Source organism: Perca flavescens, chromosome 21 (genome assembly GCF_004354835.1).
Source record: "Perca flavescens isolate YP-PL-M2 chromosome 21, PFLA_1.0, whole genome shotgun sequence".
Lineage (NCBI taxonomy): Eukaryota > Metazoa > Chordata > Actinopteri > Perciformes > Percidae > Perca > Perca flavescens.
This window is the reverse complement of record NC_041351.1, coordinates 4445700-4516971: the sequence shown is the minus strand read 5'-3', so window position 1 is coordinate 4516971 and position 71272 is coordinate 4445700. Positions and strand designations below refer to the sequence as shown.

Here is a 71272-nt window from a genome sequence, read left to right as displayed (position 1 = left end):
CCCCTGGTATAATGTATATTTGTGCTTCGTTTATTTATGTTCCGACTGCCTTTGTCTTTGAATGTTTAAATAAAGACCAAAAAAAAAAGTTGTCTGCACTTGACTTCATTTTTTTTTTGCTGTGCTGTTTCTAATGTTTTGAGTTTGTTTTTTTCAGCTTCTGGTCCAGCGTAGCAGGTGTACCTTCATTTGTGGTGTGGAATTTTTCTGTATTTGTCGCTGTTGCCAATATGTTGTGTTTGTCGACAAACACAACTTGCTTAACTTCGTCCCATATTCGACTCTGCCTCTGACCACATTCACAAACATTCAAATATTTATACGAACAGCTGAACTTCCTGTCAAATTCAGTTCGATGATAAAATTACCTCACTCTGATCACATTAAATATGAATGAAATGCAGCACCGATGTGGATGGTTTTAACTGCAATATCTCTGCAACCCAAGCAGCCAGTGAGGCTTCTCTGGCTCGGCCTTGCAGCCGGGTTTTAGATGACATGTTTCCTCCCTAACCCAATGAAGCAGTGCTCATATACTGCACCTCCTATTTCAAAGTGAACTATTTCGAGGAGATAAGTCACAAGCTCTCATATACCCAAAGACAGATGCCTCCTCAGGCGCACTGTGGGACTAAAGTGAGTATTTATTAATCACCCTTATACAGTCAGGGATATGCTGCGTGGCTTCAAATTATAAAAGAGCAGCTGCAGTAGGAATCTGTTGAAGGGAAAACTGAAGCCGTTATCTCTGCTCTCTTCAAAGCCACCAGACTCATTTTACCTCGCAGAACACGGGAGTTGCTGCTCTACCGCTGCCTCCATCGGTTAGTTACTTACAGTTTAAATGGTAAAGGGCCATGTGCAATATTACGATACGAGTACGATAGACGGATCATTAACTGGCAACAATTTTGATTATCTATCAATAATTTAAGCACACTTTCACTAGGTTCAGCCTCTGAAATGTGAATATTTCGTGTTTTTTTTTAAGTCTTCTGTGACAGGAAACTGAATATTTTGTGGTTTTTGACTTTTGGATCGGACAAAACAAGTGAACTGAAGACATCACATTGTGCTACGGGAACTTATGACGGGCATTTTCCATTTCACATTTTATAAAACATCAATTCAGAAAATAATCGGCAGATCGCAGCCCCATTTCTAAATATTTAATTGGACTCCAGAAAATTTTCGGTAATTTTCTGACAGTTTATAGTCTCAATAATGTATTCATTTGAAAATATTTATTGACAGATTAATAAAAAGTTAAAGCCCTGTAGATATAATTATCTTATGATGCATGGAGCAGTTTGAATTCCACATTGTTATATGCAATATAACAAATATAACTCAACGTGATGAAAAGGTTAATCATTTTCATAATTTAATAAAAAATTGTTTTATTATAAATTACAATTTACACATTGTTTGTTATAAATCACTAAACACAGGCCTGGAATACACACACATATGCTCAGCTGCCAGTGGTGGGGGGTACGGAGCCTTGCTCACGAGCACAGGAGGTGAACTGACATCTCTCCAGCTACCAGTCCACACTCTGGTCCGTACAGGGACTTGAACCAGTGACCCACCGGTTCCCAACCCAAATCCCTACGGAGGTACTGCCACCCCCAAATATATATATATATATAGTTCCTGCATAAGATAACTCAGAGACAAATGAATTGCACATACATATATATTTTGCCTGACAGTACCTAGGTAAGGACTACTAGCCAGTCAGAAGCAGATTATGAGGGCGTGCCCTGACAGTATCTAGGTAAGGACTACTAGCCAGTCAGAAGCAGAGTATGAGGGCGTGCCCTGACAGTACCTAGGTAAGGACTACTAGCCAGTCAGAAGCAGAGTATGAGGGCGTGACCTGACAGTACCTAGGTAAGGACTACTAGCCAGTCAGAAGCAGAGTATGAGGGCGTGCCCTGACAGTACCTAGGTAAGGACTACTAGCCAGTCAGAAGCAGAGTATGAGGGCGTGCCCTGACAGTACCTAGGTAAGGACTACTAGCCAGTCAGAAGCAGAGTATGAGGGCGTGCCCTGACAGTAGCTAGGTAAGGACTACTAGCCAGTCAGAAGCAGAGTATGAGGGCGTGCCCTGACAGTACCTAGGTAAGGACTACTAGCCAGTCAGAAGCAGAGTATGAGGGCGTGCCCTGACAGTACCTAGGTAAGGACTACTAGCCAGTCAGAAGCAGAGTATGAGGGCGTGCCCTGACAGTACCTAGGTAAGGACTACTAGCCAGTCAGAAGCAGAGTATGAGGGCGTGCCCTGACAGTACCTAGGTAAGGACTACTAGCCAGTCAGAAGCAGAGTATGAGGGCGTGCCCTGACAGTACCTAGGTAAGGACTACTAGCCAGTCAGAAGCAGAGTATGAGGGCATGCCCTGACAGTAGCTAGGTAAGGACTACTAGCCAGTCAGAAGCAGAGTATGAGGGCGTGCCCTGACAGTACCTAGGTAAGGACTACTAGCCAGTCAGAAGCAGAGTATGAGGGCGTGCCCTGACAGTAGCTAGGTAAGGACTACTAGCCAGTCAGAAGCAGAGTATGAGGGCGTGCCCTGACAGTACCTAGGTAAGGACTACTAGCCAGTCAGAAGCAGAGTATGAGGGCGTGCCCTGACAGTACCTAGGTAAGGACTACTAGCCAGTCAGAAGCAGAGTATGAGGGTGTGCCCTGACAGTACCTAGGTAAGGACTACTAGCCAGTCAGAAGCAGAGTATGAGGGCGTACCCTGACAGTACCTAGGTAAGGACTACTAGCCAGTCAGAAGCAGAGTATGAGGGTGTGCCCTGACAGTACCTAGGTAAGGACTACTAACCAGTCAGAAGCAGAGTATGAGGCCGTGCCCTGACAGTACCTAGGTAAGGACTACTAGCCAGTCAGAAGCAGAGTATGAGGGCCCTGACAGTACCTAGGTAAGGACTACTAGCCAGTCAGAAGCAGAGTATGAGGGCTGGCCCTGACAGTACCTAGGTAAGGACTACTAGCCAGTCAGAAGCAGAGTATGAGGGAAGGACTACTAGCCAGTCAGAAGCAGAGTATGAGGGCGTGCCCTGACAGTAGCTAGGTAAGGACTACTAGCCAGTCAGAAGCAGAGTATGAGGGCGTGCCCTGACAGTACCTAGGTAAGGACTACTAGCCAGTCAGAAGCAGAGTATGAGGGCGTACCCTGACAGTACCTAGGTAAGGACTACTAGCCAGTCAGAAGCAGAGTATGAGGGCGTGCCCTGACAGTACCTAGGTAAGGACTACTAGCCAGTCAGAAGCAGAGTATGAAGGCGTACCCTGACAGTACCTAGGTAAGGACTACTAGCCAGTCAGAAGCAGAGTATGAGGACGTGCCCTGACAGTACCTAGGTAAGGACTACTAGCCAGTCAGAAGCAGAGTATGAGGCCCTGACAGTACCTAGGTAAGGACTACTAGCCAGTCAGAAGCAGAGTATGAGGGCGTGCCCTGACAGTACCTAGGTAAGGACTACTAGCCAGTCAGAAGCAGAGTATGAGGGAGTGCCCTGACAGTACCTAGGTAAGGACTACTAGCCAGTCAGAAGCAGAGTATGAGGGCGCACTGCCTGACAGTACCTAGGTAAGGACTACTAGCCAGTCAGAAGCAGAGTATGAGGGTGTGCCCTGACAGTACCTAGGTAAGGACTACTAACCAGTCAGAAGCAGAGTATGAGGCCGTGCCCTGACAGTACCTAGGTAAGGACTACTAGCCAGTCAGAAGCAGAGTATGAGGGCCCTGACAGTACCTAGGTAAGGACTACTAGCCAGTCAGAAGCAGAGTATGAGGGCTGGCCCTGACAGTACCTAGGTAAGGACTACTAGCCAGTCAGAAGCAGAGTATGAGGGAAGGACTACTAGCCAGTCAGAAGCAGAGTATGAGGGCGTGCCCTGACAGTAGCTAGGTAAGGACTACTAGCCAGTCAGAAGCAGAGTATGAGGGCGTGCCCTGACAGTACCTAGGTAAGGACTACTAGCCAGTCAGAAGCAGAGTATGAGGGCGCACCCTGACAGTACCTAGGTAAGGACTACTAGCCAGTCAGAAGCAGAGTATGAGGGCGTGCCCTGACAGTACCTAGGTAAGGACTACTAGCCAGTCAGAAGCAGAGTATGAAGGCGTACCCTGACAGTACCTAGGTAAGGACTACTAGCCAGTCAGAAGCAGAGTATGAGGACGTGCCCTGACAGTACCTAGGTAAGGACTACTAGCCAGTCAGAAGCAGAGTATGAGGCCCTGACAGTACCTAGGTAAGGACTACTAGCCAGTCAGAAGCAGAGTATGAGGGCGTGCCCTGACAGTACCTAGGTAAGGACTACTAGCCAGTCAGAAGCAGAGTATGAGGACGTGCCCTGACAGTACCTAGGTAAGGACTACTAGCCAGTCAGAAGCAGAGTATGAGGGCGTGCCATGCTAGCAGCTAGGTGAGCATTATAACGTGTGCTACAAAGTGACCACGTTTGTCTCTGAAGTAAAGGCTGGACTACAACAGAGCTGTTTGGAGCAGTTTGTGAACAGTGTTTTCTGTTGGAGATGGTAAGTCCCTTTGGGGGGGGGACTTTGGGCTTTTTCAACGAGCCGTGTCCACCATTGTGCCAGCATCCATCAGACTGTTAAACAAACAATACCCACCCCCCATCGATCGATCCAGACTTTGACCTATTCTCCCTACCCACCCCTCTACTCCTACCCTCAAGGTTTTTAGTTTCTTTTAGTATTTTAGTAATTAGCATTTATTTATTCTCTGGTATGATTAATAAGGGAAAAATAAAGTTCTTTTGTTTTTTTTAAACCTATAACATACACAAAAAAGATATATAACACAATAAAGCAAGGGGGGAAAGCCAAAAAGCATAATATGAGCACTTTAATCAATCAGGGACATTTATTATCATCAATATGACGTATATGTATTTATTTTGGATCTGGTTTTTATCTCCTTGAGCCGGTTGGGTCACAGTAACTAGTCCACAAAGACATAAACAATAACTTAAAGTACAACATGTACTTTTTTAGTTTCTGTAATAACTTTATATCAGTTAGGACATTTAAACTGTTAACCCTTGTGTTGTCTTCCCGGGATGAAAATTGAACTTTTTTGTCGCTTTTTCCAATGCTTTTGGCGATTTTTGTCACATTTTCAATGCTTTTCTTATTCATGGTCAATAAACCTAATTTATATGACATTATACCTCATTTGTTATATATATATATATATATAAAAAAAAAAAAAAGAAACCTTACTTATAACCTTATAGAAAATTATTTTAACTAATAGTTGAGATCAGAGGATGTTGAGTGGATCACAGACTGGTAACTGTCAAAGTTAGTCAGGATACATTTTGAAACCATTTGAAACCATTTTTTTCAAATGCTATAAAATTGAATAAAACACCAAAAATTCAATGAAAGTAATCATTCATTTTACCTGCCAAGCACATCCATACATCCATGTTACAACATTTTATTTTTGGGCAATTTGATTACAAAAGAAACCCATATTTCTGATTATAAAAAAATGGTTACACTTTACTTGAATGTATCTACATAAGAGTGACGTGACACTGTCATGAACGTGTCATAAACATTATAAACAAGTCAAACCTTTATGACATAACGCTTCTTTTAGTAAGTGTCATTCGGTTTTTGTCATGACAAGTAATGGTTAGAGTTATGGTTATGGTTAGGGTTCATGTGTTCATGACACTCTTATGTAGATACCTTCAAGTGAAGTGTTACCACAATACATTTGAAAATAGGTCAAATCTGACCCGAAGACAACAAAATGTTTAAAGAAAAGCTGTCTACATTCCCCAGTGTGTGCGCGCTAGCCTTACCCGGTGGCAGACAGAGGAAAGCTGCTGCCAGGATGCTGCAGTCGACCCCCCTCCTCTCCCACCAGCTGCTCTCCTTTATTATCTTCTGCACGCGCCTCGTCAGCTCCATCATCAGCGACTCCTTCTCCGCGTCTTCCCCTCCGCTGCCTCCATTCTTCTCCCCGTCTCCCTTCATCTCGGAATCCACTTTCCTCTTGACTAACATCTCCCCCGTCCGCCCATCCTCTCCTCCTCTCTCCTCCCGTCCTTCCCTCCACTCCTCCGGTACATTCTGCATGTCAGCTGCTCCCCCCGTGCTGGTAAACCGGCTCAAAACAAGGTCACCATGTGGTCTGTGTCGTCCTTGCAAGCCGCCTGGTGCTTAACGCTGACTACACACTGCACCCTGAGCGTACAGTCCACATCCTTATTGAGGAGAAGCATTGTCAGAGGCCCAGCCTCCTTCCCTGCTGCTTCAAGAGCCCTTTTTCTGCACCCTCCTCTTCTACATCCTTGTCTCACCTACTCTGTTTCCCCTTTTCCCCCCCCCTCTGTCAGCTGACTCCTGATGCAACCCAGAAGCAGTGGAATTTTGTTATCCCACGACCCAAAGATGTAAAAAAAAAAAGAAAAGAAAAAGCCCTGTGATGTGATGGAAATCCTCACAACAAAACCGCAGCAGCTCAGCTCAGAGTCGACTTCTCCCTCCTCTCTGGTGTCTCATGTATTCTGCATGTCGCTCACAACACCCCCCCCCCACACACACACACACACCCCACCCCCTGTTGGGTTCCTTTGTGTCGGCTCCACTCCCCTCCCCTCGCATCTCTGTAACCTTGGCAAGTGTTCTGGGAAAAGAGAGGGAGAGAGAAGAGCAGAGGAGTGGCTAAACAGTGGCTGTTCTGTTGTTTCTTCCCCAGGGGGAAAGGTTCAAAATAAAAAAAAAGGAGAAGATGCTGCGTGCACGAGTGTGCCCCTCGTAGTTAGGGGTGTGTTTTTAAAGCTGGGGTAGGGGAGAGTTTATGTGTGCATATATATCTGGTGTCAGCGCTGCTATTTCTTCTGGAGAAAGGCCAGTGTTCTGGGCTTGAGGCCATGCTGACTATTTAAAACATACACTGTTTATTTTACTCTTAAAGGACTGCAGATACTGCAGAGAAAGGACCAGGTGAGGCAAGGCAGCTGCATTTTGTATAGCACAGATCAGCAACAAGGCGAGTCAAAGTGCTTTACATAACACATTAAAGAGCTGTCGAAAAAAACATCAGTTGAAGAGAATATAGAACAGCTAAAGTAGAATAAGACAGGTATGAAACACAAGAATAAGTCACAGTGCAGTAGAGCTGGACAATATCAATATATTATATCGATATTGTGATATGAGACTAGATATTGTCTTGGATTTGGATATCGTAATATCGTAATATGGCATAATTGTTGTCTTTTCCTGGTTTTAAAGGCTGCATTACAGTAAAGTGATGTACTTTTCTGAACTTACCAGACTGTTGTAACTGTTCTATTATTTGCCTTTACCCACTTAGTCATTATATCCACGTTACTGATTATTATTTATCAAATATCTCAATGTGTAAATATTTTGTGAAAGCACCAATTGTCAACACTAGAATATTGGTCAAAAATATTGTGATATTTGATTTTCTCCATATTGCCCAGCCCTACAGTGCAGTGTAATAAATCAACAATTAGCGTCACAAATAGGGTTGCAAAGGGGCGGAAATTTTCCGGTAAATTTCCGGAAACTTTCCATGGAAAGTTGAGCTGGGGAATTTTTGAAACTTTTATGGGAATTAACGGGAATTATCGGGAATTAACTGGATATTTTTAATATTGCTTTCCATGCAAAGTTTAGCTGGGGAATTTTGGAAATTTGGATTTACTATGGTTAGTGGGCTATACAATTAACACAGATAGGTTAATAATAGCAATGGGTTATGTATTACCCCCCCCCCAAAAACCTCCCGGATTTTAAAAACTAAATTTCGGCCAGTACGTAGTAGCCTATGCTGATTACTGCGTGCGTGCATGTCATTGACGAATATAGGGAGGACATTCAACTGAAGTTGCATTAAATCAGGTTGTTTTAGCTGCAAGATGAGGTTTTTTTCAACTACATGTAAGTTCCATGTTATAGACTAACAAGCAATATTAAAAATATCCAGTTTATTCCCATTAATTCCCGTTAATTCCCATGGAAAATTTCCAACTTTGAAAATTCCCGGAATTTTGCAACCTTAGTCACAAATAAAAGTCTTCAGCTGGATTAAAGTTACAACTGTAACCATTGATTGACAGATTTTTTTTTTTTTACATTGAAAATCAATTGACATGTCATGGTAGGAAAAGCACAGGTGCATTCAAAGCCATTACTGATGGCTGCATTCCACTTAGGAGAGGTCCTGGTATTAAACCATTACTGATGGCTGCATTCCACTTAGGAGAGGTCCTGGTATTAAACCATTACTGATGGCTGCATTCCACTTAGGAGAGGTCCTGGTATTAAACCATTACTGATGGCTGCATTCCACTTAGGAGAGGTCCTGGTATTAAACCATTACTGATGGCTGCATTCCACTTAGGAGAGGTCCTGGTATTAAACCATTACTGATGGCTGCATTCCACTTAGGAGAGGTCCTGGTATTAAACCATTACTGATGGCTGCATTCCACTTAGGAGAGGTCCTGGTTAGAGATGGTCCGATACCATTTTTTGCTTCCCGATACCGATTCCGATACCTGAACTTGCGTATCGGCCGATACCAAGTACCGATCCGATACCAGTGTGTCATATATTTTATTATGTTTTAACAACTGTATACTACTATCCCTGTATGGATGTGATATGATTTCTATCTTTGTTGTCGTTCTGGCTCAGGGTAAACTCTATTCTGAAACATGAACAAACGCAAACAATGAATGCCACAAAACTTTCCTTAATAGTTATAACGAAAAAGAACAGAAATAAACTACTTTAACGTAGATTTTCTTTAGGACTTTATTATGCGGTATCGGATCGGTGCCTAAACTCCAGTACTTCCCGATACCGATACCAGCATTTTAGGCGGTATCGGAGCCGGTATCGGACCATCTCTAGTCCTGGTATTGTGCATGCTGACTCACTGAAATATCTTACTGGGACACTTGATGGAACTGAGCCATCGTTAAGGTTAACAATGTCAGCTGTGCTTTTCCTACTACGACCAGTCAAAATGTCTGCTGTGAAAAAGGTCCATATACAAAGTTATAAAAAAGATTTAAAAAAAAGAAAAGAAAGAAAAGTCTTCAGGCTTGATTTAAAGAACTGAGAGTTGCAGTGGATCTGCAGTTTATTTTCTAGGAGTTTGTTTTAGATATATGTGGAGCATAAAAACTGTTTTCTATGTGTTTAGTTCAGACTCTGGGGACAGAACGCAGGCCTGACCCAGACCACCTGACAGGTCTGGGGGCTTCATAATGTAGCAGCAGATCAGCGATAAAACATCCAGTTCTTTAGAATCCGGCAGTGGTGGAATGTAACTAAGTACATTTACTCAAGTACTGTACTTAAGTACACATTTGAGTTACATGTACTTTACTTGAGTCTTTTCTTTTCATGCCACTTTCTACTTCTACTCCGCTACATTTGTACAAATATTGTACTTTTTACTCCGCTACATTCATCTGACAGCTTTAGTTACTTTACAAATTAAGAGTTTTGCACACAAAACACATGTAGTTTAAAAATATAAGATGTTTTATTATATACTACCAACACTAACTGGCTTAGAAGTCCAGCTGAAATGATTAGACCATTAAACACACAACTGTTTGGATTGTTGCCAGTTTCTACAATGGGAGGATTTTTCGGCTAAAGTACTTTTACTTTAAATACTTAAGAGTACATTTTCCTGATGATGCTTACATACTTTTACTTAAAGGTGCTGTAGGTAGGATTGTGAAGATCCAGGACTTAGCCAAAAAATTTGAACATCGACAACTTCTCAGTCCCTCCCCCCCTTTCTTCTAAAGCCAAAACTGTCTCCTAAGCCCCTCCCCCTACGAGGGAGAATGAATGTGTGTGCATGAGCAGTGATTGACACACAGTTAGACATCCCCCCCCCGGCCCTGATTGGTGTAAATGAACAGGGAGCGGTGACATTTTTTCAAATACGGCACACTTTCGCCGCATAAATTGCCGATTTCCGCGCAAAATATGCAGGGCTTGCATGATTTCATAATCCCCGCATTTTCGTTGCAAAAAAGTAACATATCTTTTAAGATTATTTTTTGGCCTTTTCAGCCTTTATTTATATAGGACAGCAGAAGACATGAAAGGGGAGAGAGAGGGGGAATGACAAGCAGCAAAGGGTCACAGGCGAACCAGGGCCCGCTGCATTGAGGAGTAAACCTCTATATATGGGTAGAGATGGCCCGATACCACTTTGTTGCTTCCCGATACCGATTCCGATACCTGAACTTGCGTATCGGCCAATACCGAGTACCGATCCGATACCAGTGTGTCATATATTTTATTATGTTTTTACAGCTGTATACTACTATCCGTGTATGGATGTGATATGATTTCTATCTCTGTTGTCTGTCTGGCTCAGGTTAAACTCTTTGTGAAACATGAACAAACACAAACAATGAATGCCACAGAACTTTCTTTTATTCTCCAGTTTGACAGTCGGTTATAACGGGAAAATAACATAAATAAACTACTTTAACGTAGATTTTCTTTAGGGCTTTATTACGTGGTATCGGATCGGTGCATAAACTCCAGTACTTCCCGATACCAGCGTTTTAGGCAGTATCGGAGCCGATACCGATACCGATACTGGTATCGGAACATCTCTATATATGGGCGCCCGCTCTACCAACTGAGCTATCCAGGAGCCCAAGTCACATATATCTTAACAGAATGTTGAGTTTACTTCACACAAGAGCAGCCATTTTCCCCTGTTGCCATGGGAACGTTATGAAGTGATGTAATTACACGATGTGAACATCATCGAAAAGCACGGTGTTGGGGGGGGGGGAAATCACTTTTTTTTTCTCTTTTTCATCAAACCGCAGTTTTTGCAAGTTCCCGCAATTTCATCGCATAAAATTGCATATATATAGCATATTCCATCGCATTTTTTAAGAAAACGTGCCGCATAATCAAGGATTTTTGCCCGCAACAATTACAAAAAAACTCTGCATTTATCTGGAAGGACTGTTTATAGTGCAGTATTAGTACTTTTACTTAAAGGAACACGCCGACTTATTGGGAATTTAGCTTATTCACCGTAACCCCCAGAGTTAGACAAGTCGATACATACCCTTCTCATCTCCGTGCGTGCTGTAACGCTGTCTGACGGCTCCAGCGGCATCAGGCCAGCACAGAACATGCAGGTGAATGGTTCCAGTGATCCTACTGCTCCGAATAAGTGACAAAATAACACCAACATGTTCCTATTTACATGTTGTGATTTATAGAGTCACAGCGTGTACAAAAAACAACGTAACATGAGACACAGCCATCTTCTAACTGTAAACAAACCGGGAATTATATTCTCAGGCGGAAGAATATAGTACTTGGGCGGAGTGATATGCTCGCAGCAAGCCTGTCTGAGAATATAGTTCCCGGTTTGTTTACTGTTAGAAGATGGCTGTGTCTCATGTTACGTTGTTTTTTGTACACGCTATGACTCTACAAATCACAACATGTAAACAGGAACATGTTGGCGTTATTTTGTCACTTTTGTCACAATTGGGAGCAGTAGGCTAGTTGGAACCAGTTACCTGCAGGATCTGTGTTGGGCTAAGCTAATGCTGGAGCCATCAGGCAGCGTTACAACACGCACGGAGATGAGAAGGGTATGTATCGACTGGTCTTACTCTGGGGGTTGCGGTGAATAAGCTAAATTCCCAATAAGTCGGCGTGTTCCTTTAAGTAAAGGACCTGAATACTTCTTCCACCGCTGGAAATCAGCATATATTTTGGAAATCCGTTCTTTGAGAGACAGGCCGCGAGTGCAAAGACTACAGAGCTGGAGTGAGAAGGGATCATAAGAGCACCAGGCGGTCTGCCAGCTGCCCTTCCATATCCTCCCACAGCCTTGGGCTTGTTGTTTTTATTTATACTAAGCCCTAATCAGCCGTCGGTGTCACTCATTTTGCCGGAGAATGGCACGTGAAGGGTCCAAGGGCGAAGCTTATATTCCAGACTGAGGTCATGAAGTGGTGTACGTATGAAACGCCAACTCGTATGCAATTATTGGCGTGTTATCAAGATGCAAAACTGTTTTTTAGCGTGTTTATCAACGCCGTTTGGCCTCCATTGACTTACATTACCTTGCGATTGCGTGTGAATCCACGCCGTAGCGAGTAGTATGAAAGGGCGAAAATCTTAAACACACGACTTTCACTCAGGGGATAGCGTCCCGAGTGTGACTTTTTGTTTTCCTAAACCGAACCAATTCTTCTTTTCCTAAACCCAACCAGTTCTTCTTTTCCTGAACCCAACCAGTTCTTTTCCTGAACCCAACCAGTTCTTCTTTTCCTGAACCCAACCAGTTCTTCTTTTCCTAAACCCAACCAGTTCTTCTTTTCCTAAACCCAACCAGTTCTTTTCCTGAACCCAACCAGTTCTTCTTTTCCTGAACCCAACCAGTTCTTCTTTTCCTGAACCCAACCAGTTCTTCTTTTCCTGAACCCAACCAGTTCTTCTTTTCCTAAACCCAACCAGTTCTTCTTTTCCTGAACCCAACCAGTTCTTCTTTTCCTAAACCCAACCAGTTCTTTTCCTGAACCCAACCAGTTCTTCTTTTCCTAAACCCAACCAGTTCTTCTTTTCCTGAACCCAACCAGTTCTTCTTTTCCTAAACCCAACCAGTTCTTCTTTTCCTGAACCCAACCAGTTCTTCTTTTCCTAAACCCAACCAGTTCTTCTTTTCCTGAACCCAACCAGTTCTTTTCCTAAACCCAACCAGTTCTTCTTTTCCTGAACCCAACCAGTTCTTCTTTTCCTGAACCCAACCAGTTCTTCTTTTCCTAAACCCAACCAGTTCTTTTCCTGAACCCAACCAGTTCTTCTTTTCCTAAACCCAACCAGTTCTTCTTTTCCTAAACCCAACCAGTTCTTTTCCTGAACCCAACCAGTTCTTCTTTTCCTAAACCCAACCAGTTCTTCTTTTCCTGAACCCAACCAGTTCTTTTCCTGAACCCAACCAGTTCTTCTTTTCCTGAGCCCAACCAGTTCTTCTTTTCCTGAACCCAACCAGTTCTTCTTTTCCTGAACCCAACCAGTTCTTCTTTTCCTGAACCCAACCAGTTCTTCTTTTCCTGAGCCCAACCAGTTCTTCTTTTCCTGAACCCAACCAGTTCTTTTCCTGAACCCAACCAGTTCTTTTCCTAAACCCAACCAGTTTTTTTCCAAAGGCACGTGGCTTTAGAAAGTGCCACGTGGCGTGTATGTTTACGCTTATGACGTTGCAGACTGCCGTCCGCTGTATACAGCGTAGACATACACGCGGATAGCTCAAAATGCGTACGAATAACAAAACGGCATGTTTACGTGAAGTCATATCACTTTGTATATTCAGTAAACACTGCTCAGTTATATCAAAATATATTCACACAGAAAACGATAATAGCTTTCACTTTATTTTAATAAAAGATAATTATGGTTGTGGGTACATCTATTGATAAAAAAAAAAAACTAACATAAAATGAACATTCATGCACTGTCATACTCTGACAGAGTTCGCAGACAGACGGACCTTGAGTGAAACCATATATGCCCCGGAGCAACCTGAGATAACAGTGTTATCTAGCACTAACTCACTTAACCTCACAGTAGCACCCTTTAGTTTCACTTTTGCAGCAGTGTTTGCCGAGCAACAGTCAGTCTGTGGCTATTTGCATCCATAAAATAATAGTCATAAGTTGCCACTGTGTATGTGCCGTTGAGTAAAATAACATGTTTAAAGTAAGAAAACTGTACAACGAAGACATAATAAACACTATATTCAAAGGGTTAAGTACATTCACTGATACATGAATTAATACAGTATGCAAAAATAACATGTCAGGCTACATTTATTGGAAAGGAATCCTTTAAAAAAAAAAAAAAAAAAAAAACATGTATCCATGTGTACAGTTGTGGCAAAGCTTTTCCATAAAGCATTGATAACTTCTTTTCCAAATTTCAGTCAGGATAGCGAGCATCAAGTGGGTTTATCCTGTAAATAGATGAGGAAAAAAAAAACTAGATATGACTTTCTTGTGATAAAAATGTATAATGAAATATCAACATAAATGTCATGCAGACCAGCAAGATAAATAGTGATTAAATCGCAATCTTGATTCACCCCTGTTCAGGAATTAACTTTTAAATGGAGCTGGGCAATATATCGATATTATACCGCTATCGTGATATGAGACTGGATATCGTCATATCGTAATATGGCATAAGTGTTGTCTTTTCCTGGTTTTTGCATAACCGTAAAGTGATGTCATTTTCTGAACTTACCAGACTGTTCTAGCTGTTCTATTATTTGCCTTTACCCACTTAGTCATTATATCCACATTAGCGATGATTATTTAAAAAAGAAATCATATTGTGTAAATATTTTGTGAAAGCACCAATAGTCAACACTACAATATCGTTGCAGGATCGATATCAAGGTATTTGGTCAAAAATGGCATGATATTTGATTTCCTCCATATCACCCAGCCCTACTTTTAAATGACTTTGATTTAAAAAAATAATAAATGTTTTAACATTAACATGTTTTAATTATGTAAAGACATGTTCAAGGAGTTCAGATAGAGCCTGTATCAGGGCCATATTTAGTTCAATGTGTTATATGTTACTATTTATGGTAGCCTACTAAATTAAATGCCAGTATGTACTTTAATTTCTTTATCCATTGAAGCCTCTATGTTTACAGGCTAGTGGTGATGTGCAATGTGCTATAGGTGCCAAAAAAAAAATCTATACAGCCAATTTGTTTTGTTTTGTCATGGATCATCGTGGCAGAGAATCGTGATATAAATTCTAAGTTAAAAAATTGTGATTCATATTTTTCCCCGAATCGTGCAGGCCTAGTGTCATGGTACTAAAATGATTTACAGGCCTCTCGTTATCATAAGTCGCCACTAGATGGTGACTTTTAGCTGGTAAAAAGGCTCTGCTGTTGACCCACACAGTTGTTCTCAGTTACTCTGGCTGATTAGATCTCTGCTCAGGTTGGAGTTGGGTGGAGCCATGTTCGGAGGAGTTTGCTCTGGTCACTAAACTCTATGTACTTAAAACAAATCATCCAGAGTTAAGTGCAATAAAAGTATGATAAAGTTAGTTTAATGTCAAACATGCCCACATGAGCACATGGTCTAATCAGCCACATTCAAGAGAAAGATCTTTGTTGGAGAAATATGCAAATGTAGGGGCTTGAAGTCTAATTTATTAGGCACGCCTTGGTAAATCTGTGCAAATGTTTTGGAAGCTGTAGTCCATGAATCTCCATTAGATTAAGCTAGGTGCAGCTAGAGGTGTGCGATATGGAGAAATGATATCATTATATAGTGAATGAAATAAATACATGTTAATAGATGGAATTACCAGATGGGAAAGTCTGCTTTTGAGAGATTCGACAAAGTTAGAGACTAGCTGGTGAACGTAGCTTAGCATTAGCAGCTAAAGAGACGAAATAAAGAGCTAAAAAAGAGAAAATATTGGACTTACTTTCGTCAGGTGGACAGATAAATGACAGCTGGATGTGTAAATAGGAAACTGTCATATCAACAGGACGTCACACAAATGGGCCATTTAGTGACACTCCCACCACCTCACAACCCTGCAGCGAATCGCCTGATCACTTTTCTAGTTTTTGATTGGGCCCTAATGCCTGGAAACAGAGCCAAGAGGAGGTGTATCAGTCTAGTTTTATCTCAGACCGCTTGAATTACAATATGCTGAAAGATGGAATTTTTGCACCAAAAATAAAGTGCCCACCACAGCTTTAAGGCCATCTACACCTATTTATATTCTCACAATTCTGCGATGTCTGTCATCTTCACTAAAAGTCTTCTACACAACATGCAGAAACAGTAGCTTATGTGAGACATCAACAGTTTCTCTGAAAGGAGAGTGGTGCTTCCCATTGAAAACAAAATGTGGATTCCTTCACACTGACCTTCAGAGCTCAGTGTCTTCAATGGCCTCTGGTTCATCTATGGTGTCCAGACGTTTCTTGCAGGCATCCAGAAGTTTCTTCCTGGGGCCCAAAGGGATATGAATGCTGGCGAGGTCCTGATCTGAACAAAGCAGCAGAGCCTCCAGGTCGATCTTCTCCCGCCTGAAAATCGCCATGAACTCAATGAGGCTTTGAGAGGCCAGGAAGGTCTCCAGTGGACTGCTCTCTGGCTCAAAGTCCTCATCCAACCCAACGTCAGTCTCCTCCCAGGGCAACTCCTGAAGGTTTCTTTCTTGCAGGCTCAAGGCGCTGCCGATGCTGTCCTCATCGAAGCTGGGCGAGCGGCGGGGCAGACGTCCTTGTAGACGAACATTGGGTGCCCGGCCCACAGGTTCACTCCCTACTACACTGCCTTCCTCCCGTGCGGCGGTACTAAACATGCCTGCACTCAAATAGTTCCTCCTGAACACCATGGTGCCGAGCCCTGGGCGGTTGAACAGGGAATCGCGTCCGGAGTCGGCACTGATCTCCGAATACGCAGCCTCGTGGAGGCCCGGGTCACTCATGGCACGGGAGACGCCATCGTCGTCGTTGTCATTGTCAGGGTGGAACATGTCGCGGATGTTGAGGCGAGAGCGCTCCTTGGTGTTGGCGTATGTACCCTGTTTGAGAAACATGACGTCGTTGCCGAGCTGCAGGCCGGACAGCGAGCGCACACTTTTCCTCCCGTCCTCGTAGATCTTGAACGAGCCATCAACCTGCTTCTTCTTCTCCAGCTTCTTCTGTATCTTGGCCTTGCCCTTGGCTGTAGAGAGCAGGGTGGCCTGAGAGGAAAGTATAGACATTAAGAATTAAGAAAAACCGCTCCGTTTCATTTAGACCACTGAATGAATAAACCCACGACTTTAAACAATCACTGTGTTACAACTCAAATGAAGTCAAAGTCCTGCCCCCTTTTCAAGCTGCTCTCTGTTCCATGAGACCTCGGCGGACAATCAAGGGCTTCTTTCATTTGTCTTTCTAAAGAATTGAAACATGATCTTGGAGTTTTAGGATTCATTTTTTCTAAAATAAAATAGTATCTACTACTTTACAACAGTAAAATGCAAGCACCTCATTGTTTTGACAAAGAATTGAAAAGCAATTATTTTATTAACGAATAAAGACTACAGATACGATGAGGTTTGGCAAAGAGCCCAAACGACAGACAAAGTTAGTTACTAGCCGACTCTTAAAGAGACACATATCTCCCCTAAGCAGGTGGAGACCAAACTAGAGCTTTAAAAGGAGAGTGACTTTTCAACTTACATCCATCAGGTAGTCAGGAAATAAATGCTAATGTTGCTCCGTGTCTGCTGGATGTATAAATAAGCAACTGTCTGGTAACAAGTCAGGCTGTTCAAATTCACCATTTATACTTATACCCTCGAAAAAGTACTGCACTATGTAATTTATATATAACCCACGTAAGCGCGAGTCAGGACGTACAGGGCTGCCTCAAGGAGGAAGTCAGTCGACGCAGTATAAAGAGCGACAAAGTCAGCGTAGGGAGGAGGTCGGGGTGGATTGATGGGTCAAATACCACAGGACTTTCACCCAAGAGGTCGCTGGTTATGTCCTGTGTGAAAGCAAAAGTCAACTTATTTTAACATACTTTTGTTACGTAACATACGTAAGTAACGCCACGAGTAAGTTACGTAAAAAACATACTTTTCTTTTTACCTAAACCCCAATTTTTTCTTGAAACCTAACCAAGTAGTTTTGTTGCCTGAACAGGTTCTGCATCGCTCTTGTTGCCGGAGATCCGTAGGATAACGCAGAAACACGTGCGCCTAACTTGTTATATCATACGAACCGTTGTATGAGGATATGTTTAAAGAGTTTACAATATCTACCTCACGAGCTGAACGAGCTGTGGTTACGGGTTATTCAGCTGCTCCCCAGTGGCCAAAAATAGTTAACGCTGGTTTCAAGGAAGGTGCTTGTTAAAACTCTTCTTTCATTATGTTTTGGCAGCTTTTCAGAAAGAGTGATTAAATAAACTTTCAGTGGTATAAATATGTTGAGAACAAGGAGCAAATGCAACAGTAGCTAACCCGGAGGTGATATTCCACTTTAACACAAAGTCAAAGAGCAACCACCTGCGAGTATGGCATGTTGGAGGTGACAGTGTTGAACTTGCTCAGTGTGCTGCCGCTGGCGTAGCTCGAAAAGCTGATAGCATCCAAGTTGTCTAAAGCCGCTGACTCCTTCATGAACTTCCTCTCCATATGTTCACGGTGCTTCCTCTGGAGCTTCGCGCAGTCTTTGATGCGGCGCTCGGCGGCTCGAAACGCCCGGTCCTTGAGTTTGTTGACCAGCTTTGGGTTGAGGGTGATCTGCTTGGCAGCGATGGAGTCCAGGTAGCGAACACAGTCCATGTGTTCCTTGGTGGCGGCCATGTCCAGCGGTGTGTGGTAGTCGTTGTCCAGACACCACACGTTGGCACCGAAAGCCACCAGGAAGGACAGGCAGTTGTGGTGGCCGTTGGCAGCTGCCAGGTGAAGCGGTGTGTTGCCCCAGATGTCACACCTGTCCGGGTCGCCCCTGGAAGACACGGAACGAGACAAGATGCCATGTTCCCAGATTCACACATACAGTATGATTTCTGTTACTCATTTTAAAAAAGGAGCACACCAGTGTTCTGCAGGTTTTAGCCAATTTATGTCATGCACAATATCCCTCACACTAAAAAAAACACTGTCTTAATTGATACTTTTATTGATCCCCAGAGGGGAAATTAGATTTTTTTCTCTGTTGTTAGAACACACTACACACAGGCCTGAAATACACACATGACCAGCCACCAGTCCACACTCGTACTTTGGTCCATACAGGTAATTGAACCAGCAACCCTGCGGCTCCCAACCCAACCCCCCCACGGACTGAGCTACTGCTACCATAGATAATCCCAGAACTGGCATACACGTAAGGGTTAGGCTCTGTTCATTCATTCATTTCATTTTTTAATGAAGTTACTAGTTTGTTAATCTCTTTTATTGAGATTAATTTCTTTTCTGTGATTTCTTTAGAGCCATAGAGAGTAGTTTCTGTCTCCCCCACGAGGAATTCTAAGTAATGACAACAAAACTGTTGGCGCGTCCACATGATAAAAGCCTTCCGTGAATCGCACGCAAATCCTGTAGACACTTGATAGGCTTTTGACCTCCCTTTGCATAGTCTATTATTATTCATATTGCTTTGTTAGTGTTTTTTCTTTATGTGCTATAATAATGAAAAGGAATTAAATGAACTATATAGACACACCTATCCACGTGTTGTTTTTGTGTGGGATTATTGTCATGGTTTGCTCTCCCCTCAAGATTCAATAACATAGTAGCATTACTTTGTAATATGACACAATGGAAGAGTTTAGAAGGTGCAAGAAAGTCTTAATTTGTCTTGATCCCTTCTACATTGACCAAGAAAGTAACTCAATTTATGACCCATTTTCTGTATATACTGCGTACAGAAAATGGCTCATAAATTGAGTTACATACTGTATATATTTCTAATCTTCAGCACCAAACAGACTTTTTCTTACAGAGAAAGATGTGGCATGCTGCAGACTTAACCCAGGTTCACTGAGAAACTCAACCTCCCTTTGCTGATGGGAATGACTCAAATGACCAGCAACTATATCAGTTCATCTCCTACAGTGAAAAAGACCCTTAGGTTTAAAATGTCATTACTTAAGTTAGGTAATGTAATGGTAACATCAAAGTTTTTTGATCTATCAGAGCAAAAAGGGGCTCGTTGCATGGGTGGAATACGGACTCCAAATCAAGGCACGCTGTAGGGTTTGTGCTAAATGAAAATGCCTTTATTTTATAATGTGCATCAGTGGCAATAAAAGGTAAAGTGACCAAATAAAGGCATATTAATTTCGCAGGGGTTTTGCAACCCCATTGTCTCTAGGTACAGTGTAGACATTATAGAGTGTTTTCACTTCACGCTCTGTGGTTGTGAGTAAAACGTTCAAAGGTACAAGTGATGATAGGTCGAGCTACATATTACTAATGCTAAAGTGCTTATTCGATTAATTCAATAGACCAAAGACAGAAATGTCACCTGCAATGATTGTGATAAGCGATTAATCGTTTGCAAAATATTTTTTTGGGAGGTACCACATTTCTGGTTGTGGCTTCTCAAATGTGAGGATTTGCTTCTTCTGTCTGTTTTATTTGATTGTAAACTGAATATCTTTGGGTTTTGGACAAAATAAGCAAATTGAAAACTTTTTTTGGACTTTTTCAGTCTAAATGTATGATTATGATATATCATTTAATTAAGAACTTTATTGATAGATTTCCAGAAATTTACAGTGCAATCTTGCGCAAGTTTTTGCAGTCTTCTTCCACCCTTGTCAAATGACAGTAATATTAGCTGAAGTTAATCAGTATAATGGGCTCTAGGTTTTGGTTACATATTGATAATAGTTCACAGACACACAAGCAGCATGTCGACTCTTCCACCATGCACAGGACAGTCTGTATGCACGGATGGACTGTGTTTGCATCGAGTCCCTCCTCTTCCTGTTTTGGCCGATCCGCGGCAGAGTCCTGATCAATAATTGAAATGCTGCAGGTTAAACAAGACAGAGGTGACTTTGCATTATTTATCCCACACACCAAGAGCCTTTTTTCTGCAGACACCCAGAGGACACTGTTACCACACTCAGCCTGGCCACCACCTTTATCAGCCTGAACCCTGATTGCACTTCCTGTCAGCAAACCTGGCAGTCTACAATCTGATATTAGAACCAATCGTTGGTTTATTTTTATGTTCCAGAGCAGCATCATATTTTACTCTTATATATTTCCCTGTCATCCTGGTGACGTAGCAGCGACAGCGGCATCAACGGGTTGCTGCGCTTCGGTGGCCGTCATGTTGAACGTAAACAAAAAGCTGCTCGGTCGCTTCTCTGTCGTCATCGTGTTAAACCCGCCAATAGCGCGCCAGGTGGATAAGCCAGTTTGTGATTGGTTCCCGCAGATTTGTAACGGAAGCAGGATAGATAAACGTACAGGGCGAAATCAAATCGCCGATCGATCGGGCTGGGTTTACCCAGTCTAAGACCGGTAGTAACTGAAACACGTCTGTAGCATGAGTACAAACTCGACTCAATTTCCCAACCTCTTAGGAGCCCTTTGGACAAAAAAAGTGCTTGTTGAGCCCACAAACTTTCCTGTTGCCTTCAAGTTCCCATCCCGTACAGGGCACACAGCAGACTGCACATCAAGCTTCATTATTTTCCCAGAGGCCCAGAAACCAACCACTACTATTGGAAGAACATCCTGTTTTTAGGCCAGTGTGGATCTGAAAATGCAGGTCTGCTTGTTGGTCCGCCATTTTGATCCAGACTGAAATATCTCAACAATAGGGCTGAACGATTTTTGAAAATAATCTAATTGCGATTTTTCCCCCAAATATTGCGATTGCGATTTGATATTCGATTATTTTTTTAAGCTCTTTGTTTTCTGTATTATTCAACAAAGACAAACAGTAAATCATTGTATAGTATGAACAACACACAATTGCACACTACACAGTTACATACATACATACATACATACATACATATATATATATATATATATATATATATATATATATATATATATATATATATATATATATATATATATATATATATATATACATACACACACACATATATACACACACACATATATACATACATATATATATATATACACACACACACACATTTTTTTACAGTGCACAGAGAGGAGCTGCCTCCAGCCCCTCCCCCTCGTGAAGTTGCGTGCCGACACCGTCAACACAGCACTAGCTCAGAGAGGCTATCGTTACGTTAGCTGCTGCTGGTCTTGCCGTGGGATTAACTGTACTAATAACACCGTTGAAACACCGCGGCCACGCTGCTGTGAAAGCTCCCCGAACCGTCATTTATCAGTCTGATTGTTACCCCTCTCAGTGGCAGCTCCTCCACTCATATCTTTATAACGGAGCTAACCGCTAACCGGAGCTAACCGCTAATCAGAGCTAGCTCGTTGCCAACCGAGCCTTCAGTTCTGCGTGCCTGTATCCATTAACTGCATGTATGGACTCGAGCCCGAACAAAACCCTTCATTTTATTAAACTGGCTGTAAAAGTTTTAAACTTCAACTCAGAATTGTTTGAATGACAGAGATCAGCTCAAGGTACGGTGTAGCGTTAGCGGGCTAAGTCGATGCTTTCTCTGCATAGTGCAGACTGATTTGCTCTCGCGAGTCATCAAATCGAGACCAAATCGCAGCCTTTGCGATTAGGAAATCGCGTTTTAACATATCGCGATATTATCGCAAATGCAATTAATCGTTCAGCCCTACTCAACAACCACTGGATTTATTGCCATGAAATGTAGTGTAGACATGTATGGTCCCCAGAGGATGATGCATAGTGACTTTGGCGCTCACCTTTCCTCTAGCGCCACCACCAGGGGAAAAGGATTTGTGAGGACTATGGTTAACTGCTCCTCAGATCTCTGCAGGGTAAATCCAGACAGGTAGCTAGACTATCTGTCCAATCGGACTTTTCTGTTGCACGACTAAAACAACTTTTGAACGTACACATGTTCCACCAAAACATAATCCTTCCCAAGGCTATTTTGCAGAGGCACAGTAGCTCCGTCAGGCGCTTAGCACCGGCCAAGGCGATTGTGATTGGTTTAAAAAAAATGCCAATAAACCAGAGCACGTTTCTCTCCCATTTCACACAATGCTGTGTGGACTAGCCAGACCTTCCTCTGCAGTGCTGTGGAGGAAGGTTTGGCAATGCGAGACTAGTAAATAGACAGTGTAGGTTTAAGTTTGTCCATGAAGTTATGCAGCTCCTCAAGACCCAGTAAAATTCCTGAGTTGTCTCTCAACTAGGGCGGCAACTAACGATTAACATTGTTGATTAATCTGTCGATATTCATCGATTAGTGGTTTGGTCAATAAAACATCAGAAAATGGTGAAAAATGTGGATCAGTGTTTTCCCAAAGCCCAAGATGACGTCCTCAAATGTCTTGTTTTGTCCACAACTCAAAGATATTCAGTTTACTGTCACAGAGGTAGGGCTGGGTATCGTTCAAAATCTTTCGACAATTTCGATACCTCAGTTTAGATACGGGTTCCTAACGACACTTTTTTCGATACCATATGTTTTAAAATCCATTTCAACATCAACAAAAATATATTAAACACAAAGATTTTATTTTCCACCTTAATTGTGAATCAAAAAAGTTATCAAAATTAAAAAATTCTGGTAAAACTGCTCACTCAGAGTAACATTATTAAAAGTGCATTGCAAGCTCAGCCTGTCAGTCAGTCATCAGGGCAGAGAAACCACCGTTGTGCCTGCTTGTCTAAGAGGAAGTGTAACGTCAACAGCACCGCGACCGCTTTCGGCTCGCCATTAATTTCAAATCGCAGCAAACGCTGTCTGTGTGAAGTTATGAAAAACACCCACCGTGACTCTCTGTGACGTCAACAAAACTGCAAACAGTTTACTTTGTCCGCACCTCTCCGTGTGTGTGTGTGTGTGTGTGTGTGTGTGTGTGTGTGTGTGTGTGTGTGTGTCGGTCGGAGCTCTGCTCTGTGTCAATATTCAGAGAGGACAGATAAGCTTGCGCTTAGACGCTTTTGGAACTGAAATTTGGCACCGAAAGATAAATAATTTTACCAGTGCCATACAAGTATCGACGTTCGGTACCCAGCCCTACACAGAGGAGAGAAGAAACTAGAACATATTCACATTTAACAAGCTGGAATCAGAGTGTGACTCAAACCGATTATCAAAATAGTTGGCGGTTTATTTTATAGTTTACAACTAATCAATTCATCTTTGCAGCTCTAAAAGAAAGAAAATAAAATGTTCAAACGTTACTGAAAGAAAAAAACTGCCTATAAAGCGAGATGTATCTCTTCTCTTCTCATTTACCTTTTGCTGTGAACTTTGATCTGCAGCTCAGCTCTAGTCGTCCGTCTTTGCTTCATGCCCACTCTGCACTGCCTCCTCCAGGGGCCGCAGTAGGAAGAGGTCCTATCCATCACTGTGACCTTTCCCTGTGTCTCCACTTTACTCCTCGCCTTATAAACCTGCCAGCAGCAGCGTGACATACAGCGTTCTAGCCTGATTTTAATCTGCTGCCGTAGAGAGAGCAGGCAGTAAATATCACGCTGCTTTGTCTCATAACGCTTAAACAAAAGACGTCTCGGATACATTGGCTACAACTTATCTCACAGAATATAGACTTACTCCCAAACTCATGAACCTTTTTATCGTCATCTCAGTTTTCTCTTACTAATACGCAGCAATGCACAAGGCTTTCAGAGCATATCATATCGTTGATCCGCCGCTTGGGAGTTCACAATGGCTTCTATATTGTAACAGAATCAGATTTAGATCATTATACCTGCTGCTCCGGCTCTGGCCTGCTATGTAACGGATTAGCCCCATCTGTGAGACGAAATATACAGTTATCATCAGCATACACTCTTTCTACGAACTATAGAGTGTTTATGTTTGAGCATTAGGGCGTCAAGTGACCTTTTCTCTGTAATCAGGCTGTTAAAATGTAAAGCCCTCCGTCTCCAGCAGCACTGATTACAACCGCGATGGGGGCAGGAATATATGTGGCAAAATATGTTAATTATATTCACGCGGATATGAGCCGGCACAGATCACGGAGGTAAAGTAATATAAAATATATCCTAATGTTTATTTCTGTGAAGCTGGAGGATTCTCGAGAGTTTATAACAGGACATTTTGTGGGGACAAAGTACATCTTCATCTTTCTGTTTAAACAATAGTCAAATCTGACTTGATTATAGTTTGTCTCGAGTTAAATAGGCTATTTAAAGCGTGCTTCTTAAAATAAGTGAGTTTGTATCTAGATTGAACAAGGTAAATCCAACATAGGCTCTTTCCATTGAACTTTCACTTCTGACAAAATGGTCAAAATAATAGAATAGATATAGAGAATAGAGAATAATACAAATTAAACTAAAACTGTCCCAAGAGAGAATACATTTCCTAGAGAGTTTACATATAGGTCTAGGTGATAACAAGATGTCTTATATGAACAAACAGCAAACTGGGGACATTATGTATCTTCTTGTAAAAAAAATGTATACATTTTAACATCTTACTGTTTACAGAATAGTCAACTCTGACTTGATTTTAGTTTGATTAAAGTTTCAAATTCAAAGCCTTCTTCTTAAAAAAAAGGGAGGTTTTTAATTGAGTAAGGGATGAATCCACTTAGGCTATTTTCCGGTAAAATTAGGCTATTTAAAAAAGTTAATAGCATAAATATTTTTATTTTATTTTAAACTATCACAATATTTGCACAGGAGAGAATAAGTCTCCCTAGAAAGAACAAACAAACAAAAATAAGAAGGAAAGAAAAACTAAGGTTAGCTAATAAGCTTAAAATAAGTGAGTATTTTGGATTGAACATCAACTTAGGCTATTTCCATTAGCCTAACTAGCTATATAAACAGACTATTGTAGCCCCACTGGAAGCTTTCACGGTGACTCCGGTCAGCCGATGAAATGAAACAAGTTGTGGATGATTTAACTGGTGTGAGAGACGGATGCTCGGACTCACCCTCTCGACACTATGAGCCGAAGCGCCTCCAGGTTGCCGTGGTACGCGGCCCATAAGGTCGGTGTCATCCCATCCTCATCCGGGCCGTTCAGCTCCTTCCGTGTGGCCTCCTTCAGCACGTCCAGGTAGCCGTCCCTGGCCGCCCGGTGGTACCGGTCGTTCATGGCGGCGCCCTCGGCTTCTGCAGCCCCGGCTCACTCTCAGTGTGATTCCATGGAGGTTTCTGGAGGGTTTGCATCGGTATTTAGGCAACTTTCTGTCCGGGTCGCGGCGGCTCCGGACGGGCGGACGGCCTGGAGAGGCACGGAGCGGGCTGACAGGCTGGTTGCTAGGGGACGAAAACGTTGTCTGGAGGGGGCGGGGCTATGACGATGAGACCCCGCCCCTTTTCAGAATATAACCGTTAAAAAATGGAATACGATACAGAACAGTGTTGTTTAGAACACAATATAGAACAGAGCAGAGGCGTTTGAAACGGTAGAGTGCAGTACTGTAGACCACTGAACTGGCATACCAAATAGATGTATGGCGGCCCTGAAGTGCCAAACACAACAGCATTTTTACCCGATTAGGTGAGTAGAAAAAAAAAGAGCGTAAAAAGCAAAACTAAATAGATCAGCAGCATGGCCTGCATTAGAAGATAAAAAAACACACACCATAACACATGAAAAAAACACACAAGGGCAGTCCCTCCAGGATTTTTTTGAGATTGTTGCAGCCCAAAATGCCTGATTTTGCAGGAGCTTTTTTTTGTTTTTCTTTGGTGCAATGAAGTTGTGGAAGACAGTGAAAGAGCCTGGAGCCTTTAGGAGTTAAAACTTGCAAACACACCCTCAAGCACCCTCAAATGACACATTTATCATTCTTATTGGTAGAAAAGATTTATGACCTAATAAATTCCCATCAAAGCTCGGACCAACCTTCACCATGAGCACAGGTCTAATTAGATAGAAATCACCTGTGTGTGTTCAGAGCATGGTTCAGAGGCTTTAAATTCAAATCACATAGATTATACACTTATGCTGACACTTCACAAACATTTTGCAATACAATTTCAGACTGTTGGATGTATTTTTCAACTGGTTTCCATTCATTCCTGTGTGTGTTAAAGAAGGAACTTGAAAGGTAATCATTAAATGATAAATGTCTAAGATATTGTCTCCCCCTCCCTCCTCCACTCCCACACTGTGTGTGTGTGTGTGCTTTCAGCCACCTGCTTTTATGCACAAAATAACCTGAGTGGGAAAAGAGTTGAATTATTGCAAGACATTTTTTATACTTAGCTAAGGTTGTTATATCAGTGATATATAAACCTTAAATTAATGATACAATTTACTTAGTACTGATAATATTAGTTACTATTAGTTTATTTTAACCGGTTGTAATCTTTCATACCGTTTTTTAACCAACTCACGATGCATTGTTACGCCCCTAATAAAAACTACAAAATAACAGCCAGACACAAGAGTTAAACTCTCCAACAATAGAAACTACACAGGAGGCTCAACACACATTGCAGGACAAAGTGCCAAAGACTCTGCTCGGGTCATTCGAGGCCTTGAAGCAAACTTTGTTCAAGTGGCACAACAGCTAAAACAAAGGTCAACGTGTAAAGTAAACATGACGGCTCTCCTTTGCGAGGTGTGTTAATGTACTGTATTGTGACCACACCTTGGTATGTGAGAAGGCGGATCCAAAGAACAAGTTTTCAGATGCATGCCTTCATATGTTGAACTGCAGGATTTCACCTTAAGTACAGGAAGAACCCCCGGCAGACTGAATGGAAGAGAGGAAAAGAAGACGGAGGGTGTAAGAAACTAAAGAGTGAAGGACAAAAAAAGGAGAAGGGGTGAATATGAATCGAGATCCTGGAGTCCCAGAGCTAGATTCCTGCTCAGAGGCACCTGGAAATCCCGACAGTGATGAGAACTCACAGGATCCGGAGGACCCGGAGATGGATCCGGTGATGGTTTGGGTTCCCAGTGGGAGGCGTCTGATCTCTGGCATGCTGGGTCTGAATGTGGTGCTGCTGGGAGCGGCCCTGGTGGCTGGAGAGGCTTTCCCCCCCGAGGGCCTGACGCACCAGGAGCCCCAGGTGTTCATTCTGCTGATGATCGGGGTTAGTTCGCTCTGGATGCTGTGGTACCTGCTGTGGGCCCGGAAACAGCCCGGCATCTGCCCGCACAAAGACCACCATGCCGGGGGAATCCCTGTCACCGGTAAGCTGTTTTACCATCATGACAGAATATAAGATACACTGTAAAAAGGGTAATATTCAAGCATCTAGGGTGCCCAAAAAATACTGGAAAAGTAAAATAACGTTCTCGTAAAATACAGTTTGTATATTTCTTTTTACATTTTTGGAATTTTTTGTATATTAAAATTAAGTTTTGACTTTACATGAAATGTATGTTTTCTTTGGCTTTTTAATGTTTAATTGAAGGATATTTACACCTTTAAAAACTAATGTTCTCTGTTGATCTAATTAAGTTAATAGTGTAATGAAATGTCTCTCCTCTCTCCTGCTCTGGTCCAGGAGTCCTCATGCTCTTTGCTGCCTTCAGTCTCCTGTTGCATATCTTCAGGGCCGGTTATTTGATGATCATGATGGCTTGTAAGCCTGTCGTTAAAGTGATCTCTCCATTCATCGAGGCTCCTTTTCTTGCGCTGCAGGTAATGACATTGTATTCTGGTAGAGAGAAAACAGTTTCGGCTGCTGCTTCACGCTCTGTAAGTGGTGCTAAAAACCAGAAGACAGAAAGATATTTAGCAACATTTGATGGTAGAATGAAAGGAACTTCAACCTTGAGACACAGCTTTTATCTCACAATTTTATAGAATTAATCATCAGATAAAACATGTAGAGATAAGTGGACAAAGCCTGCCGTAAGTGAGCATGGTGAAGCAAGGGGAACTATTATATAACATTCATACTTGTATTTTGTGATTCTACTAAAACATGTTTACATGCTTTAATGTTCAAAAAACACTTTATCTTTTCATACTGCCCATGGTTGCTGCTCCTGAATTCACTAGAGCTGTCAATCTTCCTCTGTAATACATTCAAATTTAATTTGTTATTTTTTAAATATTTGAATATTTAATGCTCAAATGCAGCCTGTTATTAATATGTACTACACTACTCATGCTTATGCATTGCCAATACCTCTATAAGCATGTGGTTGTTACATCTTCTGTCCACTAGAGGGACTTCTAACACCAGCCTTGCCTTGAAGGGGAACTACCAGTGTTGCCAACTTAGCGACTTTGTCGCTAGATTTAGCGACTTTTCAGACCCCCTTAGCGACTTTTTTTTTTTTTTTTTTTTTTTTTTAAACGAAAGGGGTGCAGAGGCACCTTATTGACAGCAGAGGGAGCTGACTGCTGGGGAGCACACTGTCTGCAACTACTACGGCGACAACACCGCAAGTTGAGGCAATGGCTTCAACTTGGTGAATGTATTCTAACATGTCTGACCTCACACACAAACTCACCAGGACACAGATTCAGTTATAAGCTACAAACATACTGCAATCTAATACTCCTATATATACTGCTCCGCCAAACTCAGTGTGCTCCCCAGCAGTCATCTCCCCCTGCTGTCCATAAGGTGCTTCTGCACCCCTTTGTTTCAGACCCTCCCACCAGCCTTTGGGCCATGCCTCCTCATTTACATTGACATCTCACAATTCACATTTCCATCTCACAAAATAGCTGGGATGTAAAAACTTTGATGCTCAATATTTCAGAACTACCCTAAATGGAAATAAATGGAAAAGTATTAAGTATAAGTAAGTATTAAGTATAAGTAAGTATTAAAATGTCAAAGGGCAATTGCCAAATGTAAAATTGAAAAGATAAAATTTCAATTAGAAAATTATAAAGCGCAAAGACTAAAATAAAATTTATTTTTCTATTTGAGATTTTAATTTAAGTATTTCCATTTAAGCTTTTCCATTTTGAGTTTCATATTTGATGTTTCTCTCAATCAATACAAGATTTCAAAAATTTCAGTTTAAGCATTTATATTTAAGCTTTGCATTTAAAATTTGACTTTTTACATTGCACTTCACATTTTCAAATGATCATTTTACATTTCAATTTTCAATTTAATTATGGCATAATTGTTCCTAGTGGCGTAGTAAAATAATATTTTTTATTTGATCTTGCTTTGTTTTCTCTTTGGACTTTCAATTTCAATTATGAATAAATATATCCTCCATATGAAACGGTGATCAATGGCTTTGAGATATGTTTTATTTCGTTTATTGGCTGTGACACAGGTTACATCAAATCAGCAGAGACTTGTCTGTAAACTCATGGTAAAGAAGAAATAGAGCGCTTGTCCACACAATAGGGTGTTTTCAACGCACCCTCATTTCAGTTTTAAAAAACGTGTTGCTACGTTTTATCGTGGCTGAACGTGGCCCTGTTGAAACCGGAGCGTTCAGAACAGTTGGAAATCTGATCGTTTTAGCTCACGGGGAGTTCTCTGAAATACATTTACCTAATTATTTGAAGTAAGATCAAGAAACATAAAAACAAACATGTCTATGGCCATAATTAGGATTAATGCTGAAACATTTAACAGGGAAGGAATGGGGTATTTATTATTGAAATAGTTACATAGTCTCACCTTAACACAAAGAAAAAAAGTACACTTATGTTTCCAGTTAGTCTAGCATTGCCAGACCTTCCTCCACAGCGCTACGGAGGAGGGTCTGGTGAGTCCACACAGCATTTCAGGATGGGAGAAAAATGCGGTCTGCGAATCTCCATAGGAAATTAATGACTTCCGGTCGTTTCGCAGCCGTATCTACTGTGCCAATGTGAAGACGGCGTAAGGCATTGCAACCCTGACCAGCTCAGCCCACCCTGGGGCATCACAGTAACGCTGTAAGGAGGGTTGACAGGTCGACAGTTAGCTGACACTCATTTAGAACAACTGTTCCCATGAATCAACTTCTCAAACAGGTTAGAAGAGATAGCCCTCTCTTTTAACTTTACCCTAGTCTCCTGAAGGTCTGGCTAGTCCACATAGCATTCCGGGATCGGAGAAAAACGTGCGCTGGATTATTGGCATTTCTTTAAACCAATCACAAGCTACCGACGGAGCAACGATGCCTCTGAAAAATAGCCTTGGGAAGGTGTTCTGTTTTTGCATTGTTTACACTGTCATATTTCTGCAAAACCACATTGCACATTCCTCTATTAACCAGAGTCTTAATTCATTGAGTGACAGCTGGGGGGTTGGGTGTGTTCGGTGTGGAAATGTTGTTTTTTGGCAGATTTTTTGTGTGTTACAAATCTATGTACATTGTAAAATTCAATACAAAATAACTACGAAGAATAAGAAGAAGAATTTTCTTGCTCTTATTGAATAACTGCTTATTTGTCTTTTGCAGACCTATTTACTGTGGGCTCACTCCAAAGACTGCATTCACAGACACAAGATAATCACCAGGTCCATCACTCTATATGTGTTTTTATCTTTTATAAATGTTCTACATATTAGTTTATGTTCAAGGATGATAGCTTCAGGTGTATGTTGTTTTTGTCATTTCATGTGTGACACTGTTTCTATGACAAAGGTCGGGGATGATGATGGTCCTCTCAGCAGACATGCTGCTGTGGCTGAATGCAGTGACAGAGGACACCATCCACGAGGAGATTGAGTTAGAAAAAGGTTTCAGCAACACAACTGAAGCAGACACGTCTGATTTAGCAGGTGAATGATCTCCATAGATATAATCATCAATCTTAGGGCTGCAACTGATGATTATTTTTGTTGTCAATTCATCTGGAAAAGTCATAGAATTAATAGTCTCGCTTTGCCAGACCTTCCTTCACAGCGCTGCGGAGGAGGGTCTGGCTAGTCCACACAGCATTCCGGGATGGGAGAAAAACTGTGTGCTCTGGTTGATTGGCATTTCTTTAAACCAATCACAATCGTCTTGGGCGCTGCAAAATAGCTTCTACCTAGCTGTCTGGATTTACCCTGCAGAGATCTGAGGAGCAGTTAACCATAGTCCTCAGAAATCCACCGGAGTTTAAAATTACAACACAGAGAAAGCTGGTTCCGGCCAAACAGCAGAACGTCTTGCTGCACCGGAGCAATCCTGGAAGTGGAACATCGAGGATATATGTAGACTGGGTACTGGTAGATATGTTTAGGGACTGCAGACTGGAATTAGTGAAATCCTTGGAAAAGTCATTGAATTTGGTTGTGTTTAATGAAATAGTTTCAGTTATCTTCCGTGAATAACATTTAACATAATGTAACATGAGGTTGAATGTATTTCTGTAGGCTGTTGTATAACGTAACGTAGCTCTGATGTGTACCATCACGTACGTGTCTTCATTTTCACCTGGCCAACTCTCCCTCCGTGTATGCCAGTTAGATGAAACAATGTTTGAATAGAGTTTGAATCTGACTTAGGGCTGCAACTAACGATTATTTTCTCGATTCATTGGTCTATAAAATGTTAGAAAATGGATTCAACATGTGGATCACGGTTTCCCAAAAAGCCCAAGATCCATCCATCCATCTTCATCCGCTTATCCGGTGTCGGGTCGCGGGGGGAGCAGCTCCAGCAGGGGACCCCAAACTTCCCTTTCCCGAGCAACATTAACCAGCTCCGACTGGAGGATCCCGAGGCATTCCCAGGTTGGAGATATAATCCCTCCACCTAGTCCTGGGTCTTCCCCGAGGCCTCCTCCCAGCTGGACGTGCCTGGAACACCTCCCTAGGGAGGCGCTCAGGGGGCATCCTTACCAGATGCCCGAACCACCTCAACTGGCTCCTTTCTCCGAACTCTTGTTTGGTGCATATGCACAAACAACAATCAGAGTTTTCCCCCCCCACAACCCGCAGGCATAAGGAGGCGACCCTCTCGTCCACCGGGGTAAACTCCAACATAGCGGCGCTCAGCCGGGGGCTTGTGAGTATCCCCACACCCGCCCGGCGCCTCACACCCTGGGCAACTCCAGAGAAGAAAAGAGTCCAACCCCTATCCAGGAGTATGGTTCCAGAACCGAGACTGTGCGTAGAGGTAAGCCCCACCAGATCTAACCGGTAGCGCTCCACCTCCCGCACCAGTTCCGGCTCCTTCCCCCACAGAGAGGTGACGTTCCACGTCCCCAGAGCCAGCGTCTGCTGCCCGGGTCTGGTCCGTCGAGGCCCCTGACCTTCACTGCCACCCATGTGGCAGCGCACCCGACCCCAGCGGTTCCTCCCACAGGTGGTGGGCCCATGGGCTGGAGAGATGGGAGCCACGTAGCTTTTTTGGGCTGTGCCCAGCCGGGCTCCGTGGCAAACCCGGCCACCAGGCGCTCGCCGACGAGCCCGCCATCTGGGCCTGGCTCCAGGCGGGGGTCCCGGGCTTCCTCCGGGCAGGGTCACTCCATCTCTACCTCGTTTATTCATAGGGTTTTTTTTTTTTTAACCATTCTTTGTCTGGCCCCTCACCTGAGACCACTTTGCCTTGGGAGACCCTACCAGGAGCACAAAGCTCCAGACAACACAGCCCTCGGGTTCACAGAGACACACAAACCTCTCCACCACGATAAGGTGATGGTTCACGGAGAAGAAAAAAGCCCAAGATGACGTCCTCAAATCTCTTGTTTTGTCCCCAACTAGATATTCAGTTTACTGTCCCAGAGGAGAGAACAAACTAGAAAATATTCTAATTCATGAAGCTGGAATCAGAGAATTTGTGACTTTTTTCATATTAGACTTGAAAAAGGAAGATCCTGCATTCTGTTCTTGCTAAGCATATATGGAGCGAAACGAAAAAGCTTCTTAAATTAATTGGGATGCCAAGCTGATCTCAATAAATGGCGTATGTACGCCAATTCATATGCCATTTTGGCATGTTATCCAGACGCATAATCGCTTTTTAGCGTGTTTATCAACGCCGTTTGGCCTCCATTGACTTATTACCTTGCGATTGCGTGTCAATTTACGTTGTAGCGAGTAGTATGAAAGCCCGAAATTCCGCATAGCGAGGCTGGTTGGGGTGGTGGATGGGTCAAACAACACAGGACTTTCACCCAGGAGAGCGGGGATTGTGTCCAACCGTCGCTTTCTTCTTTTCCTAAATCCGAACCCGTTATTGTTTTCCTAAACCCAACTGTCCGAAAAGCGTCTTGATAACACGCCACAATGGCATACGAATTGGCGTGTCATACATACGCCACTTATTGAGATCAGTCTGCAACCCGTCCACTGTATACGGCGTAGACGTACACGAGCACCATTGGAAAGTGGCGTGTATGTTTACGCAAAGTCATGATGTCACGTTGGTGATGCTTAGCAAGAGTAGAGTGCATCATCTTTCTTTTTTTTAATATCTAATGTGATATTTTTCAAGTGCTCTGGTTTATTGCCATTTCTTTAAACCAATCACAATCGTCTTGGGCGGTGCCTCTGCAAAATAGCCTCGGGAAGGAACTTAATAAAACATAAATAAATGGTTTTAAAGAAGAATATTTTGGTCAATTTAGTCAGCTTTTTCATTGAATCAAGAGCGACAATGAAAAGAAGGATAATGGTACAGTCTCTGTGGTACACTGATGATAGTATTACAGCTTTCCTCTGTGTACACACACTCTACAAGTATAATTGTGGCTGTATTATTTGTGTCCCTTTCAAAAATTGCTCTTCAGAAATGTTATGTTTATTGTCCCCCCCAACTGTTAAATGAGATTTACGCCATGTAATCTATAGAGTTTTAAAGTCCATGCCTGCTTCCAGGAACGGCCAATTCGACCCTCTGTGATTGCAGTGCGAGCGCCGCCTGCCTCGCCTTCAGGAAAGGCTACGAAATCCTTTATCCCTTCAACATGGAGTACTACCTGATGGCCAGCTGCATGATCTATGTGATGTGGAAGAACGTGGGCCGCAGGATGAGTCCAGGTCCCCACCATGTCGCTCAGAAGCTGACTGTCCACGTTGTCTACCACGGTGGGGTCATATGCGGCCTCTTGTTTGGCTCCCTGGTGCTCATCGCGGGAATTATCGTCTTCATTCTGTATCAGGTTTGCGTGAGCCAGGACGAGCTTCGCTTCACCGCCTTCCTCTTATTTTACGGCTACCATTTAGTCGTCATGCCCCTGATGTCTGTGTGCTCCCTGGTCGGGATGCTGGTCCACCGGCTGGAGAGGAGGGCGAACGAAGCGGGACACAACCCCACCCGGAGCCTGGACGTGATGCTCCTGGTGGCGGCGGCTATGGGCCAGTTCGCCCTGTCCTACTTCTGCCTGGTGGCGGCCCTGGCCGTGGGGACGAGCGGGCTTCTCGGGGAGCTGGACCTGTCCTACTCCCTCCTCACCCTGCTGGAGCTCATCCTGCAGAACATCTTCATCATCCAAGGCCTCCACAGGCACCCGAGCCTCCTCGCCAAGAAGAAAGAGAAGCAGCGGAGGATCTTATTCAAGGTACATGTGAAGGGTTAGTTCACTGGAACAAGTCAGCCAATAAAAAGGTTTTGTTTAAAGGAGACCTACAGTACAGGCCAAAAGTTTGGACACACCTTCTCATTCAATGGGCTTCTTTATTTTCATGACTATTTACATTGTAGATTCTCACTGAAGGCATCAAAACTATGAATGAACACACATGGAATTATGTACTTAATAAAAAAGTGTGAAATAACTGAAAACATGTCTTATATTTTAGATTCTTCAAAGTAGCCACCCTTTGCTTTTTTTATTAATAAGGGAAATAATTCCACTAATTAACCCTGACAAAGCACACCTGTGAAGGTAAAACCATTTCAGGTGACTACCTCATGAAGCTCATTGAGAGAACACCAAGGGTTTGCAGAGTTATCAAAAAAAGCAAAGGGTGGCTACTTTGAAGAATCTAAAATATAAGACATGTTTTCAGTTATTTCACACTTTTTTGTTAAGAACATAATTCCATATGTGTTCATTCATAGTTTTGATGCCTTCAGTGAGAATCTACAACGTAAATAGTCATGAAAATAAAAAAACCCATTGAATGAGGTGTGTCCAAACCTTTGGCCTGTACTGTATTCTACACCGTTTACAGGTTCATACTTGTATTTTGTGTTTCTACTACAACATGGTCACATGCTTTAATGTTCAAAAAAATACTTTTTTCTCAAACTGCTCTCCTCCCGACAAAGCCCAGTCAGCGTTTCCATATTTCTTTTTAGTAGGGGCAGGACTTTAAAAGCATTATGCTTCTGTCTGTTCCTTCTTGAACTCATCCTTTTGGAATTTAGATGAATTTGGATTTATGTGTATATGATTTTATTTTTTTAAGATTATTGTTTTGGGCATTTTTGGCCTTTATTTTGACAGAACAGATGAAGACATGAAAGGGGAGAGAGAGGGGGGAATGACATGCAGCAAAGGGCCGCAGGTCGGAGTCGAACCTGGGTCCGCTGCGTCGAGGAGTAAACCTCTATATAATCTATTCTTGTGTTTTCTTATCAGATTGTTTTCCCCCTGTTTTTTACAGTATGTACAGTAAAACAAAACATATCCCAAGTCTTTGCCGTCGCTGCTGCTGCACAGCAGGGGCGGAGCAGAGCGGGTGCTTCTGGGGCTCCAGCCCTTTAAAAATTTATTTTGCTTTTGTTTTGACAAAAGCGTAAAAAAAACAAACGTTGAAAAAAAATCAATAAAAGCATCGAAATTAAGATGTTACAACTATAATTCATATATCATTCAATATTTCATTTCCCAAATTATGTACAGATTTTTAGGCATTTTATAACATTATTAAATGGTTTGGAAAATAGTGCATATAGCTCTTAAATGGAGCATGCACTGCAGCGTGCCTGCCTGGAGCAGATGACCAAATATAGAAAACCTGCTCGATATGACATCATACAGAACCAAGAGTAGAAAAAACGCTGCATTCAGACCAGTCGGAAATCTGAGGTTTTGGCTCACAGGCATTTCTTTCAAATTTGTTTACATCATTATTTGAAACTTTAACATGAACATCTGGCATTGTAACATTAAAGATATGACAGAAAATGCAGCAAAACATAATTTGTCTCCTTTAAAATACTCTATAAACCCTCCCACAGCTTAAGAAAAAGTTTGCGGTGCCAATACAAGACGAGAAGAAGACGGATATATCAATGCTGGAGGGGAACACGCCAGCTGCTGCGCCAGAGCATGATGGGAAAAAGGCCTGGACCAAAAGAGCGATACAAGAAATCTGTTCTTTTCTCATCTTTTGCAATGTCATGGTAATATGATGTGTGTTTATTGTCTGATTTAAGAAGAAATACAAGTGTTATTTCTTTATTAAAATACATCCCTGTTCCCTCTTCTTGCAGCTGTGGATCATCCCTGCGTTTGGAGTCCACCCCCAGTTTGAGAACGGCCTCGGGAAACAGTTTTTCGGCTTCTCTGCTTGGTTTGTTCTGGTGAACTTGGGTCAGCCGCTCAGCGTTTTCTACAGGATGCATTCTGTGGGCGCTTTAATGGAGCTGTTCATCTCTGCGTGATATCCCTCTACAGTTTGTAATTTACATTGTTTGTTCCCTTTAGTTAAAATTAAAGATATAATATGCAACCTTTTTGCACTGAAATGTCTACAAACAAATAGACCTATGTTATGTATGTTGTTGAGTTGTGTACTTGCATTCTCCTAAATGTTTCCAACAATGTTTAAACCCAGAGAAATGTTACATTTGGTCGACTTTGTGCATGTGTCAGTGTTGCGATTTCATCCTCAGGGTCAAACACACAAACCACAATGTCCTGATCTTGCTTGCATCTAACATTTGCTCAGATTTTCAGCATGTCTGACTGATGTTTTAGAGTTCATTGCGGTTGTCTGCCAGAAGCTAGTCTATATCCACGGTGTTCCACTTCCGGGATTGTTCAGGTGCCGCCAACAATTTCGCCAGATATCCCTAGGTTTTATTAGCTTGACGTGGTCATACTCAGATTCTAGTCGGAATGTGACCCCAACCTCGAATGTTGTGGGCGGGGCTAAGTTCGGCTGGCATCCAGGCTAATATTTTATATCCATGTCCCTAATTTTCAGCCGGATGTCCGTTACCTTCCTCTGTCTCTGTGTTGGGGTTCTAACCTCCGGTGGATTTGTGAGGACTATGGTTAACTGCTCCTCAGATCTCTGCAGGGTAAATCCAGACAGCTAGCTAGACTATCTGTCCAACCTCAGTTTTCTGTTGTACGACTAAAACAACTTTTGAACGTACACACATTCCACCAATACAACTTCCCGAGGCTATTTTGCAGTGGCACCATGGCTCTGTCTGGTGCTTAATGCTGCCCAACAGGGCCGGCGATTGCTATAGGCGACCGAGGTGATTGCCTAGGGCGTCAAAAGTGTTGGGGGCGCAGTGTCGCCCTTAGGTCTACTTCCCATTAATAATAGAATTAGAACGACAAGCAAAATAAAACGTGTTTATTAAACATGATCAACCTCAGCCACACGTTTACTTGTCAACCTTTCATTACGCGATTTTTTCCAGTCTACGGGTCAGACTCAAACACACGGAGCTCTGAAGCAGAGCTGTGCGTCGCTTAGTGTCCTCTCTCGCTGGAGAAACCGAGACGAGCAGCGGCACAGACACGGAGCTGCTGCAGCGCTCCTTCCCTGGTCTGGGCAGCTTCAGGTTTATGATGGACGCGCTCTGCTGTGGGCATGCTGCGGCAGATGTGTCCCTATTTCCGCGTAGTTTTGTGTTTCCACCTCCGATGTAAAGCAGCGTAGCCTACAGCCTCTTCCCTAAACTGTCTCATTCAGAGACCAGCGTCCCAAACGGGGCTCTGTGTCTGTCAGGAGGTCTGACATCTACCGTCTCAGCAGAGATATCACGTACTGCACAGCAGACTATGGTGCAGGTGGATTATGTTATGAAATATAGTGACTTTATTCTTGTAATAGCCTATTGTGTTATCACTTTATTTTTCTCACAATATCACAACTCCTCCAAACCTCAGAGAACACAGATGAGATATGCTGTATTTTGAATGCGCACAAAGTTTTGAACATGAGCAGAAATCTTGCTCAAACACATCTGAAATATTACAGTCCAGGGGTTTATTAATTTTTTTAAATGAATTAATGTATCATTCAGGTGAATAATTTTAACATGCACATTTAAGGTGGTTACTTCCTCAACAAAAGAAGCAAAAGTGGGAAGAGTAAATGATGCCTAGGCTACATGTGTTGTGACTCAAACATAATTAGAAAAGTAGATCTACAGGAGAATAAATAGATGAAAGCAATACAGAATGCCTGAGAGCATTACTGCAATATATTCAATTATGTTTTTATATTTGGATTGTAATCTCTGTTTCCCTTTAAAGATATTTCCAGCATAAATTGATTCAGAAAAAGAAAAAAGAAAAAACATGTGTGTTTGTGCCTTTTCTTGTTTCAACATGCCTCCGTGCACAAAGCCAGCTCCGTTAAGAAATGGTGTCCCCTAGGGCTGTGTGGAAGAAAACGTTCCCGCGGGTCCAGTTTTATTCACCACGCGGTGGAGAAAGAAGCTCACAAGCAGCTGGAGGATTCTCTCTGACCAGAATGAGTTTGTGGCCAGGCTACAGGAAACAACAGAATAAACAACAGCTGAGAAGAAGTCTGCCTGAGCAGATTTGCATAGACTCAATACTGTCTGCTTTGACTAATTAAAAGTGCTTGGATTAGTACAGGTGTGAGTTTCTGTTAGAGCCAACCTAGGCTCGAAACAAAAAGGTCTCACTCAAACACTTTGTTTCAACACTAAAGCAACGGGAGACAGATTTCATTTAATCTGAGACACTAAAAGTAGGTAAAACTTAAATCAGTCAACAGGAAAAGAGGACATCAGGATAAAATGAGACTAAAACGGTCACGTAATTAATTTTCTTCTACAGCTGCAGGATATGAGGAAAATATGCAATATGCGATAAGGTTGCTGAATATCGCGATCATGATATTACTTTTCGATAAACAAACAGAGTGAACTCAGTTCTGCTGCTTTAAGTATTCTGCTCAAGTACAACAAGTTGCTCGTTGAATTTAAAACAAATGAAAGGAAATAATTTCCAACGTTCTTTGATTGAACAAACAACATTAAATTGAATATAAAAGGCAGCACTAAAAAAGAATGACAGTTCCATTTTAAAGTGCAGTTTTCTACTGGTATTTTCTAGTTTCGAGTGTCTTTCGCGATGCGTCGCAGCCTTTCGCCATATGTATATTGCGACAGTCGATATCGCGATGACGATAAAAAATATATTGTGCAGCCCTAGTTTCCCCAGGGTGACCTCACCCAGTGAGAGTGTGCGCCCCATGTAGGCTGAGCGGCCCTCTAGCCACTGTCACTACAAAATGGGGAAAAATGGGAACAAAAAGGGGGGAAAAGCCCCAACAAATAATCTTAAAAACTCAACTTAAAGTGAATAAATTAATGTTCAATAAACGTCACACTTCATGATTAAGTCAAATTTAATGACCATTTGGCATTGCTCGTTATACAGATTGTATGGGATACACAGTAACTGATGTTTTGACACATTTAGGAATTCTTCTTTTTCTCTGTGAACTTTGAAAGTTGTCCGGAAGAAAGAAGTACAAGATTATCATCCGTGTGTTGTCTTGAAATACCACCAGAGAGAGCGTCAGCTGTGAGGAAGCTGAAACCGGCGGATCCCGTTGTTGGCGAGCGGGCGAAGAGAGAACAAAGTCAGCTGGCCGCCTTCGACAGCCGCTCTAAACCCTCTGGATCTCAAAGAGCCGTATGTCCGTGTCGTACCAGATTGGAGGATCCACGTTGCTGCGGCAACAAGAGTCAAAACAAAGTCTTTGTTTTAAACTCGAGGCGTGGCGGCCAAAGGCTTATGTAACACGTGTGAGTTGCCAGGACAGTTTGAAATAAATGTTTGTTCTTAAGCCCGGTTCAGACCAGAGGTTTGTGTTGAAACTTGAAACGAGCCGATCTGCAGCGCTCGGAAAGCTGCCAGCTCACACCAATGAGATGAGACGGTGTATTGTCGCCATAGCAATAGGGTTGGCTACCTTTCGCATCTGAACCAGTATCAGTACCGATACCGGTACCTGAAACTCTGTTCCCGTTACCCAACGGTACTTTTTTTCGGTGCTTTCCCTCTGTAATAACAACAAAAATTATTTCAGTTGTAAATAAAATTCCAAACCTATTTACTAAGAACGTTGTGTTATTTATTTAGAATATTTTACATTGACAGAAATTAAACAATAAAACCCCTCCCTCTCTCCTCCCAAACCCATCCCTACAACCTGTTAAATTAAATAATTATTCTTTTATTCTTGTATTTGTATATTATTTTTTAGCCCGTTTTATTATCATCATGACTGTTTTTTTCCTTTTTTTTTTAATTGCTCTTTGTTTCATGTAAAGCACTTTGAATTGCCTTGCTGCTGTAGAAATAGAGTCGCCTTGGCTTCAGACCTCAGCCTGTCAGTCAGTCAACAGGGCACCGAAACCAACGTTGGGCCTGCTCGTGTCAGAGGAAGTGTAACGTCAACAGCACCGCGACTGCTTTCGCCTCGCCATTAATATCACATCGGAGTGAATGCTGTCTGCGTGAAGTTTTTAAAAACTGTAACCACACCTGAAACCACTTTATCGGCATCTCTGGGACTCACTGTGACTTCAACAAAACTGCAGAGCCGACTTAGTTTGCTCCGTCCGCACCTCTGCGTGCGTGCGTGTCGGAGCTCCGCTCGGTGTCAACATGCAGAGAGGACCAATAAGCTTGCTCTTACGCGCTCTCAGGTACCGAAATTTGGCACCGTTTGATTTTACGTGAACCAATACTCAGTAATACCGACGTGATTCGGTCGGTACTGGTAAAAGTAACCACTGTTTGTACTTCCGTCCAGGCTTTTTGTAGCGGGACATATCTTTTGTCGCATCTAAAGATGAACGTGGATATTAGGGATTGTTGAGCTGCTTGCTACAGTTCCATTTCCAGTGAGGAATCTGCGAAAACGTTTGATTTCTCCGATTCGCTGCTTTGCTCTATCGCCGCTCGCTCTCTTCAGTCGCTCTCTAGCTCTCTTGACCACAATCCCGCGCTCACGGGCACTCCTCGAGCGTCCGTCTCAATCTCTGCCATTTCCACCAGTTGACAGTTTGTGACAAAAAAAAAACGGATTATGGATAATTTTATTTCTATAGTTTGCGGCTGACTTTAAAAGCTGACTTCTCTATTGGCTGTTAGGCTATAATAGACCTTTTTCACGGCAGACATGTTGACATGTCATAGTAGGAAAAGCACAGGTGTATTCAAACCCATTACTGATGGCTGCATTCCACTTAGGAGAGGTCCTGGTATTAAACCATTACTGATGGCTGCATTCCACTTAGGAGAGGTCCTGGTATTAAACCATTAATGATGGCTGCATTCCACTTAGGAGAGACCCTGGTATTAAACCATTAATGATGGCTGCATTCCACTTAGGAGAGACCCTGGTATTAAACCATTACTGATGGCTGCATTCCACTTAGGAGAGGTCCTGGTATTAAACCATTACTGATGGCTGCATTCCACTTAGGAGAGACCCTGGTATTAAACCATTAATGATGGCTGCATTCCACTTAGGAGAGGTCCTGGTATTAAACCATTACTGATGGCTGCATTCCACTTAGGAGAGACCCTGGTATTAAACCATTAATGATGGCTGCATTCCACTTAGGAAAGACCCTGGTATTAAACCATTACTGATGGCTGCATTCCACTTAGGAGAGACCCTGGTATTAAACCATTACTGATGGCTGCATTCCACTTAGGAGAGGTCCTGGTATTAAACCATTACTGATGGCTGCATTCCACTTAGGAGAGACCCTGGTATTAAACCATTAATGATGGCTGCATTCCACTTAGGAGAGACCCTGGTATTAAACCATTACTGATGGCTGCATTCCACTTAGGAGAGACCCTGGTATTAAACCATTACTGATGGCTGCATTCCACTTAGGAGAGACCCTGGTATTGTGCATGCCAACTCACTGAAATATCTTACTGGGACACTTGATGGAACTGAGCCATTGTTAAGGTTAAACATTTCAGCTGTGCTTTTCCTACTAGGACCAGTCAACATGTCTGCTGTGAAAAAGGTCCATTGACATAATGCTCTAAACAACCTCCACTTTACCAGCTGATTTCTCTACTGGCTACTGAAACAGGCGACGTCTCTTACGTTCTATAACCAGCCTCTGCGACTCGAGCAGCTGAGACGCGGCGGCGACATCAGCTGGTTTGAGTCGACATGAGGCGGACCGGTTCAGACTGCTGAAACTTTCTCCGGGCGACGTTCTGAAACGGCTTCGTCTCGTTGTGAATCTTTGATCTGAACTGGGCTTAAGGGGTCAATCTATCGGAAAATAAAAAAAAATGGGGAACATATTCTGGTTACATTCAGGCTCGTACTCAAGGTTGTTTACCGTAAGTAGATGACTCCCCACATGTAGGTGCGGAACCACATGGCCGTGCCGGCGTTGGCCTGGTACTTCCTGATGAGGATGGGATGAGGGACGGGCAGCAGGCCGACCAGCGTGCCGTGCTGGAGGAACTTCAGGATTTCGGACTCGTCTGTCAAACCCCTGAGGACGACACCAACAACACTCACACTCATCTGCATGATTAAAGCTTCAATATTCACCAAATGATCGTATGAACGGCGTCGCTCGTGGTGATGATGGTGCAGCAGAGGTGTTTTTTGGCTCATTATTTGGGTGTTTGTAGCCCACAATTATAGACTGTGTAAAATAAGCTTCTTTTGAAACCTCGAGTTTGCCATTTTGGCTGTCGCCATCTTGTTTTTGTGGAGCCAGAAGTGACCAGAAGAGGACAGCGCTGTGGTAACGACAAATTTCAGTCCCAATAATTTTCAAAATGAACATCATGCTGTATTGAAGAAGACTTGAACGTAGTGATTGAGACCATAGACACACACACTAACATATACGCACGCAGAGACAGAGGCGCACACACACACACACACACACACACACACACACACACACGTTTACTAAGGTAATAAATCAAGGAGAAGTAGGCTCATTTTCTAATAGACTTCTATACAATTGGACCCATTTTTGCCACTCGTAGAGTTGCCCCCCGCTGGCTGTTAGAAAGAGTACACTTAAGGTTTAAGGTACGTCAACATTGCTTCACTTTTCAGGCCCAGATGTTGCTGCTTGCCCACAACTTTGTTTATTTTGGTTTTCAGTGATGAACCCGCTGTACACTATCTGTCCAACGCCAAACAAAGTGAGACAAAGTTAGCAACTAGATTGTGAAGAAGGAGGAACATTTAGCAGCTAAAGAGACCGGTCTCTTTCTCAGGAGTTGATAGTGTCCCAAACCGAGCTAAAAGAGAGGCAATATTGGACACAAAGGTGACTCCTGGTGAATGCTCAAGTTGCTCTGTGTCTGCTTGACGTGTAAATAGGCAACTGGTTGCTAATACATTCACCTTAACAACTTTATAATATATGTCAGAACTGTGTGTGACGTTCAGTTCGTTGTGGAGTTCTGCCCCCAAGTGGCCAAAAGTAAGTAAGTCAAGTTTATTTATATAGCACTTCTCACAGGCAGAGTCACAAAGTGTTTCACAGGCAAAATTAATTATTAGTGCTGCTTTAGAGTAACACTCTTCATCTCTTTCTTTTGTCTTTTACAGACAAAACAAGCGATAACTCAAGAGAATAATCAAAAGATGAATCAATGTTTGTTGCAGCCATATCAATAAAACAACGGACGTTTTTATAGTTCCAATCCAAAACACCCAGTTTACTGGGAAAATCTAGATTAATTTTATATTCCCAGAAGCAGCAAATGCAGTTTCATTTTAATATAAACAGAATAATAACTGTTAGTATGTTAGTATTTGCAGCAAGAGCCAACACGACGGAACAGGCATAGCAGAGAGTGCCACCTTCATCTAGAGATGGCCCGATACCACTTTTTTGCTTCCCGATACCAATACCTGAACTTGCGTATCGGCCGATACCGAGTACCGATCCGATACCAGTGTGTCATATATTTTATTATGTTTTAACAGCTGTATACTACTATCCCTGTATGGATGTGATATGATTTCTATCTTTGTTGTCGGTCTGGCTCAGGTTAAACTCTTTGTGAAACATGAACAAACACAAACAATGAATGCCCCAAAACTTTCTTTTATTCTCCAGTTTGACAGTCAGTTATAACGGAAAAAGAACATAAATAAACTACTTTAATGTAGATTTTCTTTAGGGCTTTATTACGTGATCGGATCGGTGCATAAACTCCAGTACTTCCAGATACCGATACCAGCGTTTTAGGCGGTATCTCTACCTTCATCGAACAGTAAATGCAAGAAACGGTCGAGAGGAAAGTGGAATCTTTGGAGTATACAGCACCATTAACCCCCTAACCAAGGAGTCGTATAATCAATTTGCTTCCAAGTTACAAAGTTGCAGGATTTCTTACTTGTCAATGCAGATCTTCTCCACCTGAGGGACTAGAACTTGTAACAGTCTCATGATGGTCTGCAGAGGGAGTTTCACCTTCCATGACGTCACCTGAGACACACACGCAGCCAGTGTGGAAGAAGTATTCAGATCCTTTACTTCAGTAAAACAACTCATATCACACTGTACAAAATACTCTGCTACAAATAGTCCTGCATTGGAAATGTAACTTAAAGTGCTCATATTATGCTCATTTTCAGGTTCATAATTGTATTTAGAGGTTGTACCAGAATAGGTTTACATGGTTTGGAAAAACACATTATAAGTTATTAAATGCAACTAACTTCAGTTTGTTGAGTAATAGCGTGTAAGAGACGGAGCCTGCTGGACCTGGGCGAGAGATGTGACCCATGACCACATTATCATAGTTGATAAAAATGCAGTGCAGCCAGGGACGATACAGACATTTCATAGCCTACACAAGACGTGTGTAACGCCGCTGACCCGCATTCGACCCGTGGTGAACCCATTCATAAAGAGGCAGCCGTCACTGTGCGAGTAGGATACGCTTCGGTCCATCATACTCCCCCTCCCTCACTATATGAGCTACTGGGCTATCCGGGTCTGTTATTGAAAACAAGTGAAGGAGCTTTCTCACAGATATATTTTTTTAAATATATCCCAGGCTATTTATTTCAGATAATGTACTTAAAGTATTAAAAGTACTTGATGCAGAAAAATCCTCCCATTATAGTGTGTGTAAAGGATCCAACCAATTGTTGGCTAATTTACTTTAGAATAAAACATTGCATTTCAGAAAAGGCTTTATTGCCACAATAAGTACACTTACAGTACAGGCCAAAAGTTTGGACACACCTTCTCATTCTATGCGTTTCCTTTTTATTTTCATGACTATTTACATTGTAGATTCTCACTGAAGGCATCAAAACTATGAATGAACACATATGGAATTATGTACTTAACAAAAATGTCTTATATTTTAGATTCTTCAAAGTAGCCACCCTTTGCTTTTTTATTAATAAGGGAAAAACTTCCACTAATTAACCCTGACAAAGCCCACCTGTGAAGGGAAAACCATTTCAGGTGACTACCTCATGAAGCTCATTGAGAGAACACCAAGGGTTTGCAGAGTTATCAAAAAAAGTGTGTGTGTGTGTGTGTGTGTGTGTGTGTGTACTGTTGCATAAGAAAAAAATAGGCTAAATGGGTTGAGTGCAGAATTTGCAAAGAATTAAATAATATATTTAAGAGTTTATAAACTACATGTCTTTGTGCAAACATCTGAATGTGTAAAGTAACTAGTAACTAGAACTGTGAACTAGATGAATGTAGTGGAGTAAAAAGTACAATATTTCTCTCTGAAATGTAGCGGAGTAGAAGTAGAAAATGGCATGAAAAGAAAAGACTCAAGTAAAGTACAAGTACCTCAACATTTGGACTGTACAGTACTGGAGTAAATGTACTTAGATCCATTCCACCGCTGCATACAGCATGATGGGAGGACAGAGCGAGAGATGGAAGGACAAAAGCAGTAAAAACGGCCACTAACCCAGTCTGTACTGGCGCTCCACGACGCCGCGGAGGACGACACACTTGACAGCCGACTCCTCGCCGCCTCCGACTCTGTGCGGGAGATCTGACGACAGGATGAAAGCACGATAGTCGCTTTAGCTGCACACAGAACAAACGAAAGACTGAATCCAGAGTGAGGCGCCGCCTGGCGTATACCTCGAGGTCTCTCTCCGAGTTGGACTCCGTGTCGCTGGCTCCGGCTGCGGCGCCGTTGTCGGCGGACGTCTTCGGAGAGTCGGGATGAGGCACGGCAACCATGGTGCCGTCCACGCTCACCTGGGTCTTCTCCGTTATCTTATCGATTCCTAAAGGACGCAAGAGAAAAACTGGAATAAAAAAGGTTTTTGTTGAGTTTTTGTTGCTTCTTGTGCCTTCGTGGAGGATTCACAACAGTGACGGACAGATTTCAAAAACATGCGTTTAAACTTCTTCATAATTTATTTCTCAACAGAGATAAGTACATTTCTTCCGTGCCACACTATTTTCTCCTCGCCACAATTTATTGGCCAAGCGAGGATTGTTTAAAACATCCTGAACATACTCATCGACAGTGGAGAATTCAATTTATATTGTCAAATGATAACAGAAGTTATTTCAGGACTAGACCACATTATAATTTACAAAAACCCCAAAATTTGTAGTTGTTTTTTTTAGCAAATTTCAAGCATTTGGTGGGATAGTGCAAAGGAAAAAAATTCTTAAATAAATAAATAAATAAATAAATAAAAAGGTGCCAAAGAAAAGTAGCCTGGGACAACCTTGACGAACTTCCGGCAAATGTGAGATTTGCAAGTCCGTCTGGCCAAGAGCCCATTCAAGCCCATTTCCAATTTTTCCACCAATCACAACCGTTGAGGAGGGCTTTACACGATGACGAAGCAGATTTTGAATTCCCGTGAACGGGCTCTGCAACGTGCTCGCTGGCTGAGATGTTTTTCCGTCGCTCTGCATACGTCATCTCCTTCATTGCTCCGACTGGTTGAAGGACTATCCAATTGCGCCCAGAGGCATTTGAGCGGCGTCCGTTGGTGACCCCCCCTTTGGAAATGGGCTGTGAATGAACCTTCCCCAGACCCACGCTCAGTTACAACTGAGAAGGGTCTGGGGTCACCCAGGCTAAAAGAAAAGCATACTGTGGTCCACAAACCGGCCGCTTCAGTAACATTGACCGAAGGGCGTGTGAATATATGACGATAGGAGGGACTAATTGCAAACACAAATATTTTCTTTATTCAAGATTTGGTCCTCATGAAGTCTTTTTCCAAATTATGGGTCTGTCCTATTATCAGGTTGGTCTTTTATTCTGGTTAATACGGTACAGTAGTTATCGGTCTTCCTACCTGGAGAGGCCTCTAAGCTGGCTTTGAGCGTGCCGGGCTCAGCAGGTACAGCAGATCTGGACGCCTCCGTGGAAACGGTCTCCGTAGAGGTGCTCCTGGAAATCCCGGGCTTCTTCCTCTGCAGCGCCCTCTGAATAGACGCCGCGTCGGACGGCAGGTTGGCCAACTGGTGGAAAACGTTGCGCTTTCGGATGATGGCGTACACGAGGTTGAAGTTGCCTGTGAGGGAGATTTCACTTGTTGGAGGTTGGCGCCATGATGGAGCTTAGGTTGCTTTCACACCGGCCTCGTTTGGTCGGATAGTCCGGGTGGTTTGTGGCGGTGTGAAAGCTCATCTGAACTCTGGTCCACTTAAATGAGAAATCCGGTGCAACATGAACCTTGGGGTTAACCGTTCACCGTTCTCTCGGATATGTTTTCATGCTAATCGAATGTGATCAGTTTTAGCTCAAACCGCTAATTAGCTTATAACGCTAGTCGTCGGGTGAAGGGTAAAGTAAAAAGAAATCTCTATTTCTACACCACTAACAAGACTCAAATAGCACCACACTTCCACGGTAGCATAATGAGGGTCCCTACATGTAAACCGAAGCATTGAGAACTTTGTAAGTGTACAGACAGTTTATTAAGAAAATTAGTTTAGAAAGACAATACTGTTCACTTATACATGCGGGCACCATCTTGGGAAAGCAGTCAGGACCAGTCAAACGCTGTGTAACCAGTAACCAGTAACACAGCTCAAGCACGGTGTTCCCCTTGTTAGTGGTGTAGAAATAGAGATTTCTTTTTACTTTATCTGTGCCCCGACGACTACCTTTATAAGCTAATTAGCGGTTTGCGCTAAAACTGGTCACATTCGATTAGCATGCAAACATATCCCAGAGAACGGTGAACTTGGTACACATGGGTTATTAACCCCTAGGTTAATTTTGCGCCGGATTTGTCCTTTAAAAACGGGGGTCTTGGTTCCCTTCCAAGTAATCTAGAGTTCGGTTCACTCGATCCGACCCAAACACAAGAAGTGAACCAAAAACAGAGCATTTACTAGCCGGCAAATTCAACCTTGCACACAATTTACATATATATGATTAAAGGGATCCTAACTTTCAGATCCATAAGCTGTTCTGAGCACACATCGCTGGTCGTCTGTGTGACATCATCATCTCTCTCTCCTTCACTCGCTGTCTGTCAGCTGCTCATTGTTCGCCTTCTTCTAACATATCAGAAACACTAAAGCAAAACCAGAAAACCCAAGATTTTATAAATGCGGTGTTGCTCCATTGTATCTAAGAGCAAAAGTGTCGGCGAGTTTCGGATATTCTGTCCAATAAAGAAGCAACCGCAATGTTGCTTCACCCCCCAAATCGCATCCAGTCCACCGAAATATAGGTGTGAAAGTGCCTGTTTTTAACGCAAGTGCACCTCTGTGTTCTCACCGTCAAACTGATACTGGATGATGTTGTTGAAGACCTCCAGCAGGAAGAAGACCAGGTGGTGGTTCTGGGGGGAGGACAAGAGGAACCAGGGGGTGGTGAAGGCCTCTAGGAGGTGGAGCAACTTGTTGGCCGCCACCATGGACAGACTCTTCAGGTAAGGTGAAACTGTGGAGGGCAGAAACCGAGGATTTAAAAGGTCCCATTTCACCCTTGGTAAATCATGAGATTTCCATGTCTATTTTTTAAATGATATAGCAGGTTGAGGTCAACAACACTTACTACTAAAATATGTTAAGCTTGAATACTCTAAATGGCTGGGGATTTCTTAACAAGCGATGCCTTTGATTTTATTTCTACCGTTTAGTTTTATGTAGAAACTCAGGAATAATAAGGAATTTGTTGGTCTCTCCTAAAGGAAACATCTGTCTCTTTAGATGCTAAATGCCATTCAACAGTTAGCCTAACTCTGTCTATTTATCAAAAGCAGACTTTCCCATTTGGTAGTAAGGTGTATTTATTTAAAAGGTCCCACATTGTGGCAATGTTTAATGTTTGTTTTTAGGACTGTCCCTTCTGGGGACGGGCATTGGAAACTAGTAATAGCTATAAATGCTGTGATGCTGTACCTTGGAGAGTTGTTGCACGGATGTCTATGCCGTACCATCTCTCACTATTCAAATAACAATTTGGAAAAAGTGAGTTTTTTTATTATAAAGCAGGCCTAGGTGCTATAAAAACTACTATTCTCTTCCACAGAGAAATGCACACAGCCCGTGTTAAAAAACAATGCCTTTAAACGAGCTGTCAGAACTTTTGTTAGGTTGTGATGTCACTACTATCCATCCATCCATCCATCCATCCATCCATCCATCCATCTATAAAAAGTGCCACTAAAGTGGCGTTACAGTCATTACCCGGCTGCAATGGCGGTGCATAGACTCCGAGAGCACAATGAAAAGGAGCATGACATGGGACCTTTTTACAGTACTCTGCAGTTCTCTTATCAGCCACTGGGGAGCGACATATCATCTTTTCTACTCACTGTTGACTATAATTGTGAGCAGGCAGTCAAACAGAGGCTGCAGGCGCTGGTGTCCACTGGTCATGATCTTGTGGAAGATCTAAACGTGATAAAGTTAAGAGAATATTTAGAGTGATGCTCTGCGGTTACATATTCATTCACAGCATATCAGAGAATACCACTAGAGCTGCAAAGATTAATCGATTGATCACTTAGTTTAGTCAACTATTAAATTAATAGCCCACTATTTTGATAGCCAACTGATCAGAGACATTTTTTATGAAAAAGAAAAAAAAAAAAAAAAAAAGACATATTTCTCTGTATGCAGCTTGTTAAATGTGAATATTGTTCTAGTTTCTTTGCTCCTCTGTGACAGTAAACTGAATATCTTTGAGTTAGTGGACAAAACAAGACATTAGAGGACGTCTTCTTGGGCTTTGGAAAACACTGATCCACATTTTTCACCATTTTCTGACATTTTAGAGACCAACAACTACTCCATTAACGGAGAAAATGCTCAAAAAATGAAAATATTTGTTAGTTGCAGCCCTACGTACAACAGAGGGAAGGTATTGGCTGAAAATATCTAAACGACATCAGAACTCGACATTTTATTTTAGGCATTTTTAGGAAAGAAAACGAAATATTCTTCTAACCACAATGAGCAGGTCAGCGTGGGTTCCTGTGAAGACAGGGATGTCCATCGGGACGCGGAGAGTGTACGGCTTGTTCAGACGGACACCAAAGTTCCTCTCTCCACTCAGCAGCAGGAGGATGAACACGCCGATGTGCATGAGGCCCACTCGAGCTGCAGGCGGACAATAACAGGGAGGTTTTTTAATAACAATCCATCTTTACATGCATGCACACTGTGGAAGAAAATGATGAGGAGGAGGGAGGGGCGAGCTAGCCTCGTTTTGTTTGAAAATACGTTGAACATCAGCAAGAAGTGACGTCACCCAACATCGCTTAGAGCACCTTTAAGTTCCTATAATTTGACCTGATCAACACACTTTTAGTGTCTCCTGTAGGCCTGTAACAATTATTACAAAATTCTCAATTTTCTTTATACATAATCACAGTTCAACTACAACTAACTGCTAACCTTAGCTATTAGCTAAGGTCTTAAGAGGTAGGACTGTTCATGGTAATTGTTGATTTTGTTCAGATATGCCACATTGTAATTACATACAGTGGCTTGCATAAGTTTACACACCCATGCTAAAGTTCACTAAAAAGAGGAATAAAAAAAAAACATCTTTTGGAAATTGATCTTAATGCCTTAATTAAAAAAAATTAAACCTTTAAGGACACCCATTTCCTTTATGAATGAATAATATATTGTAAATAAATAAATCTTCTTCCTTAAAATACAGGGGGAATAAGTAAGCACACCCCTATGTTAAATTCCCAGAGAGGAAGGCAGAAGTTTATTTTTAAAGGCCAGTTATTTCATGAATCAGGATACTATGCATCCTGATAAAGTTCCCTTTGCCTTTGGAATTAAAATAGCCCCCCCATCATCACATACCCTTCACCAAACCTAGAGATTTGCATGGGGTACTTTCCATAAAATCATCTCTCAATGCAAATCAAACCAGCTATTAGGCTAACTGAAATAAAACCATGCCAATCTCTAGGTATGGTAATGGCTTCCTGTGAGCTTCTGTCTCCACTGCGCTGTGAATAAAACTCATCTGAACCAGCCACTTGAAGTGGACGTGAGAGAACTTTTTCTTCCCCAACACACAGCGTTCAAATCTGCGTGACTCACACTGATCTGTTCTGGCTTCGTTCAGGCTGAAGAGGATGGGAACCAGCACATCCAACACGTCGCTGCTCTTCAGCACGAAGAACAGGAACTTCTGAAAACACACAAACACAACTGAGCTTTAACTCTTCTGTCCCAGTTTTTGTTTGAGTTTTCAGACATAGTACATGCGACGTTTGAAGTCCAGTGGCTTTGTGTCGCTGTTGTTAATGTGCTTGTTTCTATGCGTCCATATACCGGTCTTTGTTATCTATTAAATTTATTTTTCCGTGTAAATTGCCATGTGCATGAAACCGACTGTGAAAACAAAATTCCCCCACGGGACAATAAATAAATATCTATCCATCTATTGTCACAGTTAAAAATCGGGCTCCGCACCTTGTTGAAGTCACAGAACTTCCAGAAGAGGATCAGCAGCTCCTGGTGGAACTGGATCTTCTTGTTGGAGTGAGGCAGGTAGGTTTGGACCAGAGGGTTGTTCATCAGCCGAGACAGACCTTTCAGGATGAAGCTCAAGTCCTGATAAACAAAGACAGGGTTTTCCATACCACTATAAGGCTTAAGGTGCAGCACCCAAGACGTTTTGGGCACCACCTAAGCCGAATGAATGCAAAATCAATCAGAGCATCAAAACTAACTATTAACTAAGTGACTTTTCTTAGATCTAATGATTGTAGTTGGATTTCTAAAATGATGTGAAATTGCATATTTATTTAATTTAAAAACGTAACATTTTCTTGAGGAATTACCCAAAATATATGCCCTTAAGTCTTCCACAAACCTCAGGAAAACACAGTTTAAAAGGACACATCCGGCGCAAAATGAACCTAGAGGGTTAAAAAATGCTAACCAAATGTGACCGTTCGACTGGTCGTGACTGCTTTCCCAAGATGGCGCCCGCATGTATACTATATAAACTATCTAAACTATCTTTTAATAAACTGTCTGTACACTTACAAAGTTCTCAATGCTTTGGTTTACATGCAGGGACCCTCATTATGCTACCGTGGAAGTGTGGTGCTATTTTGAGCCTTGTTAGTGGTGTAGGAATAGCGATTTATTTTTACTTTACCCGTGCCCCGACGACTAGCGTTATAAGCTAATTAGCGGTTTGTGCTAAAACTGGTCACATTCAATTAGCATGAAAACATGTCCCAGAGAACGATCGACTCGGTACACATGTGTTATTAACCCCTAGGTTCATTTTGCGCCGGATTTCTCCTTTAACATCCTACAGCCAGGGCTGTGCAATTGATCAAATCAAATTTTTGATCGCAATTTTGATTTCGGCTCCTAACGATCACACAAACAATATAATCAAGAAAAGCTATTATTTTGCACATGAAGTTTTGTGAGTTAACTCTTATTTTGTCTTGTGTTTGAAGAGGAATTCCAAAAGTTAAAAAACGGGAAAAGTATGAAGGCACATTTCATAGTTCAAGGTGTTTTCACTGTTGATTTGTATAACTGTTTCCCGGTTTTTTAAGTTCAATAAATGCAACATCTTTCCAGAAGTCAACGAGTAATGTTCAATAACCGTGAGTGGTTCACTTTGGCGTTTTACCTCTTCTCTGTGTATCCTGGAGAGATAATTCACAAAGAGGTTATCAGGTCCAGCTGGCTGCAAAAAAACAAACGAAAGGAGGATTGTAAAATTCTGAATGAGTGTCAGCGATTTCATTATAATAACAAATAAACCAAACTTCCTCTGACCTCCTGCTGGTCCCCGGCGGAGGGGGGTGCGGAGGTGTCCAGGGCCTGGAGCGCGGCGCCGGCCGCCGAGCCGGCCTCGTGCTCCAGGGTGACGATGAGGATCTGGAGCGCCTGCTCCACCAGCTGCTCCCGGTAGTCCGAGAACAGCAGGTGGTTGTACGGGATGCCGTACCCGACCGGGTCGTAGGCACACACCACGTTGAGCAGGGAGGTGAACAGAGGCAGGGCGTGTCTGGGAAGGGGGAGGAGTGGAAGCAGCGAGGTCAGTCAGCGCGGTGGATCTGCTTCAAGCTGTCAAGAGTTTTCCTCTCGTTCGTTCTTGCACTTTTGCGTCACCTCAGTGTGATCTACATCAGATTTTCCTCTGGTTTTTAAGCGGTTTGTCTCTGTAGACTTTCCATTTTTTTTCTGGACCAGCTTAAAGCTTTAGTGCGTAACTTTTTGATATTAATAAACGTCTGTTGTCTTCGATTGATTGTGGTATCCAACTGCTTTTCTCTCTTTTTTAAAATCTCTCTTTTTTTATTATTTTTCTTTTATTTTTATCCTTATTTTTTTTTATTATTATTTTTTTTTAATCTTTTAATATTGTATGATTATTATTACTATTATTATTTTTCTCATCATTTTTTGTCCTATTAATGAATATAATGTAAGGCAGACTGTTCTGGGTTGGTTGGGAAGGATTGAAATGTAATATATATATATATATATATATATATATATATATATATATATATATATATATATATATATATATATATATATATATATATATATATATATATATATAAACAACAGCATTTGTCCTTGAAATAAAAATATATATAAAAAAAATAAAAATAAATAAACGTCTGTTACATTCAAGCCGTTGCCAAATGAGTTACTACAAAGCTAATAAAGACTATCAGCTCCACACAGCTCTCTCTGGGTTTCTCAGTGTGACTATGTTCAGAAGATTGTGGCGTCCGGCGACTTTCCTGCGCAGAAACTCAAGTGAAGATAATGACCTTATCTGAAGAGTCCATCATGTTGTTTTAATCCTCCGTGTCCTCCTTGGCTACTAGCAACTGTGTAGAGTAGGGGTGGGGGGGATGGTGCGCGATCACGGAAGGCTTGTATCATGTGGACGCGCCGAAGGTTTTTTGGTCATTACTTAGAATTCCTCATGGGGGAGACAGAAACTGCGCACTGTAGCTTTAAGCCAATCCAGACTTGGGGTCACAAACATTTGGAGTTTGGTGGCTAAAAAGCGTAGTGGTGTAAATCAACAGAGGCCTCACGATACGATCACCATACTTATGTCACAATGCGATATTATTGCGATTTTAAACATTTTGGGGTGGTGATGGCGCAGTGAGTATGACACGTCTTTGTTGTGGGAGACCCAGGTTCGATTCCCACTGCGATCAACCAACGTGTCTCTGAGCAAGACACTTAACCCCTAGGGGCTCCAGAGGTGTGCGACCTCTGACATATATAGCAATTGTAAGTCGCTTTGGATAAAAGCGTCAGCTAAATGACATGTAATGTAATATTGCAATATTCTGCGATATATTGCAATGTATTACCTTTTTTCCAACTTCAAATCTTTCCCAATTTCAAATGATGTCCCTAAAAGGAAACTTTGTCAACATCTGTTTTATCTAAAAAGATAAATGTCTCCGTTTGTTCATGTCACTTTAATTTCACTGCTTCAAAACAGGATTGTCAAGTAGACAAACTGACCAACACATATATAATGAAAGATCGATACTCGGCGTCTGTGTATCGATACAGTATTGCCACGGAAAATATCGCGATACTGTGCTGCATCGATCACCCCCACCCCCTTAAAAAGTGACAACCCACCACATCAGAGTGGCGACAGTAGATAAAATGCATAACCTAAGAAAGTGACTCATTGTCATCAGCAGCGTTGGTGTCTTCTTGGTAGAAAGCAGGGAAACATATAAACAGCAGAAGAGTTAATGACTCTGGAATGTGCTCAGAGGAGAGGGGCTCTTCAGAGGGGGTGTTACGATCCACAGTGTACGTTAATGCATAGCAGAGGGTGAGGCACATTCAAGGGCGCAATTTCCAATGGGGACTTTTTACAATCCTTTATTAAAATCGCCCTCTATTTTTTTAGTTTGATTTTCTTATTAAAATCTCTCTGAAAATTGTCCTCTTGGCTCTTAGGACACTTTCACACCTGAGCAGTTTGTTCTGTTTTTAACCAAACCCTGGAGAGTTTGTTCTGATAGTCCGGTTGGTTTGGGGCGGTGTGAAAGCTCATTCGAACCCTTTACGGACCAAACAACCAAACTCTGCTCCGCTTGAAAACGGGGGTCTCGGTTTGCTTCCAAAATGCTATAGAGTTCGGTTCACTTTAGGTGATAAATGCAATCCGACCCAAACATAGGAAGTGCACTTACTAGCCTGTACTAGAGCTGAAGATCTTAGTCGTCGGGTTTGGTCTTAATTTCTATCATTTTACACGGTGATGCGTTTCGATTAGCGCGAAAATGGATGCTGAGGAGGTGAAACGGAGGCTGGCCTCTGGAGGACTTATTTTATTTCTTTGTTCCAACTTCCAAGTGGCCTATAGTCTACTTTAGTCATGAATACATGATGTTAAAAAATTTATAAATGACTCATTCTTGGCAAAAGAGCTGTGCGAACATTTGAATAATGTCGGGCTCTAAAAACGGATTTGGGCTTTTAAAAAGCTGTCAATCAAAATGTACTTGTCGGGCTTGGGCCGCATTCTGTCGGGCTCCGGTCTTGTCGGGCCTAACTTTTAAGGCCCAATTACAGCTCTAGCCTGTACTGTTCACGTGTGTGTGTGTGTGTGTGTGTGTGTGTGTGTGTGTGTGTGTGTGTGTGTGTGTTACCGGTTTTCTGTGGAGCAGAAGAAGGCGACCCAGGGATTGAGGTTCCTGCTGTCAGAGCACGGAGGAAGGTACATGGCCTCAGAGAGACAGGTGAGGAGCAGCTTCAGCAGCTCGCTCCTGGACAAACAACAACAGCACAGGACGGATCCACGTTAATATCAAAGTTATGAGAAATCACACACAGGTTTTATACTACAGCCTGGCCGATATGTGTCCAAGACACGTTCTGAATGGGACATTTAACAGTTGAGAAATGAACATGTTAGTGCTCTCTGGTGGACTAGCCCTGTTATTTAAGGGTTTTAGACCAAGGACCCATCAGCTTAAAAAGAGACCAAGCAGGGACCTTTTACTATATATTATGTATAAAATTGAGCTGTACATAAAACTGGGCCTACAATAACGTGTAGGGCAGCCTACAGACTTTAGATATACCTTTTTATGGTGCATACAATTCTAAGCTGTTCAAATAATTTTTGAGATATTCATATATTTATACATCATGTTCTAATGTTAAAATGTGGAACAAAATTATTGAGAAGCTACTGCACACTATATTGACTTTGGTAAGGATATGGATTTTTTGTTTTTTAGTTAGGTACTTGGAATTGTGAAATAATGACAGATTCACACATTTTTCTTTTGTTTACAGTAAATAAATAAACAAATAAATATCTTAAAGTCAAGTTTATAAAGTAACTCCCTTTGCATTCATTTGATTCCCAATCAAGATACACTGGTAAGAAAAGCATTCCATTGTTAATATGTACTTAAAAACTGTTCTGAAATGCAAAATAATAGAATTTTAATCATGTGATAAAACATGCAATAAATCGCGATTAACTACAGAAATTCAGCCATTAATAAAAAAAATGTTATCGTTTCACAGCCCTACAACTAATATGTTGGATTCATGTTAATGTTTATTTTCAGACAGCTCCCCCTTCCCCTGATTGGCTGCAGTCTCACCTGTTGATGTCGTGGGTGTAGCTGAGAGGAGGCGAATGAGCGAAGCCCACCCCTGCCTCCCAGATGTACTCGCAGCTGTCGATGGTTCGGATGTCCTCGGCTGTGACCTGCAACAATAACAATAACGTGTACGTCATGTCGATGATATTATTTGAATGGTCATCTGCGTTTTTCTTCTTCACATAGGCTAAATAAAAAAGGTATTTCCACCGTAAATTGGTGCATAAATGTGTATCCGAATACAGGAAATGAAGTCATTGATGCTCAAAACTGTACCCCCCCCACACACACACTATGATAATGCCTAAAAGTCTTTTGGGAAAAACATGATAGTTGCCAAGGAAAAGAATCATCCTGTTTTGTGTCTAATTAGTCCGTTGGCCAGACCAGATATCGGTGCCATCTGGGCAGGGAAAATTTTACCGATACTAAATAGTTTGAAGGGTCAATCTAAGTAAATTAATATATAATAGACTTTCCACAGGAGCAGCTTTTCATATTTATTTGACATTTTGTTATTTTTCCCTATTAGCACCTTTGCATCATTTCCAAAAAGCACAAAAACTGCCAATATCATATCCAAAATCCCAAACCTTAGGCCCCCTTAAACACTTATAAAAAGTAGTTTGTTGTAATAAAAGCAATGTGTTTGAATCTGCATGTAAGTTTTGTTCCTTTTTATTTTTTTAAATGAAAAAAAGCTGTTAAACTAGACCTAAGTGAATACTGGTAAAGTGGGACACTACAGGTGAATGGGGAAAAATATTTTAACAAATAGATATTATAATGAAACTTACAATTACTTAAAATGTTTGGCTTAATAGTACCTTTTACCAAATGTATTTAAATGTTATATTGTTATGTAAATGTGTAATTTTACATTCTTTTAGGGTGACTTTTTTACCATCTGTCTAGAGACTGCAGATGAAAAATAGCCTTCTGGCTAACTCTGGCATATTGACAAAATTGTTTATTAATATGCACGGTCTCTGTAATAAAATAAATAAAAATAAATAAAATTGTATTACAAGTTTTCAGAAATGTTAAAATATGCAAATGATAAACTGTTCTCCAACTGTCTTTATCATTCTGAAACCAGAACACAACAAATGTTGAGAAGACTTACTTCTGCCACCGAAAAAAGAAAGAGGATGTTACTATTTTTATGTTACTTAACATCGGTAGGGTAGGAAAACAGCATCACTCATCTTGAAAGCTATTTTTAGTAGTTTATTCCGTAGAGCATTCTTAAGTGACATTCATATTTCCCCACTGCTATATGTCACAGCTGAAGGTCTAAACAGAGCACTGGGACTGCGTTCACACACCTACTTCATCAAGTGATTGCTGAGAATATCAGCGCGTGACGCCTCAGCACCGATAACTGCAGCGTCGTGAACAGATGGGACTGGTGCTGCCATTGTTCTTCAGAAGTAAACTGACAGCAAAGGGTACAGCGCAGTGCCACACAAAACGTTCACTGGGGTTCAACCAAACCCCGCAGGCACCGATTGGCTCATTTTTCGGGCTTGTGACTTCCTGAAAAGCTTTGATTTGTCAGCGGTTGCCATGGCGGGGTAGGATAGCAAATTCGATGCTTTTTAGGCACCAACTGAACTGCCTCTAAAGCAGTATTCCTCAAAGACTGCTGGTTCGCGAATGAGTGACCCCTGGTGGTCCGTAGATTTGGTAAGATACGCTTTTTATAAATTTCAAACTCAAAACAGTGTTACTCAAAACTGTCAAGCGACTCCAAAGCGAAAAAAACAACAAAAAAAACGGGATGCTCACATGTGTTGTTTTCAATATTAAATGAACTCACATGTAAATTCAAACATTATTATTTGACTTGGCGGTTGTTTCTGTGTTGGCATTTTGCGACAATGCCAAATGCAAAAATGATCAGCGTGACATTTGAAGGAAATAGGGAGGAATAAAGTTTACGTTACGGTCAACTAGTCTATATCCACGACGTTCCACTTCCGGGATTGCTCCGTTGCCGCCGGATGTCCCTAATTTTCGGCTGGATGTTCGCTACCTTCCACTTTCTTTGTGATGGAATTTTAAACTCTGGTAGATTTGTGAGGACTATGGTTAACTGCTCCTCAGATCTCTGCAGGGTAAATCCAGACAGCTAGCTAGACTATCTGTCCAATCTGAGTTTTCTGTTGCACGACTAAAGCAACTTTTGAAGTTCACTACCGAGGCTATTTTGCAGAGACACTGTAGCTCCGTGCGGCGTGGAGCGCTGCCCATGACGATTGTGATTGGTTTAAAGAAATGCCAATAAACCCAAGCACGTTTTTCTCCCATCCCGAAATGCTGTGTGGACTAGCCAGACCCTCCTCCGCAGCGCTGTGAAGGTCTGGCGAGACTAGTGTCAACTGACAAGATGCTAAGGTGGCCATATTATTCTCATTTTAAGATTCATAATTGTAATTTGAGATTGTATCATAATAGGTTTACATGGTTTAATTATCAAAAAACACTCTAAATGAGGGCGCATTTCCAACTTTGTGTGGAATACCTGCAGAACAGGGACATGGAAGTAGTTCTTTTGTAGATTATGTGTTGTAGCAGTGTTTTGCCATTGAGAACGAGCTAGCATGCTGGCGCTAGCCCCCTAGGCCCCTCTAGGTCCGTTAGGGCCCTCATCTCGGCTAGTGACGTAGAAAGCCGTGCAGATTTTGACCAGCTCACCCGGAGACTGAAGGCAGGACACATTCAGAAACCGTATCTCACTCAGAACAGCATGGATGAAGCAGAAAATACATGTTCTGTACTTTTTTACAAATTAAATCAATGTCAGACTGACCGACAAAAATCTGTCTTCAGAAATATCTCATGATATACTGCCTCTAGAAGTGCATTATTCATCTTTTGGTTTTTGTCAAAGAAGGAAAAGAAACTCAATACTCCCGAATCAAATGACTTATTAGAATTGCAATACAAATCCAATCGGCACTCCTGTATCGTGAAAGAATTGAAATCGCGTCAAAAGCGTATCGACCCAGCCCTAATGATTCAATGGTAATTTGGGTGAACTGACCCTTTAACACGGACACATTTTGACCCAATTTTACCGGGAAGTGAAAGCTCTAATCTCAAATGATTGTGTTTATGCATTTACGCATGCTTCACAGGTCACAGAAGCGGGAGGGAACAAACTGCCAGCCGCTGGTTATTTTCCACCACACACACACACACACACACACACACACACACACACACACACACACACACACACACACACACACACACACACAAGGTGTTAAGGACTGGGCGGGCGGGGGTGGAGGGGGGGTGTTGCAATGAAATGGCCCATTTATGTGTCGTCCTGTTGGGTTCTTAAACTCCCCAATGTTGCATAAGTAGACTTTATATTTCACAGTTACCATTTTCCCTCAGATTGTTTATAGTTCTTGACGTTTCCGACCGCACTTGAAGGCAGCTTCATTTCCCAGGGAGAGAGAGAGAAGGCGAGCGAGACATAGCGAGTGCTTTGTTGTTGCAGGAAACATTCAGCTATGACACAAACTCCCGGGCAGCCCAGTGCTTGGGTTTGGTTTTTTACCCTCGTAGTGTTTTAAAACTTACTTGGGGCAGCGATAGAGGCAGTGATGTTTCCCGTTTCCTGGACGGGATTCTAGAGCTGAAACTCAAATATCCCGATATTTCTGACCGAATACCTCGATATCGATATTGTGGCGATATTGTAGGGTTGACAATTGGTACTTTCACCAAATATGCACACAATGAGATTTTTGATAAATAATCATCAGTTATGTTGATATAATGACTAAGTGGGTAAAGGCAAATAATAGAACAGATACAACAGTCTGGTAAGTTCAGAGAAGTGCATACTGTAATGCAGCCTTTAAAACCAGGAAAAGACAACACTTGTCATATCAGGATATTACAATATCCAAAATTTAAGACGATATCTAGCGTCATATATGGATACAATTTCAATATATTGCCCAGCCCTACGGGATTCTCGCCCTCAAACCATAGCTCAAAGTCTGATGTCTTGTAACACGACTGGCCAGCGCAGCGTGACGTGGGGTTGCGTTTTTCCCAAAAGTTGAGTCTGTCTCAACTTTTTGCCGCATGCCTGCTGCATTTTTTGGAGTGTCCCCCCCGTGCGACAACAGCCTCAATACACGATCCACACTCAGAATGAATGGAAAGATGAGCGTTTTTACCGGACCGTCTGGCGGGCCAACGCAGGCCGTGTGAGCGCAGCCTAATTAGGAGCAGCGGGGCAGCCTCATTTTTCTGGTCACCTCCACGTGCTCTCCAGCACCACAGGTGTTTGCTCAACACGATCATTCCTCTCAGCCCAGTTAACAAACACGGCCACTCCTCCGTCTCATGTGGAGTACGGTAACTCATTAACTCCAGCTCCTGAGAAGGCTGTGCGAGGGAGATAACAGTGCTAACCGGTACCGCCCCGGGGCTCAACAACAGGGACTTGGCTCTATTCGGTATTATCGACACTGTTGTAGCTTGAGGGCTAAACTAAGTCAACACAGAGCTGAAGAAAGTGGTTTTTCTTCTCATGTGGAAAGACTCTTTAAAGCTTAAGTACAAAACATCCTCATCTCTTCGTTGGTTGTTTCAGGTTCTCAGTTAGCCTTTTAAAATGATATCAGATTTGTAAACAGAATGGGCCTTTGGAACATTGGATGAATGGTTGCTGATAATGGGCTATGTAGATATTGCATCAAAGATCAGCCACTTCTTTCTACAACAGTCGAGAACCATTTTGCAATTATGTAAGCGCATAATGTAATCTGAAAACTGCTGCCCTGATTAAAAAAAACAATGCAACTGATCTCAGCTGGTATTCTGTCTGTAATGGAGTGAATGGAAATTTCTAAGTGACCCCAAACTTTTAACCGGTAGTGTAAATACTAGAGTTGTTCCAGTACTGATTTAAGTATCAGAAAAAGCCCCGCATACAGCCTAAAATGCTGGTATCAGTACTGGCTAGTACGCGAGTCTATGCGCCGATCTGATAGCCGTGTAATTTGGCCCAGAAAAAAAAAATCTGCTTTAATGAATGAGCCCGAGGCGAAGCTTTGGTAAGTGGTCCTAAATTAGATTCTGAATATTGGCAGGTGTTTGCCTCCAGCTGCACTGCAAGATAATGGGTGTAATGTAGAGCGGTGGTGGACTCACGGGGCCGATCTTCTTGTGGCTCTGAGCGGTGAAGTCTGGACAGAAGAGCAGGTCAGCGATGGCCAGCAGCAGGGACTCAGCCAGCGGCCGCGCTTCATTATCCTCGCCATCTTCATCTAAACGCTGGAGGATGAAGAGGTGAGTTAGGAGACGCCACATTTGTTATCAAAGTTTCTGCAGGTTCCACCAAGTCAAAGTCAAAACTTTTTAAGACCATTATACAGTACAGGGCAAAAGTTTGGACACACCTTCTCATTCAATGCGTTTCCTTTTTATTTTCATGACTATTTACATTGTAGATTCTCACTGAAGGCATCAAAACTATGAATGAACACATATGGAATTATGTACAAAACAAAAAAGTGTGAAATAACTGAAAACATGTCTTATATTTTAGATTCCTCAAAGTAGCCGCCCTTTGATTTTTTTATTAATAAGGGAAAAACTTCCACTAATGAACCCTGACAAAGCACACCTGTGAAGGTAAAACCATTTCAGGTGACTACCTCATGAAGCTCATTGAGAGAACACCAAGGGTTTGCAGAGTTATCAAAAAAAGCAAAGGGTGGCTACTTTGAAGAATCTAAAATATAAGACATGTTTTCAGTTATTTCACACTTTTTTGTTTTGTACATAATTCCACATGGGTTCATTCATAGTTTTGATGCCTTCAGTGAGAATCTACGATGTAAATAGTCATGAAAATAAAGAAACACATTGAATGAGAAGGTGTGTCCAAACTTTTGGCCTGTACTGTATATGAAATTTAAAGGACAAATCCGGTGCAAAATGAACCTAGGGGTCAAGAACACGTGTACCGAGTCAACCTTTCTCTGGGACATAATTTCATGCTAATCGAATGTGACCAGTTTTAGCGCAAACCGCTCGCGTTGCACGGCGTTCGACTGGTCGTGAATTTTTTCTAAACTATCTTTTTAATAAACTGTCTCTACACTTGCAAAGTTCTCAATGCTTCGGTTTACATGTAGGGACCCTCATTATGCTGCCGTGGAAGTGTGGTGCCATTTTACGCTTGTGCTACAATCCGAAAGAGGCTCGTGCCAAAATCGGCTGTAGTATAAGTTGCATGTTGGTATCATTTCAGCAAAATGATATTTGGACTGTGTGCATTGTGTTTTTAGGTGGATTTTGTTCCGTTAAATCAACACACGTGGTACCAGCGTTGGATTTCAGCAGATCTAACAGACGTTTTATGCAATGGCCATGAAGAGGATTGTGGTTCCAACTGTATATAAATCTGAATTATTGCTGCAAAGATTAAATCGATTAATTGTCAACTATTAAATGAATCGCTATATGGTGATAATTGATTAAAGCAACACTACGTAACTTTTCCCGCTTTCGTCCCCCTACAGGTTGGAAGTAGAATTGTCCATTACATTACATTGTCCAGTTCATTCAAACCACAGATCTGCTACCTGATCTGGCAAACTTTCATAATGTAGCGTGAAAAGGTTCTTTAGTGTTGCTTGAATCGGTTCGAGTAAAAAAAAAAATTCTGATCCCAGCTTGTTAAATGTGAATATGTTGTGGTTTCTTCTCTCCTCTGTGACAGTAAACTGAATATCTTTTAGTTGTGGACAAAACAAGACACCTTGGGCTTTTTGGGAAACACTGATCCACACTTTTCACCAGTTTCTGACATTTTGTAGACCGAACAATTAAAATCGATTAAACAATTGACTGAGAAAACAATCGCAGTATTTCCCTACAGAACCACAAACTGGATTCATACAAACGAGCCATTGGTCTGTCCCAATGGCTGCAGCTCTCCGCTTTTGACTCCAGTCCCACACTTTAATTAAGGGACATTCAATCCCTCCTTAATTCAACCACTGGCCAGGAGGAGGGGAGGGGGAGATACAATATGGGCAGTGTTTGGACCGCGGGTCCCCTGCCGACCAGGTAACCAGAGAACCAGCAGCCGTCCGGAGGTAGAGTTGGGGGGGGAGGGTAGGAGAGGTTTCAGACAGGGACCTTCAACAGCAGCAACAGTCTCCTCTTACAGATCCCGCTCAGAGAATCCCCGTCACTTCTAACCACTGTGGAGCATTATACGTGCTAATCTCAAAGGCCTAAAGTCCTCTGATGTCTGGGGAGCCGAGAGGCCGCTGACAGATTAAACTCCGTCTGCCGTTTGCCCCGCAATGCGTGGGGGCTGCAGGTGGTCTCAGAGAGCAGAGCTGTTTACACCCGTCTCCCTCGGAGAATTAGTAGAGAGCTAGAGAATTACTTTCTCTAACAGTCTACCATTTATTTTTATTTATAAGTTTATTTTTTTTTATCAACCAAAGATGCAAAATAAAGCTTCCCCCCACTCAAATCACAAGTTTTTGGTTTTATTTGTAAAAGGTCTGGAGATCTCCACTGCTGAGATTTCTGCAAATTAGTATTTTAAAAAGAAGTTTTAAAAAGATATTTTCTTGTCAAAGACGCAGACAGTTGTCTGTTGAGTGGTGCATGTCAGAAAGGTCAACTTTGGACAACTTCCTGAATGTCCCGATGAGAAAACGGCTCGAGATGGTGAAAATGGGAAACATTAAACCTGCTTAAACATCAACATGTTAGCATTGTCTTAGTCAGAAAGACTTGTTTTTATCCCAGTTATAATCTCCAGACCTTTTTATTTTATACCTTTAGGGGTGTTGGTTGTGTGAACCGGTCCTGTACAAATGTAATTAATACTGTATTTTTTTTAGCTTTCCTTGTTTAGCCAAAGGCTACGTCAGCATATCCAGGTAATTAGCCACTTCGTGTTCGCTTTAAACTTATCATAGCATCAGTACATTACTTCCAGTCAATTAAAGAATTCAAAAACAGTCAGTCATTTATGAGACTGGAGACGAAAGAGACAAGACACACACAGACAGACACACAAACAGACAAAGACAGACACACACAAACAGACAAAGACACACACAAACAGACACAGAAACAGACACACACAAACAGACAGACACACAGACATAATTGAACTTGTAGAAACAGGAAATGATTGCTTCCTCAATGCATTCCTTTGCTATTGCAGCCCACTCAGCAGCGTCAAGGTGAAATCACGAAGGGACACCACGTCCACTGAAGCAGTGAACAGCCTCAACACTTCCCACTCCTCAGGTCCTCCGAGCAGAGATAACTAGAAGAGCGAAAAAAAATACGAGAGGGAGAGTTTCTGCTCCACTACTACTTTGTGAAACTGATTTGGCGTGGGAGTCGTACCCCCGCTCTGCCGGCTCCGGGCACGGTGGACCAGAAGAAGCCCCTCCAGTCAGCGTCCTCGAAGATGTAGGGCAGGATGCGGGTGAGCAGGCGGGTGCAGTTCAGGACAATCTGACGCTCTCTCTCTGAGGGACAGCCGGAGTCTGCACCCTGGACCAGCCTCTCCACTGCCTAGGGAGGGAGGGGTGGGGGGGCACATGGAGAGGACATTAAGGCTAGAGTGATGCTTTAAAATCAAGAGGCTACCTATGTAGGATTTAAAGAGCCTATTATACTCCTTTTCAGCATCATATTGTTACTCTGGGGTCTACTAGAATAGGTTTACATGCATATACCTCTTTCATATCACCTACCAGGGTTGGGCTACGGTTGTCTGATCTGGGTTCAACCCTTCTTTTGGAAATTTAAACCAAACTAGTTTAACCCTCGCATTGTCCTCCCGGGTCAAAACTGAAAATCAACACTTTGTCGACACATTTTTCCATGCGTTTTTCAAGATTTTGAAGCTGTTTCAAACATTGCTATCCCCTTTGAAAACATTTTTTTTTTTTTTTTTACGCTGAAAAAAGTGACAAAAAAGAAAGAAAAAACATCTGAAAAAGTGACAAAAAATTGGAAAAAGGTGAGGAAAAAAAACATTGGAAAAAGGTGAGGAAAAAAAACATTGGAAAAAGCGCCCAAAAATTCACAAAAACATCATTAAAAAAAGAAGTGACCACACAAAGTGTAGAAAAAGAAAATGTTCAAATTTCCACCCAGAAAAACACAGAGTTGCGTGGTCGACAGGAAGACAACACAGGGGTTAAGAAAAGAAGCCAAAGATCTCAAACGTAGCACTTTGCCCAAATATCCTAGTTTGAAACCATCTGATCAAAGAAGAACGATGATCAGGACGCTGACCTGACATCTGATACTCCGTGTCTCTAAAAAAAACATTCTCGCAGCTTCTTTATCACAACTATAAAATCGGTTTCTAAATCTCTTCTCTCTTCTGATTTGCAGCCAGGTCTACAAAAACTCAAATGACCTTTGGCCTTTGCCAACACTGACGTGTGTAAGGTTTAAAGGTTTAAAGTGTGGGAACAACCAACAGCAGCATTCCTCGGACTCCGACTGTATCCAGGATGGAGAACAGCTGAGACCTGACTCCTCGCTGCCTCGAACAACTAACATCTCAAACAGGATTTCTGGATAGAGAATTTCTGTTTTTGTCAACATTTGTGTCACTTATTTTCCATCGTTTTTGCCCCTCCAACTTATGTTTTTTTTTTTTTTTAAACATTTGTTGTTTTTTTCCCTTTCACTTTCTTCAATGTTTTGTCTAAATTTCCTGCTGTCTCCTGAGGTGTGTTGGTCATTTCTTTCTTCTTTTCATCTTTTACATTTCTTTACTCATTTGGAGCCCCAAATACGCCCCCCCCTTTTCCCCACACCAGGAGTAATTTATATAGTTCTATTTTATAGCGATCGATTATCTATTCAAAAAAATTCAAAAATGTTCTATGTCAAATGTTCTATTAAAGAAAAGATAGAAAATAAATATTTGTGTGTGCTGTAAAAAAAATGAAAATGAAATCGGAATCGGCTAAAATCGGTATCGGCTGGCCTAACTCAAAGAAAATGGGAAATCGGAATCGGCCTAGAAAGTTGTAATCGGTGTAGCTCTAATCGCCATACAAATGGAATCGGCACAAGTCGTATTGTGAACCGAATCGCCCCGTTGTCCCAGCCCTCAGACCGGTCCTCATAGAAACGCAGGTTACCTTGTAGCAGAGGGTTGCCAGGTTGGACGGAGACTCCTCTCTCACAGCTCGGATCTCAGCCGCCGGCACCAGAGCGAAAACGTCCTGGACGGTGGTGGTGGAGTCGGCCCAGAACTGATCCCAGAAGGCATCGTCTGTGGCTTCCACCGGCTGCAGGACACGGACAGACACGCTACTTCTTTTAGTAGGATTCTTAATAGCATCTCGGCTCTGTGCACCCTCCTGGAGCACGTATCCAACACATATTGTCAAATAGAAATCACGTGCTCCATCTCCATATTGGAATGGAGTACTTAATAAATTTAATAAAATAAAAAAATACAAATTCTTTTCTTGATGCTAAGCTATCCGTCTGCTGACTGTAGCTTCATATTGAACACACAGACAAAAGACCTTCTCCGCCAAAAAAAGTGTCAGCTTGTTAAATGACAATATATTTCTAGTTTCTTCTCTCCTCTGTGACAGTAAACTGAATATCTTTGAGTTGTGGACAAAACGAGACATTTGAGGACGTCCTCTTGAGCTTTGGGAAACACCGAGCCACATTTTTCATCATTTTCTGACATTTTAGAGACCAAACAAGTAATCGAGGATATAATTGACAGATTATTAGACTATGAAAAGAATAGTTAGTTGCAGCCAGGGTCCAAAATTAGTGTGAAAGTGCCTTTAAAGTTTTTGCCCCCCCATCCTGGTATAAATTGCAGAATCAGCTTAAATTAGACTACCTACCAACAATGACCCAGATTAAAATGAGGATATAAAAGGACTATTTGACTACTAAATGCATATGTGCTGTTACGGAGCGCTGCTGGTGATTGTGTTGAGATGATGTTAAATAGCCAACTGTCTTTTTCTGTTTTATGTTGTCTATATTTCACTGTAAATGGAACTAATATTACTGCTGTCTTGGCCAGGACTCCCTCGCAAAAGAGATTCTGAATCTCAATGGGATTAAAATAAAGATTAATAAAAAAATAAATAAAGATAAGCTAGCTTTGACTCAAACGATTAATCGATGATAAAGATGTGAACAGAACTGGGTAACAGCGACAGTACATTTAAATGATCTAGTTAGCTCCACCTTAAATGCACCTGCCAGGGAAGAAAACACACGTCTGCTACCTGCCTGCCTGCAGCTAAACTAATTAAGTGCAACAAGTTGAAGTTATTCAAGGATCTTTTTACAAAACAAATAAAGACATGTGGAAGACATATCCAAAAAGGCCAAAACTGAGTGTCTCCAGTCTCCAAACAGCACTAAATATTGAGGAAAAGTATCAATATTTCAAGAGATGTATGCGTATTTTGTCTGGAGATGTTCAAATATAAACTAATTAGCGTTGGCCCTGTTTTCCTCTCCATTTTGTGTCATCTGGGCAGCAGTTGAGGCTACCATCTGGCACTCCCAACTTTATCTCCACACGCTGAATTTAAACCGCAAACCGAGCACAGCCGACGCGTTCTTCGCACGTTTCTGTGTTGTTGTTGGTTTTTTTAAAAGTGTTTTCTTGTAAAGAACCGACCTGTGTTTTGGTTGTGAGCTGAATCACCGCTTTCCTGAAGTGAAGTTTGGTGTCGGCGTTTCCCATGTCGTGTCACATACGGCGTCCCGCTGCCCGTTAACACCGAGTCGCAGTTAAAGGAGGATAATCTCTCTCTCATCCACCGCTGACAGCCGCTCTGGGCCGCTGCTGCGTTCAGGCGCTGCTCGGAAACTACACCTCCTAGCGTATGTCTGTCAAATACGTTGTTGTTTTTTGTGCTTGTAACTGAGCGGTAACTGAGGTAATTCTTACTTTGTGGTTGTGTTTATTTGAAATAAAAAATAAAAAAAACTAGTTGACCCTGTTTTGTGATGCAATTGTGAAACAAAAAGCAGACAAATGTAAACATGGGGCACATCCTATCCCAATTTAAAAAACAACATTTTTTTTAAATTCAAATTGGAAATGGGAAATTAAAACGTTGGACTAAAATGACTAAAATTACATTGTTGACTGCTTCAGCAAGAGTGACCCAAAGTAATGTAACACCCATCTGCTCAAGAGGGGGTAATAATTCCGACGTCCCTCAAACGTAGCATGAGCCAAGCAGGATCCAGAGAGACGACTTCCGGGATCTTAATGTAAATATTTGCTTTCGTTCACGTTATTCGTTGGGTAAAAGTGCCTTCATTTATATAAGACAACGATATTGATTCAGACGCGCGTAGAAAGACTGAAACTCTCACACCTTCATCAGCGGATGGACCCATCATGATACTTCAGGTACAATCAGGATAAATGAGCTGTGGCCTTCATGGCGCAACAGTGACATCCAGTGACTCATTAGGCCTATTGCAAAACAGACCAGCTAAAGCAGCAACCAGTGTTATTGTTGTATTGCCCTGTTTATGAGGACAAAATGTTCTTTTTTACTAAAAGGCGCTCTACTTGTGATGATTTATTCGCTGGATTGATTATTATTGATTATTGCTGGATGATTATTAAAAAATAAATGAAAATAAACATTTTTGTAAGAGATTTTATTTGCCAAGTTGGAAAGAAAAGACCGAATATTTTGTTTAGGACTGAGTAGTCTATATCCACGACGTTTCATTCCCGGGATTGCTCAGTTGCAGCTGGACATTAGGCCGGATGTCCGTCCCCTTCCTCTGTCTCCGTGTCGGGGTTCTAACCTCCGGTGGATTTGTGAGGACTATGGTTAACTGCTCCTCAGATCTCTGCAGGGTAAATCCAGACAGCTAGCTAGACTATCTGTCCAATCTGAGTTTTCTGTTGCACGACTAAAACAGCTTTTGAACGTACACTTGTTCCACCAAAACAAGTTCCTTCCAGAGGCTATTTTGCAGAGGCACCGTGGCTCCGTCTGGTGCTTTGCACCGCCCAAGACGATTGTGATTGGTTTAAAGAAATGTCAATAAACCAGAGCACGTTTTTCTCCCATCCCTGAATGCTGTGTGGACTAGACAGACCTTCCTTGCAGCGCTGTGGAGGAAGGTCTGGCAATGCCAGACTAAGGACCGAGCTGTAATATCATTTTACAATAACACTAAATCTGAAATGTTTATATTTTGAGCACTTTGTGTGCATCAAACTGAAATAAAGAATCAATCAATCAATCAATTAATCATATTACAGAGTCCTTGTGACTCTACATTAAAGACATGAAGTCATGTTGACCCTCCTGTTGTCCTCGGGTCAAATTTGACCAACCAAATTGTCAAAAAATAACGTGG

At 42.1% G+C, this 71272-nt stretch overlaps 4 protein-coding genes across 10 annotated transcripts in view; 1 reads left to right on the top strand and 3 right to left on the bottom strand.

Moving 5' to 3' along the window:
- The window catches only part of fads6 (fatty acid desaturase 6), a 15758-nt gene extending 9402 nt beyond the window's left edge, over window positions 1-6356 (bottom strand). The window contains exon 1 of the mRNA XM_028568546.1: window positions 5860-6356. Coding sequence (XP_028424347.1) covers window positions 5860-6136 — 277 coding nt within the window. The 5' untranslated portion in view covers window positions 6137-6356. The remainder of the gene's footprint in view (window positions 1-5859) is intronic.
- A 7112-nt stretch (window positions 6357-13468) lies between these two features.
- ush1gb (Usher syndrome 1Gb (autosomal recessive)) lies at window positions 13469-26244 on the bottom strand. Of its 5 annotated transcripts, none has more exons than XM_028568301.1 (6): window positions 25678-25829; window positions 24006-24211; window positions 18160-18604; window positions 16019-16842; window positions 15568-15730; window positions 13469-14062 (listed from the first exon to the last, which is right to left on the bottom strand). In XM_028568301.1, exons 1-4 carry the CDS (start codon window positions 25729-25731, stop codon window positions 16021-16023), a joined length of 1527 nt encoding a protein of 508 aa, XP_028424102.1. In that variant the 5' UTR covers window positions 25732-25829; the 3' UTR covers window positions 13469-14062; window positions 15568-15730; window positions 16019-16020. The 5 variants fall into 5 exon arrangements, with proteins under 5 accessions (XP_028424102.1, XP_028424104.1, XP_028424105.1 ...); XM_028568303.1 differs by having other exon boundaries at window positions 24006-24208; XM_028568304.1 differs by having other exon boundaries at window positions 24006-24163.
- On the top strand, window positions 26032-37250 carry LOC114548382 (proton channel OTOP3). 2 transcript variants are annotated; one of them, XM_028568299.1, is made up of 8 exons: window positions 26032-26249; window positions 27418-27896; window positions 28214-28350; window positions 31083-31141; window positions 31269-31405; window positions 34433-35115; window positions 36744-36908; window positions 36999-37250. In XM_028568299.1, exons 2-8 carry the CDS (start codon window positions 27533-27535, stop codon window positions 37167-37169), a joined length of 1716 nt encoding a protein of 571 aa, XP_028424100.1. In that variant the 5' UTR covers window positions 26032-26249; window positions 27418-27532; the 3' UTR covers window positions 37170-37250. The 2 variants fall into 2 exon arrangements, with proteins under 2 accessions (XP_028424100.1, XP_028424101.1); XM_028568300.1 differs by lacking the exon at window positions 26032-26249 and adding an exon at window positions 26672-26802.
- Window positions 37251-40114: 2864 nt separating this feature from the next.
- On the bottom strand, window positions 40115-69746 carry hid1b (HID1 domain containing b). Of its 2 annotated transcripts, none has more exons than XM_028567571.1 (19): window positions 69558-69746; window positions 68032-68181; window positions 66269-66439; window positions 63032-63154; window positions 57848-57954; window positions 56879-56995; window positions 54003-54234; window positions 53854-53910; window positions 52668-52808; window positions 52293-52383; window positions 51175-51326; window positions 50540-50618; window positions 49498-49662; window positions 48062-48280; window positions 46878-47047; window positions 46699-46785; window positions 45148-45239; window positions 43113-43271; window positions 40115-40460 (listed from the first exon to the last, which is right to left on the bottom strand). In XM_028567571.1, the coding sequence occupies exons 1-19, from the start codon at window positions 69621-69623 to the stop codon at window positions 40397-40399; spliced, it is 2442 nt and encodes an 813-aa protein (XP_028423372.1). In that variant the 5' UTR covers window positions 69624-69746; the 3' UTR covers window positions 40115-40396. The 2 variants fall into 2 exon arrangements, with proteins under 2 accessions (XP_028423372.1, XP_028423373.1); XM_028567572.1 differs by having other exon boundaries at window positions 46878-47026.
- Window positions 69747-71272: the final 1526 nt, after the last annotated feature.

Excerpts from the sequence above, each read along its gene's own strand:
- hid1b (XM_028567571.1), bottom strand. The coding sequence starts at position 69,623 with ATGGGAAACGCCGACACCAAACTTCACTTCAGGAAAGCGGTGATTCAG. Across the intron at positions 48,281-49,497 it reads CATCCAGTATCAGTTTGACG|GCAACTTCAACCTCGTGTAC; the intron begins GTGAGAACACAG and ends TCTCCCTCACAG. Across the intron at positions 46,786-46,877 it reads ACTCGGAGAGAGACCTCGAG|ATCTCCCGCACAGAGTCGGA; the intron begins GTATACGCCAGG and ends TCCTGTCGTCAG.
- LOC114548382 (XM_028568299.1), top strand. The coding sequence starts at position 27,533 with ATGAATCGAGATCCTGGAGTCCCAGAGCTAGATTCCTGCTCAGAGGCA. Across the intron at positions 31,142-31,268 it reads AGACACAAGATAATCACCAG|GTCGGGGATGATGATGGTCC; the intron begins GTCCATCACTCT and ends TCTATGACAAAG. Across the intron at positions 35,116-36,743 it reads AGCGGAGGATCTTATTCAAG|CTTAAGAAAAAGTTTGCGGT; the intron begins GTACATGTGAAG and ends ACCCTCCCACAG.
- ush1gb (XM_028568301.1), bottom strand. The coding sequence starts at position 25,731 with ATGGGCCGCGTACCACGGCAACCTGGAGGCGCTTCGGCTCATAGTGTC. Across the intron at positions 18,605-24,005 it reads ATCAAAGTTCACAGCAAAAG|GGGCGACCCGGACAGGTGTG; the intron begins GTAAATGAGAAG and ends CGTGTCTTCCAG. Across the intron at positions 16,843-18,159 it reads CCAACATGCCATACTCGCAG|GCCACCCTGCTCTCTACAGC; the intron begins GTGGTTGCTCTT and ends CTTTCCTCTCAG.